Source organism: Pelodiscus sinensis, chromosome 18 (genome assembly GCF_049634645.1).
Source record: "Pelodiscus sinensis isolate JC-2024 chromosome 18, ASM4963464v1, whole genome shotgun sequence".
NCBI lineage: Eukaryota > Metazoa > Chordata > Testudines > Trionychidae > Pelodiscus > Pelodiscus sinensis.
In genome coordinates, this window is record NC_134728.1 from 1,785,806 (window position 1) to 1,852,289 (window position 66,484).

At 63.7% G+C, this 66,484-nt stretch overlaps 4 protein-coding genes and 1 long non-coding RNA gene across 14 annotated transcripts in view; 2 read left to right on the top strand and 3 right to left on the bottom strand.

Moving 5' to 3' along the window:
- BCL2L1 (BCL2 like 1) overlaps positions 1-2,217 on the top strand; it is a 25,798-nt gene extending 23,581 nt beyond the window's left edge. For all 4 annotated transcript variants that reach the window (XM_006129948.3, XM_006129947.4, XM_006129946.4 and 1 more), the window contains exon 3: positions 1-2,217. This exon is cut by the window's left edge and continues 159 nt beyond it. The gene's annotated coding sequence lies outside the window, so the exon portion shown is untranslated.
- A 1,239-nt stretch (positions 2,218-3,456) lies between these two features.
- Positions 3,457-16,085, bottom strand: COX4I2 (cytochrome c oxidase subunit 4I2). Of its 2 annotated transcripts, none has more exons than XM_075900869.1 (5): positions 15,911-16,085; positions 14,154-14,250; positions 7,528-7,689; positions 4,656-4,787; positions 3,457-3,899 (listed from the first exon to the last, which is right to left on the bottom strand). In XM_075900869.1, the coding sequence occupies exons 2-5, from the start codon at positions 14,248-14,250 to the stop codon at positions 3,763-3,765; spliced, it is 528 nt and encodes a 175-aa protein (XP_075756984.1). In that variant the 5' UTR covers positions 15,911-16,085; the 3' UTR covers positions 3,457-3,762. The 2 variants fall into 2 exon arrangements, with proteins under 2 accessions (XP_075756984.1, XP_075756983.1); XM_075900868.1 differs by lacking the exon at positions 15,911-16,085 and adding an exon at positions 15,263-15,320.
- Positions 16,086-17,869: 1,784 nt separating this feature from the next.
- Positions 17,870-50,369, top strand: LOC142818814 (uncharacterized). Its single transcript, XR_012896462.1, has 3 exons — positions 17,870-17,944; positions 20,642-20,882; positions 50,236-50,369. It is a non-coding gene; the product is annotated as an uncharacterized LOC142818814 (long non-coding RNA).
- On the bottom strand, positions 18,857-50,247 carry LOC102459969 (bactericidal permeability-increasing protein). 6 transcript variants are annotated; one of them, XM_075900871.1, is made up of 16 exons: positions 48,757-50,247; positions 39,847-39,989; positions 38,852-38,966; positions 37,587-37,715; positions 36,596-36,751; positions 33,263-33,326; positions 31,729-31,789; positions 31,210-31,301; positions 28,409-28,585; positions 27,834-27,893; positions 27,199-27,366; positions 27,021-27,088; positions 24,324-24,366; positions 22,461-22,524; positions 22,281-22,357; positions 18,857-19,707 (listed from the first exon to the last, which is right to left on the bottom strand). In XM_075900871.1, exons 2-16 carry the CDS (start codon positions 39,947-39,949, stop codon positions 19,666-19,668), a joined length of 1,419 nt encoding a protein of 472 aa, XP_075756986.1. In that variant the 5' UTR covers positions 39,950-39,989; positions 48,757-50,247; the 3' UTR covers positions 18,857-19,665. The 6 variants fall into 6 exon arrangements, 5 of the variants coding, with proteins under 5 accessions (XP_075756986.1, XP_075756987.1, XP_075756985.1 ...); XM_075900872.1 differs by lacking the exon at positions 48,757-50,247 and adding an exon at positions 47,054-48,369; XM_075900870.1 differs by lacking the exon at positions 48,757-50,247 and adding an exon at positions 40,224-40,529.
- A 5,806-nt stretch (positions 50,370-56,175) lies between the features above and the next one.
- ID1 (inhibitor of DNA binding 1) lies at positions 56,176-57,685 on the bottom strand. Its single transcript, XM_075900875.1, has 2 exons — positions 57,104-57,685; positions 56,176-56,615 (listed from the first exon to the last, which is right to left on the bottom strand). Exons 1-2 carry the CDS (start codon positions 57,503-57,505, stop codon positions 56,580-56,582), a joined length of 438 nt encoding a protein of 145 aa, XP_075756990.1. The 5' UTR covers positions 57,506-57,685; the 3' UTR covers positions 56,176-56,579.
- Positions 57,686-66,484: the final 8,799 nt, after the last annotated feature.

The following is a 66,484-nucleotide window of genomic DNA, read 5'->3' on the forward strand; positions in this document are numbered from 1 at the left end:
AGCGCCAGGATGGCCCCGGGCCCCTGCGCTCCAGAGCGGCGGGACCATTCCAAGGGCAGCACCCCTGCCTGCAGCCCGGGCAGAGCCTCCTGCCCCAGGGTCTCGCCTCGCCTCCTCTCCCCGGTGCCACCGGCTCCCGCTTAGCCTTGTCTCCAGTCACTGTTGCTTTTAAAAGCCCCTGAGCCCAAGGCAGCTGTTCTGCAGCCTGCTCCCTGGCGGCTGCTGGGGACTCCTACCTGCGCCCCGTGTCCCAAACAGCAGGGCTTGGGGGTGGAGACTGCTGGGGGGAGCAGCAGCTTTGGGGGGTGGCTGTGTCGGAGGCAGGCTGTAGGGCCAAGCCCTGCCCCCCACGCAGCCCCACCTCTTCCCAGGCTTCCTGGGTGTCTAGCCAGTGCCCTGCGCTTGGAAGGCTGTTCCCGGCAGTGTCCCTGTGTCCCGTGACTGACCAGAGCAGAGCCGCTGTTGGCCCTTTGGGGGGGGCGGGGAGCGGCCCAAAGGGCAGCTGATGGGCTGCTGTGGGCAGTGCCTGGAGCAGGCAGGAAGGGCTCAGGTGCAGCCAGGCCCCAGGTCTGCCCTGAGCAGGCCTCAGACCCTTTCTTCAAGGCAAGGGGTAGAGTTTACAGTAGGTATCTCCTCAGCCCTGAAGGGCCTAATCCCCCCCTCCCTCCTGCTGCAGGAGACCCCCCCCCCCAGGGCCGTGTGCTGCTCTCCCACCGCCTCTAGCCCCCGGCCCCGCCCTGGGCTGGCTGAGGGGTGTTGCCCGGCCTGGGCGCAGGGGCGCCCCATGCTGGTCTCTCCCGATGAATGTAGCTTTCTGCAGCGGGTTACACTGTGCCGCCTCCTGCCCTCTGCCCCTGGCTGCACCTTCCCCGAGCGCCCCACCCCCCCGGGGAGCCACGTCGCTCCGTTCGGCCGCTCTCAGCAGGCGCTAGGCATGGCTGCTCTGCGCAGGGGGCAGCCAGGCAGGAAATGGCTGCGGCATGTCCCACTGTGGGGCCCAGGCCTGCTCTGCTTGCATGGAGCCCCCCCAGTGTCCGACGGGGGACTCGTAGCTGGAGCCCCCCCTGTGTTGGCAGCAGCCCCCTGGGAGATGTTGGCGTTGGGCTGGGCTCCCTGCCTCGGCTGGCTGCGGCTCATGGGCGCTAGTGAGCGCTGCTCTGCCCAGGCCAGGCAGGAGCAAAGTGGGGCTGCTTCTCCCCCCTCTCCTGGAGCAGCAGCATGCCCATCTGCCTTCCCTCCTCGCTGTGCCTCAGGGCAGTTTGGGGGGCTAGAGCGAGTGGTGCAAGCTGCCCCATGGAGCCAGCAGGAGTGGGGACCTATAGCAGCCCCCCAGGAGCCTGGACGCTGGAGTATATGGAGCTCGGAGCTCAGAGCACAGCCAGGGCCGCCCAGGCGGCAGCGGATGGGGACGGCGGAAGATACCTGCCTTCCTGAGGGGTTCCACTTAGCTGATTTCCAGCTCTAGAAGGGAGCTGCCCCCTACCGCCAGGAGTGCTCGGAGCCAGCTGATCTCCCCCCCAGGCTCTAGGGTGGCTGGTGCTCCCCTTGATTGTCCTGCTCACACAGCAACACCTGGCGGGAGCCCTGTCCGGCTCTCCTCTCAGCCCTTCCGCCTCCGGTGCGGGCTCGCCCCTCGCAGGCATGGCATCTCCTGTCCTGGCCCTGGGCCGTGCCCCACCTGGCTGAGGGCTCCGGCAGCCACTGGACTCTGCCGCTTGTGGCCCCGCCCCTCCTGTTCCCCCCGCCAGCTGCTGCGGAGGGGCTGGGCCCTGGGGCGGTGTTCCAGCGCGTGAAGCGCTCCCGGCTGTCCAGCGCCTGCGCCCCTCGGCGCTAGCGGGGCTGCTCCGCGTAGGGATTTCCTGTGCTCTGCTGTACAGCCCCGAGTAGTTTTATTCACGTGTGAAGAGTCGAATGCTATTTTTGTTAACTGTACGTCTGTATTTATGTGTGGTGCCAGTGGCACCGCCGGGCCCCTCTGCGCGGCGCAGGCCCCAGGGCTGAGCAACGTCCCCCCGGAGACCTGGGCAAGACAGCAAGTCCCCACAGACACTAAGAACCCCCTTGCGCACTCAGCTCCCCACTCAGCCTCTCCTGGGGCGGGGTGGGGCGTGGCCTGCCCAGGCCGGGGGTGCGGCCGTCACTCCCCACGCAGCTTGTGGCGGAAACGCTTGGATTTGCAGGTGGAGGCTCGATCCTATTAATAAAAGTGTAGGTGGAGCTGGGTGTGGTTCTGTGCTTCCTGTGCGACGTGCCCACCGGGCACTGACAGGCTGGGTCGCGCCCCTCCAGCCCCCCACAGCGCTGACCTCCGGAGTCCTGGGCCCTGCCCGGCCCAGCCCAGCCCCCCACGGCACTGACCTCCGGAGTCCTGGGTCCTGCCCGGCCCAGCCCAGCCCCCCACGGCACGGACCTCCGGAGTCCTGGGCCCTGCCCGGCCCAGCCCAGCCCCCCACGGCACGGACCTCCGGAGTCCTGGGCCCTGCCCGGCCCAGCCCAGCCCCACACGGCACTGACCTCCGGAGTCCTGGGTCCTGCCCGGCCCAGCCCCCCACGGCACTGACCTCCGGGGTCCTGCCCGGCCCAGCCCAGCCCCCCACGGCACTGACCTCCAGAGTCCTGGGTCCTGCCCGGCCCAGCCCAGCCCCCCACGGCACGGACCTCCGGAGTCCTGGGTCCTGCCTGGCCCGGCCCAGCCCCCCACGGCACTGACCTCCGGAGTCCTGGGCCCTGCCCGGCCCAGCCCAGCCCCCCACGGCACTGACCTCCGGAGTCCTGGGCCCTGCCTGGCCACAGGGGAGAACCCAGCCCGGCCCAACACGGCACTGACCTCCGGAGTCCTGGGCCCTGCCTGGCCGCAGTGGAGAACCCAGCCCAGCCCGGCCAGGGTAAGGGGCCGTTAGCAGGAGCCGGAGGGGCTTCCCTCCCTCTGTGGACTAGAAGAAGGGGGGCCTAAGCCCAGCACCTGGCGTGGCCGAGTCCTGGGCTCCGAGAGCCGCTCCAGCCCTTATTCCCCTTGGGAGCTGAGCGAGGGGCTCGAAGCCCGCGGGCGCTCGGTGGGCCCTGCCACGTGCTACTGAGCGGCCTCCGCTTGCAGCCCTCAGCTGGAGCCCTGAGCCGGATGCCGCTGTGCAGCCTGGGTGCGTGGACGGGGAGGGAGCTGCCTGGGCTCCCAGAACTCTCCTCGAGGGCACTACCCCTGGGTTCCTCCGGTGCCCCTGGCTGGGGGCCGGGTTTACTGGCTCCCCCCTGCAGCCGCGCCCAGGCCTAGATCTCTGCCGACAGCAGGACAAGGAGAAGCTGACGAATCAGGCCTGCCGGGGGCCAGGTGCGGCTCTATGGAGCTGCCCCCGGCTGAGCGGGATTCCCCACTGCGCCCAGCGGAGCAGGGCCGGGTTGAGTGGGGCGCTGCCCAAGAACAGGGCTCCCCTTCGTCAGGCACAAGACAAGCTGCACGCCGCCCGTTTACTGTTTATTCCACGGGAGCAGGGAACAGAGGCTGCGAAAGGCTGGCTCACCAGAGGGGGGCAGGGCTGCGGGATGGCTCCCATAACAGGGCAGGGCGGACGCTAGAGCAGCTCACTGCCCCATGAGCACGGGAAGGTGAGCTGCTGCCCAAGGCACAAGGGGACAGCGGTGGGGCTGGGTAGGGGCGACAGGCACAGTGGCTTGGCTCCGGCCGTGCTTCCCCAAAGCGCTGGCCCCTTCCTTGGGGGAACGCCGGGGCCCTGCCCGCTGCAGCCGGGCCTGGGGGGAGCAGCCCCCCTACTTCTTCCACTCGTTCTTGTCGTAGTCCCACTTGGCAGAGAAGCCCTGAATGGGGTTCATGCGCATGTCCAGCATCCTCTTGACCTGGTACGCCTTCCACTCCTCCGTCAGGGTGTGCGGCTTCGGGGGGAACACTGGGGAGAGGGGAGAGTGTCCAGCCGGAGCAGCCTGGCTACCCCGCCTACCATGGCTGTGGCCACCGTATCCCCCCCCGGGACTCGCCACCGATTTCACGCCTGGGCCCCTTCCCTCCCGGTTCACAGCTGGGCTGGGCCAGGGTGGTCACGGGCACCGGGCTGGTCCTGGCTCGGCCCTCGCCTCCTGTGGCCAGCAGCAAGCAGCGTGGGCTGACCCGGCTCGGCCTTGATTTCTCCCGCTGGTCCAAGGGCATCGGCTGCAGCCAGGGGCTGGCCCAGGCGCCCTCTGCTGGCTGGCTAGTGGCTTCCCCGGGTCGGGCTTGAGCGCGAACGTTTGCGGCGGATTTTGTCCCTGGTACCTTGGAGTCCCTGCTGCCCGCGTGCACCGAGCAGGGACTGGGGCTGCCCAGCTGGATCCCAGGCTCAGCTCTTGGCGCAGGCCCGGTTGGCTAGAAGTCTCCCAGCCGCGCTCTGCAGTGCAGTGCTAGCCCCGATCCTCGATGCCCCCTGCCCAAAGCCGGGGCCTCGGGCCTCAGCCCGTTCCACGCCCCACTGGTGCCCCACTGCCCCAGCCCTGGCTGGCTGGCAGCCGCACCAGCTCGGAGTGACGGGTAGGGTTCGTCCCGGCTCAGCAGGGGCAGGACGTTCCAGGTGGGACCCCCAGAGTAGTTATTCGAAGGGGGAGCCGCTACATGGGCAGTAGCTTGTCACTTCGGCCCCCCCCTTCCCTTCCCAGGTGCTGCCCGCCCTTACCGTAGACTCGCTGCCACCACACGACTAAGCCGGTGAAGCCGAAGAAGAGGAAGATGCCCCCGAACACCGTCTTCCATTCGTTGGAGGGCCTGTTCATCTCCGCAAAGGTCTGCTTGAACTTCAGGTGATAGACTAGCGAGAGGGGAGGGAGGCGAAGATGGCGCAGAAATCCCCAGCCCCCGCAGAGAGCCCATCCTCTAACCCACCCCGGGGCGGCCTGGCAGAGGGGGCGAGCGCAGATCAGCCTCAGCCCCAGTCTGCAAAGGGCGACGGTTTCTGGTGGACGCGAATGTCGGAGCCCCCTTGGGCTGTCAGCTGCTCCCCTCGCTAGTCCTGTGGCCGAGCCCCGTCCCACCCTGCCTTTCCCCCGGGACGCTGGACGCGTGGAACGGCCGGCTCTGGCAGGCCTGGGACAGCCGTTAACAGGCAGGGGGAGACGGGCCAAGCTCAGAGCATGACGCCAGCTGGGCAGGGAGCTGAAATCACAGCACGGGCTGGAGGAGCTGGGCAAAGCAGGAGTTGTAAGGGGCGGCTGCCCTGGCACCAGGGGCTTTCTCGCAGGGGCAGGGCAGCTGCACTGGGGCCAGCTGTCTGTGCTAAGTCCATCCATGGTGCTGGGCTGCTCCAGCCTGGCTTCCAGCAGGGGAAGCATGAAGCCCCAGGCCCAGAAGCCTGTTTTGGGGGGCTCCCGTCTCCGCTCTGATGCAGCTCCAGGTTGGGGCTCCCTCCACCTAGCCCTGGGCCGGGGGGCTGAGGCCAGCAGGGCCCAGCTGCACTAGTGCTGCTGCTGAGGGCTGAAAGCTGGTGACTGGTTTTGCTGCTGGAGAGTCGCTATTACGGTGGTGGGGAGAGAGAAACCCATCTGCCCCCAGCCGGCGGCCGACCCCTGCTGAGCAGGCTGCAGCGATCCGGGGGCAGGTCCGGGCTGTGCCACCGACAGGAGACGGGACGTGGGGTGAGGATGTCGCCCCTCGCCGCGGCAGCTTTGCAGGGGGTGGGTAGGGCCCGCCCACGGCACCGTCCATGATGGGCGGTTTCCCGGCCAGAGGTAAATGTCAGTGGTGTCACCGGGGGTGTGGGATCGGTCCCCCCCCCCCCACACACACACACTCTGCTGCCTGCAGAGCCGGACGTGGCAGCGCTCCCTGCAGCCGCACCGAGAGGCAGACGGGCTGGGCTCCCCTGCGTTGCTGGAAGCACCCGGCTCGGAGGGACCAGACTTGCTCACGGCCCCCCACTCAGCAGCAGGAACCTCAGCCTGCTCCCCATCCTGCAGCAGGGAGAGACACCCGGAGGTGGGGCTGTCTGGGCCCCCTCCCACTGCCAGAGCAGTTTGCATGGGAGAGGCAAGGCCTGTCCTTCCCCTGCCTAGTGAGAGCCAGGGAGCCCCTGCGCCGGGGCCCCTAGGAGCCAGGACGCCTCCGATTTCACGGGGAAGGGCTTATGTCACAGTCCCGGCTGCACTTTTCATGGCCATGAAACTGGCTTGGGTGGAGGCCGCTGGGACCAGCAGGGCCGGGGCCAGCGTCAAGCCGCTGCTGGCTGGGGTAGGGGAAGGGCCAAGGGGCAGGACGACCCTGGCAGTTGCTAGGCCGGTTCTGGGGACGTTTCAGGGCCGTGCTGCTGAGGGCTTGGGGCTGGGACAGAGCCAGATCCTGGCTGCGTGTGTCGCGCTCTTTGGGGTTCACCTCCCGCCCGTGCAGCCAGGTGTTCCAGCCCGGGGCAGCCTGCGGGGGTGCGCACCTGGGAGCCCCTGCTCTTGGCTGCAAGTTTGGTTCCAAGGTTCAGGTTGTCGGGGGGCAGCGCTCCCTGGGCCGAGCGCGGCTGCAGGCCGGTGCCGTGTTTGCTCACCCCCCTGACTAGGGCACTGACTTGGAACAGATTGAACTGTTTGCCAGCTGCCGGCTCAGGGCCGCGCGCTCCCCAGGAACGGCCGGTGGCTGGCGGCGTCTGGCTACTCTCGGGAGCGAGAATTCGGGGCCGACGCTCCAGCTGGGGGAGCAGCGGATTCAAGGCCTTAAAGCAGCCGGTTTGCCAGGCATGGCAGCGCCAGGCTGAGTGGAGAAGGCAAGTTACAAGGAGGCGGCGGGGCTGCTCCCTGGCTCTGACTTCTCAAGAGGCTTTGGAGCCTCAGCAACTTAACCCCCCTCTCCTCCCAGTTAAAACTGGGTTTGGTCCCGGCCCGGAGGCCTGGCCCTGGGGAGCTGAGATGACGGCGCCGGCTGATGTCAGCAGGCTTGGGGAGGCCGCAGCTTGCAGGGTGGGGCTCAGGGCGAGGGGTGGCGGGAGGGAATCCAATTCTGCATGTGCCAGGGCCGTTCACCGCCAGTATCCTGGGGCAGCTCGCGGGGATCCCAGGATGCTTGGCAGCGAGTTCAGGGGCGGAGTTGCCTGCCTTTCAATGGGGCAGGCCGGCAGGAAGGCGGCTGGGCAGATCCCTGGTGCTGTGGTCAAGAGGGGAAGGTTCGGGTTGCCCTGTGTGCAGTGGGTGGGCTGGTTGGACCGTCTGACTCCCCCAGTGCCTCTGGGTCCCAGCCCTGGGCCGCGTGGGGCAGCAGCTCTCACCCCGCAGTTCCCAGCAGTCAGAAAGCCCCTCGACCAGGCTCTCCTGCCCCCAGCCCACCCCTGGGAGCAACGGGGCACCTGGCTTTGGAGGCCCTGGGTGCAGCAGCAGCCCCCTCCCTCTGCCCCAGACGCAGGCTGCTCCGTCCCTAGGCAAGCCCCCAGCCTGCAGGCAGGAGCTAGAGGCTGCCCAGAGAGGACAGGGGAGGTAACTGACCAGACCCCCTGCACCTCAACGCCTCCAGTGCCATGACCTCCCCCCTCTCCTGGGCCCACCCCAGCAACAGGGCCTCCGCCCCCGCCTGCTTACGGGCCACTTTCTCCTCGTTGCTCAGCTGCTTCCAGGACCCCTTCTCCTTCTCCTTCAGGGCCTTCTGCTCGGCGCCCAGCTCCTGCTGGTAGGGGACGTCGGGGAGCGGGGAGCTGCGCTTGTCGTAGTAGTGGGGCACCGACATGTCCTCCTGAGTCGCCACTGGGGAGCGAGAAGATGGCAGCGTCCGGCCTCGGCAAAGCCCCAGCGCAGCCCTGCTGCTGCCCCGGTGCCCCCCATTCCCCTGGGCGGGTCAGTGTTCGGGGCTCGGCACCGCAGGCCTGGCCCAGGTCCTGTTCCCCTGCTCGGGCTGAGCGAGAGGCCCCCAGCAGCTACTAACCGGGCAGGCCCTGAGGGGTTAACAGGGGTCACCAACCAGGAGATCGGGATCGACAGGGAGAGCTCGGCGCCACTGACAGGCGATCCTGACTGGTTTGGCCAAGAGGCTACAAGCCCAGCACTTCAGCTGCCCCTCCCCGGGAGCCTCCTGCTTGCGGTGCAGAGCAGGGAAGGGACAGGAGGGTGCCAATGGCAGGGAGCCCCCTCCAGCCTGTAGTCCATCCCCACAGAGCAGAGAGGGGGCACAACAGGGCTTGGGAGGGAGTTTGCTGGCTGCCTTGAGAGGGGGGCAGGGCCAGGGCAGGGGTGAACCTGCCTTAGCCCCGTGGCCCCCCACCCAGGGGCCACCTGGGGTCAGCAATATCCAGCTGGAGCCAGCGCTGATCCCCTGCCCCAGTCATGAACCCCCTCCTGCACCCCAAGCCCCTGCCCCAGGCTCAGCTCAGAGCCCCTCTCACACTCCACATCCCTAAGCCCCAGACCGGAGCCTGCACCCCAACCCGCTGCCCCTGCCTGGTGAAAGGGAGGGAGGGAGGAGGGGCGGGGCCCGAAGGAGGCGGGGCCAGGGTATTTGGGTTTGAGGTGGATCCTGCATTGCACTTAAATTCAGAAAGTGATCCCCTGCTCAAACAGGCTGGAGACCCCTGGGTTAAGGGGGTAAAACAAGCCGCTGGTTGTGGAAAGTGGGGACTGGTGCCACCTGGTGGATGCACTGGGGACAGCGCGTCCCAGATCCCCCAGGTGCCTGGCAGGGGACAGAGAACTGGGCTTGTGACTCATTTCCTCTTCTTTCCCCTGGTGCTTCCCTGGGGAGGCTGCCAGTGCGGCGGGAAAGGGGATAACATATTGCAGCAATGGCGAACGCGTCCGATGCCTTTTTTGGTTTAGTTTTCACCATGCAAGTGAGCAGGGAGTGGGCGACCTAACCCCGCGAACATCAGGGCATGCGGGGAGGGAGCGAACCGAAAATACCAAAAGAGCAAATTTAGATTTACGGGGACAAGTTCGATGACTTCACGTCAGCCGGGCCGGCTGGAATTCCCCCTTGAATACTCATGGGACTGGCTGAAGAGATCTCCAAGCCACTGGCAGTACTCTCCGAGAAATGGGGGAGGATGGAAAAGAGCTAAAAAAGGATGAAGAAAGGGCAAAAAAAATTAAATAAATAAAAAGAAGGCGGCAGACAAGCCAGGGAATTATAGAGCAGCCAGCTTAACTTCCCGGCCAGAAAGATAACAGAGCAACCAACCCATCAACCAATCGGTAACTGACCAGAAGAAAACAAGGTGACAACACATTTTTGTCAAGAACAAACCATGTCAAATCAATCTCACACCCCTCTGTGTCAAGGTGACAGGCCTAGGGAGCAGGGGAACGCAGCAGAGATGATACTGTTTGGCTGTAACACAGCTTTTGATACTGTCTCTTATGAGCCGTCTTAAACTAACGAGAGAAACAGCCAAGATGAACCAGCTGTAAGGTGGGTGCTTGGAAACTCCTGCTGGAGCATGGGTTTGCATTAAGGATGTTCAATTTCAATTAATCAACAAATAGAATAGTCGGTGCAATTTGCATCGACTATTCAATTAGTCGATAAGGGCACCTCTGCCTTTGACATGTAGCAAGGGGCCTGCCGGTTGTTGTAAGTTTGCAGATGATACCAAGCTGGGAGGGGTTGCGACTAATCTGGAGGATAGAGTAATTCAAAATGATCTGGACAAATTGGAGAAATGGTTTGAGGTAAACAGGATGAAGTTTAATAAAGACAAATGCAAAGTGCTCCACTTAGGAAGGAACAATCAGTTTCACACACACAGAATGGGAAGCGACGTACAGCAGAAAGGGATCTAGGGGTTATAGTGGACCACAAGTTGAATACGAGTCAGCAGTGTGATGCTGTTGCTAAAAAAGCAAATATGATTCTGGGCTGCATTAAGAGGTAAGTTGTGAGCAAGACACGAGGAGTCATTCTTCTGCTCTACTCTGCGCTGACTAGGCCTCAGTTGGAGGATTGTGTCCAGTTCTGGGCACCGCATTTCAAGAAAGATGTGGAGAAATTGGAGAAGGTCCAGAGAAGAGCAACAAGAATGATTAAAGATCTAGAGAACATGAGCTATGGAGGAAGGCTGAAAGAACTGGGTTTGTTTAGTTTAGAAAAGAGAAGATTGAGGGGGGACATGAGAGCCGTTTTCAGGTTTCTAAAAGGGTGTCATAAGGAGGAAGGAGAAAACTTGTTCATCTTGGCCTCTGAGGACAGGACAAGAAGCAATGGGCTTAAACTGCAGCAAGGGAGGTTTAGGTTGGACGTTAGGAAAAAGTTCCTACCTGTCAGGGTGGTTAAACACTGGAATAAATTGCCCAGGGAGGTTGTGGAATCCCCGTCTCTGGAGATATTCAAGAGCAGGTTAGATAAATGTCTAGCAGGGATGGTCTAGACAGTGCTGGGTCCTGCTGTGAGGGCAGGGGACTGGACTCGATGACTCTCGAGGTCCCTTCCAGTCCTAGAGTTCTATGATTCTATGAAAGGCGGAAGCGCTGCGGGACGCCCGGGGCCAGTGGGGGACTCAAGCAGTTGCCATTTTCCCGCCCCCTCCCCACAGAGACAGTACTGGGGGGAACCAGCTTTTAAGCCGGCTCCCCCCAGCACTGGCTCCTGCCCCCACGCCCCCGCTGCCTCTCCCTGTTAGTCGACTAGTCGCTTACACCCCTAGTTTGCATTCCGGCTGGAAGGGCATGTTGAGAGGGTCCCGCGGGGGTCTGGGGTTCTAGTCAATATCGTCAGCGGTGATTTGGATAATGGCATAGACAGCACAGGAGCAAGTTTGTGGATGACACCCAACAGGGAAGGTTGCAAGTGATTTGGAGAACAGGGTTGGAATTCAAAATGACCTTGACTAACAGGAGAAACGACCTGAAATAAACAGGATGAAATTCAATAAGGACGACTACAGCGCGCTCCACTGAGGAAGGAACAATCTGTTGCACACACGCAGACTGGGAAAGCAAAAGACAGGACTATGCAGCACTTTAAAGACTAACAAGATGGTTTAGTAGGTGAGGAGCTTTCGTGGGCCAGACCCACTTCCTCAGATCAAACAGTGAAAGAAAATTGGCACGACCATAGATACCAAAGGATACAATCAAACAAATGAACACATATGAAAAGGACAAATCACATTTCAGAACAGAGGGGAGTTGGGGGGGAGGTAAATGTCTGTGAGCTAATGATATTAGAGGTGATAATTGGGGAAGCTATCTTTGTAATGGGTAAGATAATTAATGTCTTTGTTTAGACCTAGGTGTAAAGTGTGGAATTTAAGCATGAATGACAGTTCAGAGGATTCTCTTTTAAGTCTGGTGTTCTGTTCTGAAATTTGATTTGTCCTTTTCGTATGTGTTCATTTTTTTGATTGTATCCTTTGGTATCTATGGTCGTGCCAATTTTCTTCCACTGTTTGATCTGAGGAAGTGGGTCTGGCCCACGAAAGCGCATCATCTAATAAACCATCTTGTTAGTCTTTAAAGTGCTACATCATCCTGTCTTTTGCTTCAGCTACACCAGACTAACACGGCTCCATTTCTATTACTTTTCAGAATGGGAAAGGTCTGCCTAGGAAGGATACTGCAGAAAGGGATCTGGGGTCACAGTGGATCACAAACTAAATACAAGTTACTAGTGTGATACTGTTGCAAAGACCATTCCGGGCTGTATTCGCAGAAGTGTTGTGACATTGGAAAAGGTTCAGAAAAGGGCAACAGAAATGAGGGGTTTGGAACAGCTGCCATCTGAGAAGAGATTATTAAAACTGGGACTTTTCAGCTTAGGAAAGAGGAGACTAAGGGGGGAGATGATCGAGGTCTATACAATCCTGACCAGTGTGGAGAAAGTGACTAAGGAAAAGTTATTTACTTGCTCCCATAACATAAGAACTAGGGGTCACCCAATGAAATGAATAGGTTGCAGATTTAAAACAAACAAAAGAAAGTTTTTCTTCATATAATGCACAGTCAACCTGTGGAACTCCTCGCCAGAAGCTGTTGTGACGACGAGGACTTTAACAGAGTTCAAAAAAGAACTAGAGAAATTCATGGACGAGCAGGAATGGTGTCTCTAGGCTCTGTTTGTCAGAGGCTGGGAGTGAGCGAAGATTCCCTGTTCTGTTCTCTCCCTCTGGGGCACCTGGCATTGGCCACTGTGGGCAGACAGGACACTGGGCTAAAGGGACCTTTGTCCAGATCCAATCTGGCCGTTCTGATGTTCTTAAGAAGTGATTCTTCCACTCAGCTGATAAGGCCTCAGCTGGAGTTTTGTGTCCAGTTCTGGGCACCGCACTTCGGGGGAGATTAAAGGATTAAAGAAAACCAAGGCGGATGAAGGACGATTGAAACAACCGAGTTTGCTTAGTCCCATGAGAGACCGAGCGAGCATCTGATAACAGCAAGTTTCAAGCACAGAGAAGGGTGTTTCAAGGAGGAGGGTGATAAATTGTTCTCCCTAACTACTGAGGCCAGGACAAGAGGCAATGGGCTTGAATTGCAGCCAGGGTGGCTAAGGCTGGACACTAAAAAAACTTCCGGTCGGGGTAGCTAGACTCCAGAACAAATTACCCAGGGGGCCGAGGAATCTCCCTCCTTGGAGGTTTTTACGGCCGCTCAGACAGCCCCTGTCCGGGATGGGCTGAGTCCTGCCACAGGGCAGGGTGCTGGAGTGGATGATTTTCCCTGAGTCTGGGGGAGTGCAAAGGAGGCGGGGAGCCAGTCGACTCTTTAACAAAGACTTTCTTTCTCCCACGCGTGTCTTAGTAGCACAGTCAATGGCTTTGTCTACACTCGCAGCTTCTTGCGCCAGAAATATGCAAATGAGGCTAAGCGTGGAATATCGCCGAGCCTCATTTGCATACCTAACGAGCCGCCATTTTGCGGAAGAGGAGCTGTCTACACAGCCCCTTCTTGCGCCACAAAACCCCTCCTGCGCAACGCCGCTACGCCGATCACTTTTCAGGAAGAACGGCGTTGCGCAAGAGGGGTTTTGTGGCGCAAGAAGGGGCCGCGTAGACAGCTCCTCTTCCGCAAAATGGCGGCTCGTTAGGTATGCAAATGAGGCTCAGTGATAGTCCACGTGTAGCCTCAATTTGCATATTTCTGGCCCGAGAAGCCACGAGCGTAGACGTAGCCAATGTGCGCTGCACGCCTGACGAGAGCTCCCTCTCCGCAGGGCGGCCCGGCTCCATCGTGGGGAGGCGTCTCCAGCCTCCTTGGCCAGACAGGCCCCGAATTCCACCGGCAACAGACGTGGAGGGACGAGTAAAGGCCACGGCCATGGCCACGGCCCTCTCTCTCCAGCACAGAGAAGGGCCCAGCGCCCGGGGACCCTTCCCTGGCACGGGCCCCGAGGCTGGTCTCTGCGCGAGGTCCCGGGGGCGAGGCGGAGCCGGGACGCCACCACAGCCGGGGAGCAGGACAGACCCTCCCCCCCCCCCCCCCGTCCCGCTGGCGGAAAGAATCGCAAGTCGCTGCCACAGACGGGCATGTTTGAGCAACGTGCCGTCGGAGAATCCACCGGAGCCAGCGCCGGCCCGCGGGTCGAAAGTCGGGTTCCACTGAGGTCAGTGGCAAAGCCCCGCAGACGTCAGTAGAGCCGGGGGTTCCGCCAGGCCTGGGGGGCCGGGCCGGGGGGGAGCAGCCCGAGACCCCAGCCGGGTCTGAGAGAACGTGGTCCTTGTGTGAGCCACGATTCGGGGTGACGCCCCCTGGGCCTGGGCCTGGGCGGGGCTCGGAGACCCAGTGCCCGGCTCGACGCCCAGCCCCATGCAGGGGTCAGGAGGGAATCGCCGCAGCGCAGGGGTCCCAGGGGTCTGCACTGGCCTGCGTCAGTGGAGCCGGGCTCGGCTGCAGGGCGTGGATGTCGGGGGCCCCAGCCCTGCGGTTTCCCAGCCCTGCCGGTGCGAGCCAGCTGGCCGGAGCCAGCCGCGGGGCCTTAGCTGCAGGGGCAGCCCAGGGGCAGGCGTCTGGCCTCTGGCGTGGCAGCAGCCGGGACTGGGGCAGGCGGCGTGGGAGGGCCCGTGGGCTGGGCCGTTCTCAGCGCGCACGTGAGAAATAAATACATGACTGGAGATTGCCTGTCTCCTAGAACTGGAAGGCGCCCTGCTCCCTCCTGCGCCTGGCATGGAAACCTGACCCGGTGGGGCTGCCCCACGTCGCCCCAGAGACCGGCCGGGGGGGGACAGGGATGGGCTCCCGCAGCCCAGAGCTGGCTCCAAGGGGGGTCCGGCCGGGGAGGGTCTTACCGTGCCCGCTGTGGTCATGGGCTGCCCTGACACTGGCCACGCCCAGGACGCCTCTTCTGGCCAGGATGCCCCCGCGCAGGGCCGGCAGCGACAGCATCTGCTGGGGCAAAGCAGGGGGGCTCTGTCAATGGGCGAGGGGGGAGCATCCGCCGGCCGCCCCCGGGGCCAGCTCCCGGCTGTCCCTGGCCAGAACGCAGCCTGCCTCGGATCCAGCATCTCGCCACCCGTCCAGCCCCACGGCCCTCAGCGGCCACGGCGCCCCGGGATGGCCGTGGGCTGGAAGGCTGCCACGGCACCACGTGGACTGGCCCTGCACTCGGGTCCTCCCCCACCCCATCAGCAGCTTGAAAAGCCTGGGGCTGCAGAGCCCGGGGGCTGCCCCCTGGTGGCAGGGGAGGGTGGGGCCGTCCCTGGTGCTGTCCGGCACAGAGAGCTCCTGACCTGGTCCCTAGAGCAAAGGGGGAGGATCCTGAACCCCCTTCCCGGGGTCAGAGTCCCGACCCCCCTTCCCAGGGGCAAGGACACGAGCAGCCGCCCTGGGAACTGGCCCAGGACTGAGCCGGGGCACCTGGGTTCTGTTCTTGGCTTTGTCGTTGATGCATTGGGTGACTTCGTTCGCCCCCCGCACCGTGCCTCAGTTTCTCCATCAGTTTCTCCTCGGTGGGGTGTTGGGCGCATTGGCCTTTGGGAAGGGCCCACAGAGGCCTGGTGGAGGCTGCCAATGGGCCCCTGCAGCGCCAGCCTAGCCCGCGAGCGCGTTGCCAGGCCCGGTGGAGGGGCCAGCTTTGTAGAGCATTTGTTGCCTTCATTGCAAACAGCTCAGCCCGGCCCCACCAGCCTCCTTCTCCTGTATCTACCAGGCCGCTCTGCCTCCGGCTTGCTCCCCTGCCGGCGCCGGTCTCTGGCCCGGCTCCTGGGGCCCGGAGGGCAGCTGCTGTGCCCGTGCTCCGCTGGGCAGGCGGGGATCTGGCTACAGGGGCAGCTGCCACCGAGGTGCCATGCGGCCAGTTTGCCCAGGATCGTGCCTGGGCTGCGGTAGCTGGGCCGGGCACCCGGCAGCTGGCCGGTCGTATGGCCCAGGGCAAGCCCACACGTCCTGGGTTTCGTACCCTGCCTGCCATGGAGCCGGCCTGGCGCTAGCCATGCCCGGGGCACCCAGGCTGCAGAGCTTGGCACTTGCTGCCACTGCCCAGCCCCGGCGAGGGCTCCAAGCCCAGCTGGCTCAGCCCCGAGGCGACGGGGACTCGGCAGGGCCCGTCCTGTGTGACCTCTACCAGCAGGCCAGGCTCAGCCACATGCGCAGTGGGACAGGCCAGCCTGCGGGCGCCGGCCCCCAGCCCTCGGCCAGCGCTAGGGGCTGCTCCCACCCGGGGGGGGGGGTCCCCGGCTGCACTAGGTGCCGACATCAGAGCAGAAGGGGTCCCCCCCATGCTTTGAGTGCAGGGGCACCTAGGAAGCGCCTTTGGGCCTGGGGAGTTACAGAGCCCCCCGCCCCGGCCTAGGGAGCAGCCCCAGGCCCCCTTCCCCGGCTGCGACGGGGGCGGGGGCCAGGCAGCAAGAGGCAGCTTTGCAGGCGATTCCCCCCCAGCCGTGCAGCCGAGCGCTGCCCATCACCCCCCCAGAGGGCCCCGCCGCGGACCGAAGAGCAGCTGGAGCAGAGGCCGGAGCTGCGCGTCCCTGCCCCGAGCCCCAGCGACCCCTCCGCTGTCCGCCCAGCCCCGGCAGCGCACGGCTGCGGATCCCCGGCCCGTACTCACGGCAGGACGAGGCCGGGCAGGCTGCAGCCAGCTGGGAAATGGAGGCAACAGGCGTCCCGAAGTGCAGCCTGCGCTGGGCTCTGGGCACGGGGCCAGGGGAGACTCTTATTCTAGCAGGACAGCGCTGCAGACATGGGATTGTGGGAGAACCTCCCACCCGGCAGCCCCCTCCCCTGCCCCCCAGCGTGCGGCCCCCTCCCCTGCCTCCACCCCCCCGGAGCCCCCCTGGCCGAGCCCTTCAGGCGGGGGCGGCAGGGCTGTGTGGGCTGGAATGGATCCCTCTGGCAGGGGGCCAGTTCCCAGACAGACACCCCTGGCAGCCCGGAGCCGGAGGCGCCATAAGAGTCCTGGACACAGATGGCTTGGGCAGAGGAGGAAGGGAGGGCCATGGAGCCAGGCTGCAGAGCCACAGAGCTGACACAGCCTGGGGCGGGCAGGGGAGGAAGGGGGGGGCAGCTGGCGGGTGATGGAGCCCGGCTGCGGCGCTGCACAGCTGACACAGGCAGGGGGGGCAGCTGGAGGGTGATGGAGCCAGGCTGCGGAGCCACAGAGCTGACACAGCCTGGGGCAGGAAGGGGGGGCAGCTGGAGGGTGATGGAGCCAGGCTGCGGAGCCACAGAGCTGACACAGCCTGGGGCGGGCAGGGGGGCAGCTGGAGGGTGATGGAGCCAGGCTGCGGAGTCACAGAGCTGACACAGCCTGGGGCAGGAAGGGGGGACAGCTGGCGGGTGATGGAGCCAGGCTGCGGAGCCACAGAGCTGACACAGCCTGGGGCAGGAAGGGGGGACAGCTGGCGGGTGATGGAGCCAGGCTGCGGAGTCACAGAGCTGACACAGCCTGGGGCAGGAAGGGGGGCAGCTGGAGGGTGATGGAGCCCGGCTGCAGCGCTGCACAGCTGACACAGGCAGGGGAGGGATTGGATGGAGGCGATGGAGCCGGGCTGGGGAGGAAGCGGGGCCGGACGGAGCCAGGCCTGCTGCTGAGGGTCAGCAGGGTCCTGGTGTTGCTGCCACTCAGTGGCTCAGACCCACCTCCCTTGCCACCCCAGTGCAGGGGGCGCGCAGCAGGTGCGGCTGGAGAAGGGGGCACGGATGGAGAGGCTCAGAATGGCCCCGTGGCCAGGGCCTGCCCGGCCGGATCCTGTGTGCACCAGACCCCGACCAGGGAAACTGCCGCCCCCCCTCCCCCCAGAGAGCAGGGGGACCAGAGACCCTGCCCCAGGGCAAGGGGCACTAGAAGGTCCCGGGGGGGGGAGGGGAAGAGCTGGAATGAACTGGTGGGTCTCTGGTAGGCAGCAGCAGGATGCAGGTGGCAAGGGAGCCAGGAGCTACGGGGGGGGGGGTCTCCTGCCGGTCAGCGGCAAGGGAGCCGGGGGGCGTGGGGGGGTCTCTGCCGGGCGGTGCCGAGGGAGGGGGGGCGGGGGGGGGTCTCTGCCGGGCGGTGCCGAGGGAGGGGGGGCGGGGGGGGTCTCTGCCGGGCGGTGCCGAGGGGGCGGGGGCGTGGGGGGGTCTCTGCCGGGCGGTGCCGAGGGAGGGGGGCGGGGGGTCTCTGCCGGGCGGCGGCGAGGGGGCGGGGGCGTGGGGGGGTCTCTGCCGGGCGGTGCCGAGGGAGGGGGGGCGTGGGGGGGTCTCTGCCGGGCGGTTCCGAGGGAGGGGGGGCGTGGGGGGGTCTCTGCCGGGCGGTGCCGAGGGAGGGGGGGCGGGGGGGTCTCTGCCGGGCGGTGCCGAGGGAGGGGGGCGGGGGGGTCTCTGCCGGGCGGTTCCGAGGGGGCGGGGGCGTGGGGGGGTCTCTGCCGGGCGGTGCCGAGGGAGGGGGGCGGGGGGGTCTCTGCCGGGCGGTGCCGAGGGAGGGGGGCGGGGGGGTCTCTGCCGGGCGGTTCCGAGGGGGCGGGGGCGTGGGGGGGTCTCTGCCGGGCGGTGCCGAGGGGGGGGGAGGGGGGTCTCTGCCGGGCGGCGGCGAGGGGGCGGGGGCAGCTCAGGCCTTGCCCTGCCGGGCGGTGGCTCCCAGCGCAAAGCCTGCGAAGGCCCAGGGCAGGTGAGCCGCATATAACGCCCGCTGCAGGGGCTGGAGCCACAGCTGGGCAGGAGGGCGGGGTCAGAGCCCCCAGCAGGGGGCGCAGTGCGACAAGCGTGAGCCCCGGGCGGGGGGGTCCCTGCGCAGACCCCGGGTACGTGGCATCAGGGTGGCGGCCCCGCGTTCCCCCTGCCCCTGCCCCACCCACCAAGGCAGCAGCCTGGCAGCCAACGCCCGCTGCCCAGGGGTGGGGCTGGCACCCGCTGCCCGGGGGTGGGGCTGGCACCCGCTGCCCAGGGCTGGGGCTGGCACCCGCTGCCCGGGGGTGGGGCTGGCTCCCGCTGCCCAGGGGTGGGGCCGACCAGGAGCTGGAAGGAGCCCTGGTGAGGGTGGAGGCCCCAGGGCGGTTGCAGGGGGGCTGCCTCTACCAAGGGCAGAGACACGGCAGGGCAAGAGGGGCAGCAGGGCTGGTGGGGTGCTGGGCCCTAGGGCTGGTGGGGGGCAGGGCAGAGCCTGGCTCCCTGGGGCCGGCAGGGCTGGTGGGGTGCCGGGCCCTAGGGCTGGTGGGGGGCAGGGCAGAGCTGTGGCCCTCTGCTCCTGCGTCTGCCTGGGCCGGGGGCACAGGAGGTGTCTGGGCTGGGAGGGATTTTGCAACCCAGCTGGGCCATGCAGGGGCCAGGCCTGGGGGCTGACGGCACGTTGGGAACAAGGGCAAACACCTGCCAGCGGCTGTAGGTGAGCGGGAGCGACTGTCGGAGGGAGCGTGACAGGCAGAGTGACAGGCGGTGGATGAGTGTGCGTGGGGGGGTCATGCACATGTGAGTGACAGGTGCTGTGTTTGCACCCGTGACACGCCCGATCCGTTCGCTCAGTACGTGGATTCCCCACACCCAGGTCCTTCTACCCCGCAGACCCCCCCAAGCCCCCCTTAGACCCACATCTCGCCCCATCCCTGGCGGCTGCCGGGCAGGTCCCGGCTCAACTGCAGCGCCAGGCCCATGGCCGGAGGCAGGCCTCCCCAGAAGCACCAGCCGAGTGACAGGAGTCCAGGTGGTTTTTCTTTATTCCCAGCCCAAGGCGCCTTTGCGCAGCCCAACGGAGGCACCAGCAGGTACAAGGGCTCCCTCCACAGGGCGGGGCGCCCCCCACGGCACCGGAGCGGGGGGGGCCCAAGTGGGCCATGGTGACCCCTTAGGGGCAGTGGGGCCGTGCCCAGGAAGTGCAGGGCTGCTTTTTACAGACTCGCACACGGCCTGGGACCAGGGCTCATGGCTCCGCCCCCAGCAGGGCTGGAGCCCCGCCCCCCACGGGCAGGGGAGACGTGACCTCGAGGCCTGGCTGTCCCAGTGGCAGCAAACTGGGAGGGACCGTGGCAGGGCTGGGGAGCGGGCAGGCTGCTGTCTTCCAGCTCGTTGGTGGGAGGGGAGGCTGTAGAGGCCGATGAAAAATCCGTTTTTACCTCCGTGCCCCGGGGTCGCAGCTCTGGCGCCCCCCGGCCAGCAGCGGGGCCCTGCCTGGGTCACGGACCCGTGGGCCGCGCAGGGCAGAGCGGGAGGTCGGACGGCAGCAGCGGGGAAGCTGGGGGCAGAGTTCGGCTACAGCCCAGAAGTCCTGGGGAGGCTACAGGTAGAGCCCCAGGCCAGCTCCCGGGTGGCAGCAGCAGGCGGCAGGGAGCCGGGGGGCCTGGGGTTCTCCTGCTGGGCAGCGGCTCTCGCCCCGGGGGGCTCCCCAGCCACGGCAGCTCAGGCCTTGTACTGCACGTCGGTGGCTACCAGCACAAAGCCCTGCAAAGACAAGACGGCAGGATGAGAGGCTGGGGGTGGCGTCACTGCGGGGGCAGGAGGGCTGGCCGGGGGGGGGACTGCTGGGGTAGGGTCGAGCGAGCCCCAGGCAGGACCCAAGGCCAAGGGTGCTAGTGGAGGAGGGCAGAGGAGCTCTGTTCCCGCCCCCCCCGCCAGTTTCCCCCTGCGGTTTGCGCCCGCCCAGGTGTGGCCCCCGAGGCAGCTCTGAACAGCTGGGCGATGGGCTCTGGCTGCTCTCCACGCCCTGGGGGTGGGCGGTCTGTACACACAGCCGGGGCAGCCGCGACCAAAGGGCTGGTCTGCTCCTCGGCCAGGAGAGCCGTGGGGGCAGGAAGGAAAGGCCGGGAAGGGGTGAGAGTGCCGAGGGGGGGCTAGCGCTGTGCCCGGGGGCCGCCCAACACGCTCAGAAGTGGAGGAGGGGCGACGTGTGCACCGCAAACGGGGCTGACCCGGCTTGGCCCGCCCCGGCCTGGCCCCCTTGGGAGCTGACCGGTCCCGGCCCAGGGCAGCTCAGTGCCAGCCCCATTGCTGCGCCCGGCTCTGGCAGCAGGGCCCCACGGCTGGGGGCCGGGAGCGCACGGAGCCTGGCCCTCACCACTGGCTACGGGGCTGTGCGCCTGGCCACAAGACTCCGCAGCCCTCCTGCCTCTTTCCCCGGAGCTCCCCCACCCCTGTTCCTCCCTCTCCCTCCCGGAGCGATCTGCAGGGCTCCAGGAGGGCAGGGGCAGCGCTGCTGAGCACGGCGTCCCGGCTCTTCCCTGGGAGCGCCCGCGGTAAAGCCCTCGCGGATCCACATCTGTACGCTCCCACGCAAGCCAGGGAGCGCCACAGCCACAGCCGCGCGCGCGGAGACCCCCGGCTAGAACGCCATCTCCGCAGGCTTGCAGGGTTCTCGATACACAATTTGTACCCGCAGCCCCGAAAAAGCACCGTGCCGAGCCGCACCCACATCCGGGGCTACCCCCGGCTACAGGGCAGATAGCTGCAGCTTTGCAGGGCGCTACCCACGGGGATGCTGGCCCACAGATGTTGCCGGACAAGGGCCGTCCAGACGCCAGAGCTCCACGCTGCACAGAATGACTCCAGACACTTCACTCCGAAACCATCTGCTCCATGGGCAGCGACAATCCCCAGAGCAACCAGAACCCGGAGACTCGGTAAGGAAGGGATAGAGTCTCTCATATTGCCGCTGTATAAACCCACCGGCCGCCCCCCACACTGAGTCCTGGGAGGCCTGGGTCACCCCGTCTCCCCAGAGAGATGCTGGATTCGGAAGAGCCCGGAGAAAGGAAGCGGCAGGGCCTAAGGGGTGGAACAGCTGCCGCAGGAGGAGCGAGTAAAGGCTCAGACTGTTCAGCCTGGAGGAGAGATGTCCCGGGGCGGGGGAGGGGGGGGCGCTCTACTATCCCAAGGGGGAGGGATGCGGAATTGCCGTTCTCCCCTTTCCATAGCACACGAGCGAGGGGTCACCTGCTGCAATTCTAACAGGCCGCCCATTTCAATCACACGAACCCAAGGATTTCTTCTCAGCCTGCCAGCGGGTTCCTTGCCGGGGGCGCTGGCGAAGGGCAAAACTCTCCCCGTCTTTTCCAGCCCGAACTAGCTATGGCCAAGGGCAGGCCCGCCGATGGCCATTAGCCAGGTGGGCAGGGACCCGACACCATGTTGCCAGAAGCTGGGGATGGGCTTGATTCCCTGGGACACAGGGCATTGGCCACCGCCGGCTGCCAGGACTCTGGGCTGGGTGGAGCTGGAGTCTGACCCAGTCTGGCCGCTCTTACACAGAACCCAGAGGTACCTGCCCCCTCCCGCTGTAACCCCCCAGGCCCCTCGCCGGGCTCAGGCAGGGCTCAGGAGCCCGGCAGTCTCTCTGCGGAGACACTCACAAAGGCAGAATACACACTGCACGGCTGTGTCTACACTGGCCGCTTGAATTTCCGCAAAAGCACTGACGTTCTACTGCCTGAAATCAGGGCTGCTTGCGGGAATACTGTGCTGCTCCCGTTCGGGCAAAAGTCCCTTTTGCGCAAGAGGGCCAGTGTAGACAGCTCCGATTTGTTTTCCGCAAAAAAGCCCCAATTGCGAAAATGGCGATCGGGGCTTTTTTTGCGCAAAAGCGCGTCTAGATCGGCACGGGCGCTTTTCCGCAGAAAGTGCTTTGGCGCAAAAGCGTCCTGCCAATCTAGATGAGCTTTTCCGCAAATGCTTTTAACGGAAAACTTTTCCGTTCAAAGCATTTCCGGAAAATCCTGCCAGTCTAGACGCAGCCCTCATGTTTAACCCTAACCAGGCTCTAGCTGGCAGAACAGGCGGCTAGGAGAGCCGAGTGGCTCTAATGCTCCACTCCTCCCCTGCGGGTAGGAGTCAGACACGGCGCCCTGCCAGCTGATCCCTGCCTTACCTGCTAAGAGCCCCTCAGTCCTCAGGTAGCTCCTGCAACCACGGTTACAGATGCCCCCCCCGGGAACAGAACCCCCGGCCAGGGCCCAGGCAGGGGGGGTTCCCTGTGCAGACCCAGGGTACGTCCGGGAGCCAGGCCCAGGGCTGCTGCCTACCTGCTTGACTGTGACGTGGGGATCGGCCAGGCTGAGGTTATAGATGCTGGGCAGGGGGAATCCTTCCCGCAGCTTCTCTGGGGAGACAACAGGAGCCCGGGTGAGGCTGGCGGGCCCAGCTGGGAGGGGGATGCCTCCCCGAGGGCAGGGGCAAGAGGCGGGGAACGCGGCAGGACTCACTGTTGGCCATCGGCAGCACAACCAGCCTCAGCGCCAGCTTCAGCAGCTTCTCCAAAACCTTCACCTGCAGCACAAAGCCGGCTGGTGGGAAATGGGGCACGGCAGAGCCCGGCTCCCGGGGGCCGGCAGGGCCCTACACGGCGCGGGGCAGAGCCTGGCTCCCGGGGGCCGGCAGGGCCCCACACGGCGCGGGGCAGAGCCCGGCTCCCGGGGGCCGGCAGGGCCCCACACGGCGCGGGGCAGAGCCTGGCTCCCGGGGGCCGGCAGGGCCCCACACGGCGCGGGGCAGAGCCTGGCTCCCGGGGGCCGGCAGGGCCCCACACGGCGCGGGGCAGAGCCTGGCTCCCGGGGGCCGAAAGGGGCCCCACACGGCGCGGGGCAGAGCCCGGCTCCCGGGGGCCGGCAGGGCCCCACACGGCGCGGGGCAGAGCCCGGCTCCCGGGGGCCGGCAGGGCCCCACACGGCGCGGGGCAGAGCCTGGCTCCCGGGGGCCGGCAGGGCCCCACACGGCGCGGGGCAGAGCCTGGCTCCCGGGGGCCGGCAGGGCCCCACACGGCGCGGGGCAGAGCCTGGCTCCCGGGGGCCGGCAGGGCCCCACACGGCGCGGGGCAGAGCCTGGCTCCCGGGGGCCGAAAGGGGCCCCACACGGCGCGGGGCAGAGCCTGGCTCCCGGGGGCCGGCAGGGCCCCACACGGCGCGGGGCAGAGCCCGGCTCCCGGGGCCGGCAGGGCCCCACACGGCGCGGGGCAGAGCCTGGCTCCCGGGGGCTGGCAGGACCCCACACGGCGCGGGGCAGAGCCTGGCTCCCGGGGGCCGGCAGGGCCCCACACGGCGCGGGGCAGAGCCTGGCCTTGTCCTCTGCTCTTGCGTCTGGGCCAGGGGGCACTGAGTGGCCCAGCTGGGCAGCGCGGGGGAGGAGCTGTGTGTGCAAGGCCGGGCGGGGGGGGTTGAGGGGTGTCGTGGGGGGGGGGGGCTGGCTGCTCTGTAACCCAGGCCCCCCTGCGCTGGGCCGTGCGATTCCCACGGACTCCCCCACATGTGCATTGGCCCAGACACCCAGGCCCAGCCTGGGCAGGAAACAAGGCTCTTCCCAGGGGAGACACAAAGGCAGGGAGGGGGGATGGCCGCCTGGCTGGGGGCAGGGTCTGGGAGGGAGGCAGTTCCGGGCTGGAAAACATGAAGGGAAGAGACTAAGCTGGGGGGCTGAGGGTTGGGGGGCGATGGACCCCCTAGCCCAAGGGGGCTGAGGCTGCCTGGCCCTGACTCCTGTAGCCACCTCACGTCTGTGCTGTATCCTGGGGAAACAATAACCCCCCCCTGTTCTACGGGCTGGCGGAGTCTGTTCTTGCTGCTACGGGGGTGCAGGATCAGGGGGACCCCGACGCGCCGTCACACAAGCTGCGTAGGGTGCTAGTGTGGGAACACGGGAACGTACCCCCAGAAGCGGAGCGGCTGTAGGTGAGCGGGAGTGACTGGAGGAGGGCAGGTGACAGGCGGTGGAGGAGTGTACGTGGGGGTGTGTGTGTGTGTGTCATGCACGACTGACATGCTCCAACTGGGTATGTAGCCCGTGTGCACGAGCAGTGTCCTGTGTGCGCACGTGCAGGGGGGACGTGCGCCTCGTGCACACACACGTATGTCTGCCTGGCGTGTGTGTCTGCACCGGAGCACGCGCCGGCTGCGCTGCCAGCTGGTCGGTCTGGCTGGCTGCCCCCCCGCCCCCCGCCAGCCCATCCCGCCTGCAGCGCTGCGGCCGCTTTGTCAGAGGAAGGGCCGCGCCCCCCGGGAGGGAGCCCTTGGGGATCTGGCCCCGGGAAACCTTCTTGGCCTGCCCGCCCGGCCCCTGCTGCTGCCCACGCTCACCTGGACTGAGCCCACCTGGGAGCGCACCATGGACATGCTGAAGCTGGTGGAGACAGACACAAAATTCAGGGCTGAGCGGGGCCACCCCATGGGCTGTGATGGCTCACAGTGTCCCCTGGAGCCAGGCCGGGCCCCGAGGAAGGGGGGGGCTCACGGTGTCCCCTGGAGCCAGGCTGGGCCCCAAGGAAGGGGGGGGCTCACGGTGTCCCCTGGAGCCAGGCTGGGCCCCAAGGAAGGGGGGGGCTCACGGTGTCCCCTGGAGCTAGGCCGGGCCCCGAGGAGGGGGGGGGCTCACGGTATCCCCTGGGGCCAGGCTGGGCCCCGAGGAAGGGGGCTCATGGTATCCCCTGGGGCCAGGCCGGGCCCCAAGGAAGGGGGGGCTCACGGTATCCCCTGGAGCCAGGCCGGGCCCCGAGGAAGGGAGCTCATGGTATCCCCTGGGGCCAGGCTGGGCCCCGAGGAAGGGGGCTCATGGTATCCCCTGGGGCCAGGCCAGGCCCCAAGGAAGGGGGGGCTCACGGTATCCCCTGGGGCCAGGCTGGGCCCCGAGGAAGGGGGCTCATGGTATCCCCTGGGGCCAGGCCGGGCCCCAAGGAAGGGGGGGCTCACGGTATCCCCTGGAGCCAGGCCGGGCCCCGAGGAAGGGAGCTCATGGTATCCCCTGGGGCCAGGCTGGGCCCCGAGGAAGGGGGCTCATGGTATCCCCTGGGGCCAGGCCAGGCCCCAAGGAAGGGGGGGCTCACGGTATCCCCTGGGGCCAGGCTGGGCCCCGAGGAAGGGGGCTCATGGTATCCCCTGGGGCCAGGCTGGGCCCCAAGGAAGGGGGCTCACGGTGTCCCCTGGAGCCAGGCCGGGCCCCGAGGAAGGGGGGGCTTATGGTGTCCCCTGGAGCCAGGCCGGGCCCCAAGGAAGGGGGGCTCACGGTGTCCCCTGGAGCTAGGCCGGGCCCCGAGGAGGGGGGGGGCTCACGGTATCCCCTGGGGCCAGGCTGGGCCCCGAGGAAGGGGGCTCATGGTATCCCCTGGGGCCAGGCCGGGCCCCAAGGAAGGGGGGGCTCACGGTATCCCCTGGGGCCAGGCCGGGCCCCGAGGAAGGGGGGGCTCACGGTGTCCCCTGGAGCCAGGCCGGGCCCCGAGGAAGGGGGCTCATGGTATCCCCTGGGGCCAGGCTGGGCCCCAAGGAAGGGGGCTCACGGTGTCCCCTGGAGCCAGGCCGGGCCCCGAGGAAGGGGGGGCTTATGGTGTCCCCTGGAGCCAGGCCGGGCCCCAAGGAAGGGGGGCTCACGGTGTCCCCTGGAGCTAGGCCGGGCCCCGAGGAGGGGGGGGGCTCACGGTATCCCCTGGGGCCAGGCTGGGCCCCGAGGAAGGGGGCTCATGGTATCCCCTGGGGCCAGGCCGGGCCCCAAGGAAGGGGGGGCTCACGGTATCCCCTGGGGCCAGGCCGGGCCCCGAGGAAGGGGGGGCTCACGGTGTCCCCTGGAGCCAGGCCGGGCCCCGAGGAAGGGGGGGCTCACGGTATCCCCTGGGGCCAGGCCGGACCCCAAGGAAGGGGGCTCACGGTGTCCCCTGGAGCCAGGCTGGGCCCCGAGGAAGGGGGCTCATGGTATCCCCTGGAGCCAGGCCGGGCCCCGAGGAAGGGGGCTCATGGTATCCCCTGGGGCCAGGCTGGGCCCCAAGGAAGGGGGCTCATGGTATCCCCTGGGGCCAGGCTGGGCCCCAAGGAAGGGGGGGCTCACGGTATCCCCTGGGGCCAGGCTGGGCCCCGAGGAAGGGGGCTCATGGTATCCCCTGGGGCCAGGCTGGGCCCCAAGGAAGGGGGCTCACGGTGTCCCCTGGAGCCAGGCCGGGCCCCGAGGAAGGGGGGGCTTATGGTGTCCCCTGGAGCCAGGCCGGGCCCCAAGGAAGGGGGGCTCACGGTGTCCCCTGGAGCTAGGCCGGGCCCCGAGGAAGGGGGGGGCTCACGGTATCCCCTGGGGCCAGGCTGGGCCCCGAGGAAGGGGGCTCATGGTATCCCCTGGGGCCAGGCCGGGCCCCAAGGAAGGGGGGGCTCACGGTATCCCCTGGGGCCAGGCCGGGCCCCGAGGAAGGGGGGGCTCACGGTGTCCCCTGGAGCCAGGCCGGGCCCCGAGGAAGGGGGGGCTCACGGTATCCCCTGGGGCCAGGCCGGACCCCAAGGAAGGGGGCTCACGGTGTCCCCTGGAGCCAGGCTGGGCCCCGAGGAAGGGGGGGCTCATGGTGTCCCCTGGAGCCAGGCTGGGCCCCGAGGAAGGGGGGGCTCATGGTGTCCCCTGGAGCTAGGCCGGGCCCCAAGGAAGGGGGCTCACGGTGTCCCCTGGAGCCAGGCTGGGCCCCGAGGAAGGGGGCTCATGGTATCCCCTGGGGCCAGGCCGGGCCCCAAGGAAGGGGGCTCACGGTGTCCCCTGGAGCCAGGCCGGGCCCCGAGGGGGGGTGACCTCAGGAGACACAGCGCGCTGGGAGGGCTCTGGGTTGGGTTTCTCTGTCCCGGTGGGCGCGGGGGTGGCGGGGAGCCCCACGGCAGAGACAGACACCCCTGGGGCCAGACTGTCCCGCTGGGATGTGAGGTCCCAGAGCGGGGCTCTAAGCCCAGGGGGTACGATCTGGCTGGGCCGGCCGGCCGGGAAGGGCTGGAGGGGGCGTTTGGGGACGGGGGGAGGCTCCAGACAAGCCCCAGACTCACCTGCTCAGAGCTACGGAGCCCCCGGCCTTGGCCGAGTCGAGGTGCAGCTGCCCCGCCAGGCTGGCGTCCTGCCAACAGAGCCAGCTGTCACGTGGAGCCTTGCAGCCGGCAGCGATGCCTGGCGCTGAGCCCGCGCGAGTCCCCCCCTGCCCCGGATCCCGGCCCCCCCAGCACTTACCAGGTGCAGCAGGAAGGCCGAGGCCAGGGTGGCGTTCGGCAGGACTACGAAGGCCTCGGCGGCGCCGGCCAGGGCCAGGGCCAGGCTGCCTGGGCGGCAGGTCAGCAGCGGCTGCTTGCGGGCAGACAGGTGCAGCTCCATGGGCAGGCCGGGGTAGAGCCTCTTCAGCTGAGCCAGGGCGAGGCAGAGCGGCCCGGGACAGGGACAGAAACAGCCAGCGCTGATCCCTGAGCCTCCGGGACACCAGCCTCCCCCAGAGCGCGCAGCCTGGCCCCAGCCCCCTCGATGTCCACAGGGACCCCCCCCAGGAGCACACGTCCCTGGCAGGGCGTGATCTGACCCGTCCAGGGGCAGAGGAACCCCCCCCACGTGGGCATGATCCTGACCCCCCACCCCGGGAGCGCATGGCACCAGCCCCCCTCCTTCCCCTGCCCCTTGGCCTGCGGGGGGCTGAGCTTCCCGAGGGCTGGCGAAGAGCCGTGATGCGCGCTCTGGGAACCCCCTGCAGGGCCCCTGGAGGGGAGGTGTGCGCCGGTCCGTCACGGGGGAGCCCAGGGACGTGGCCCCGGCGCCAGGCCAGGGCGGGGTTTGGCCCAGATCCAGCAGTGGCCATGCGGTGCGCCAGGCTGACTCACCTGTGGGCAGAAGAGCCCCAAGCTGCGCGTGTTCAGCCGGATGGGGGAGCGCTTTGGGATCTGCAGCACAAACACGGGGGACACCAGGTTGCTGGGGAGCGCACCCCAGGGCCTGAGCCATTGCCCCGGGGGGCCGGCGGGGAAGGCTGCCTGCGGGCTGCGTGGCTCTCCCTCCCCTTTGCCACCGCCTCTGAGATGCAAAAACCCCCCAACATCCGGAGCCCAAGCTGGCAGCCTGCTCTGAGACCCACTCTGCTTTCCTGGGCCAGCGCCCTCCAACGAGGGAGGGACCTGGACATGCGGCAGCCTTGCGGGGCCCTCCGGGGCAGGGCTGGGCCACGCTGGCGTTGGGGCTGTACCCGCCCTGTAGATCAACAGCCCCCCGCCAGCCCGCACTGAAATCCTACGGCCGCAGGCCTGGGTGCAGCGCTCAGGAACGGCCTGTGGGGAGCCCTCGTCACACTAGCCAGGGAGGACAGGGCGGGGGGCCCTTTGGCCTGCGGGGCTCCGTCTGCTTGAGCCCAGGACGCAGGGTCGCCCTCCCTCGCCCCGCCGCGGGCGCCCCGGCCCGGTACCATGCTGTCCGTGAGCTTCTTCCGCAAGGCCCCTGCGGTGAAGTAGACGAAGGCAGCCGAGTTGGCCGAGAACTCAGAGAGGCCAAGAAGCAGCATGCGGTCCCCCTCGTCCGGCAGCAGGAAGGGGGCGGGGGAGAAGGGGCTCTCAGTGTGTTTGCCCACGCCATAGAACTCGCCCTGGGGGACGGAGAGAGGGCAGGGTGGGTGCTGCGCCCCAGAGCACGGGCCGACAGCTGGGGCAGGCCTGGGGCTGGGCGGGCAGCACAGGAGAGAATCACGGGACATGCTGGTCAGTGATGCGGATTTGGGAGTCAGCCGCATGTGCCAAGCCCCAGCCTGGCTCTCCCAGCACGTGACAGGGCAGAAGAGCAGAGTGGCTCAGTGCAGGGGCACAGCAGGGCACTCGGGTCTGGCCAGACGGGAGAGCAGATGCTCTAGAACCACAGAACACCAGAAGTGGAAGGGACTTTGGAGTCATCGAGTCCAGTCCCCGCCCTCCCGGCAGGACCAAGCACCATCCAGACCATCCCTGACAGGTGTGTGTCCAACCTGCTCTCAATGGATGGGGATTCCACAACCCCCCAGGCAATTTATCCCAGCGTTTCACCACCCTGACAGGCAGGAAGTTTCTCCTAATGTCCATCCTGAACCTCCCTGGCTGCAATTCAGCCCCTTGCTTCTTGTCCTGTTCTCAAAGGCCAAGGGGAACAATTTTTCTCCCCCCTCCCTGTGACACCCTTTTAGGTACAGGCAGTCCCCGAGTTACGCGGATCCGACTTATGTCAGTTACGAACGGGGCTTTTCTCGCCCCGGAGGACACGAGCGGCGGGACGCCCACATGCGCTGCGGTCCCGCCGCCCGCGTCCTCCAGGGTGAGAAAAGCTGCTCCGCGTCTCCCTGGTCTGCTGGGGGGGAGTGCCCCACAGCAGACCAGGGAGATGAGGAGCAAAGCCGCGGAGGATGCGGGCAGGACCGCGGCGCGTCTCGGCGGTCCCGCCACCCGTGTCTCCCTGGTCTGCTGGGGGGGTGCACCCCCCCCCAGCAGACCAGGCTTTTCTCGCTGATGCCTGGGGTAGAGCAGCTGGGGCACTGCCAGGTTGGTCCCGTAGCGCTGCTCCTCGGTGCTACTGGACCAACCCGGCAGCACCCCAGCTGTTCTGCCCCAGGCGTCCCCAAGTCAGCCGCTGCTGAAACTGACCAGCGCTGACTACAGGAAGCCCGAGGCAGAGTTGCTCTGCCCCGGGCTTCCTGGAATCAGCCGTTGATCAGTTTCAGCAGTGGCTGACTTGGGGACACCTGGGGTAGAGCAGCTGGGGTGCTGCCAGGTTGGTCCCCGCAGTGCTGAGGTGCGGCGCTGTGGAGACCTACCCAGCAGCGCCCCAGCTGCTCTGTCCCAGGCGTCCAAATTCAGCCGCTGTTGAAACTGATCAACGGCTGATTCCAGGAAGCCTGGGGCAGAGCAACTCTGCCTCGGGCTTCCTGTAGTCAGCGCTGGTCAGTTTCAGCAGCAGCTGAATCTGGACGCCAGTTCCGACTTACATACAAATTCAACTTAAGAACAAACCTACAGTCCCTGTCTTGTACGTAACCTGGGGACTGCCTGTACTCGAAAGCTGCTCTCGTGTCCCCTCTCCATCTTCTCTTCTCTAAACAAACCCAATTCCTTCAGCCTTGCCTCATAGCTCATGTCATTATTTGTGTTGCTCTTCTCTGGACCCTCTCCAATTTCTCCACTTCGTTCTTGAAATGTGGTGCCCAGAACTGGACACAAGACTCCAGCTGAGGCCTAATCAGTGGAGCAGAGCGGAAGAAGGACTCCTCGCGTCTCGCTCACAACACACCTGTCAGTGCATCCCAGATTCGTGCCCTGTTGACTCCTATTTAGCTTGAGGTCCCCTCTGACCCCTAGATCCCTTTCTGCAGGACTCCTTCCCATTCTGTATGGCTACGTCTACACTGGCACCCTTTTCCGGAAATGCTTAAAACGGAAATCTGTGCTGTCTACACTGGCCCTTTTCCAGAACAGTTTTCCGGAAAAGGACTTTTGCCCGAACGGGAGCAGCATAGTATTTCCGAAAAACCACTGATGATTTTACAGTAGATCGTCAGTGCTCTTCCGGAAATTCAAGGGGCCAGTGTAGACAGCTGGCAAGTTATTCTGGAAAAGCAGCTGATTTTCCAGAATAAGTGGCCAGTGTAGACACAGCCTGTTTGTGACACGGATTGCACCTCCCTAAGTGGAGCCCTTTGCAAATGTCCTTATAAACTTCATCCTATTTTCCTGAGAGCACTTCTCCAGTGCGTCCCGATCAGTTGAATGATGACCCTCTCCTCCAACGCACTCGCAGCCCCTCCCAGGTGGTATCCTCCACCAACTTTAGAAGTGTCCTCTCTAGGCCGTTCTCGCTAAGGTCCATCGGGCCTGTAAGAATGGATGAAGGCATCAGGGGATGCCTGAGACAAGCTGGACGCTACAGACGCCACCACTCCAGGGCCAGGCAATCCTCCCCAATGGTGAGTGACGGCGCCTAACTGGGTCCATGGAGGGGCAAGCCACACTGACAGCTCTGCCCCCCCCATGCCTAGAGGCGCGGCGCCCAGCCAGGGGGATTGCGCTCTCTGCAGATTTAGAGATTGTCCCCTTTGCTGCCAAGACCAGATTTTCCCTTGACTAACGTCGCGGCTGCTCTCTGCCCAGGCAGCTTGCTCTCCTGCTTGGCAGGTGTCCTGCTCCCGGCCAGTCTGGGCTGGAAGACAGCCAGGGCCCTATCCCCGGGGGGTGGCTGGCCCGGCTCCTGTACCTTCAGGTCCATGTCCCCATGGTCCCTGGCAATCATCGGCTTGCTGACCAAGGAGTAGTCAAAGGCAGCGAAGGGGTCGAGCTGGGCTGTGACTGCGGAGAAGCCAGAAAACCCTTCAGCACGCCCCGAAGCGCTGCCCCTCCCGCCCCGTCCCGACGCTCGGCTGAGCCGGCCCCCGCGGCCCTGGGGGACCAGCCGGTCTCTTTTCATTTCTTCTTCGTCACCGGCTGAGCTGACCCCCAGCCCGGGCTCAGTCTAGGTCTCGGCCCAGAGTCAGCCTGAGCTGTCTACCAGGGCTGGCCGGAGGATTCAGGGGGCCTGGGGCAAAGCCATTTTGGGGGCCCCTTCCTGGCACTCCCTGTCTCAGATCTCAGACTTCAGGCATTCTCGTGGGGGGCCCTGTGGGGCCCGGGGCAAATTGCCCCACTTGCCCCCCTCCCCGGGCGGCCCTGCTGTCTGCTCCTGTCCTGCTGCGCAGCCCCTCTCCCCTCACACCGCCATGGGTCGCCCGGTTCCTACCTGGCATGATCTTCAGGGCGCGCTCCAGATCGCTGACCCCTTTCCTGAGCCCCAGGCAGAGCTGGGCGGAAGAAGGGAAGAGCGTTACAGATTCAGAAACTCTCTCCCAGAGGAAAGTGTAGGCCAGGGGCTCTTGTGGGGGATGGGGGAGCAAAGCAGGATCAGCCATAAGGTGAACGAGGAGGGTATGGACCTACTTTATAGTCATCTCCTCTTTGATTTCCTCCCTTCCTTCCTCCATTCCCCTCTTCCTTCCTCTTTTCCTTCCTTCCTTCCCTCCACCCCCCTCTTCCTTCCTCTCTTCCTTCCTTCCTTCATCCCCCTCTTCCTTCCTCTTTTCCTTCCTTCCTTCCTCCGTCCCCCTCTTCCTTCCTCTCTTCCTTCCTTCCCTCCATCCCCCTCTTCCTTCCTCTTTTCCTTCCTTCCTTCCTCCGTCCCCCTCTTCCTTCCTCTCTTCCTTCCTTCCTCCGTCCCCCTCTTCCTTCCTCTCTTCCTTCCTTCCTCCGTCCCCCTCTTCCTTCCTTCCTCCGTCCCCCTCTTCCTTCCTCTCTTCCTTCCTTCCTTCCTCCGTCCCCCTCTTCCTTCCTTCCTCCGTCCCCCTCTTCCTTCCTCTCTTCCTTCCTTCCTCCCCCTCTTTCTTCCTTTCCTCCGTCCCCCTCTTCCTTCCTCTCTTCCTTCCTTCCTTCCTCCGTCCCCCTCTTCCTTCCTTCCTCCGTCCCCCTCTTCCTTCCTCTCTTCCTTCCTTCCTTCCTCCCCCTCTTTCTTCCTTTCCTCCGTCCCCCTCTTCCTTCCTCTCTTCCTCTCTTCCTTCCTTCCTCCGTCCCCCTCTTCCTTCCTTCCTCCGTCCCCCTCTTCCTTCCTCTCTTCCTTCCTTCCTTCATCCCCCTCTTTCTTCCTTTCCTCCATCCCCCTCTTTCTTTCTTTCTTTCTTTCTTTCTTTCTTTCTTTCTTTCTTTCTTTCTTTCTTTCTTTCTTTCTTCCAACAGAATGGCTGTGGATCTGAGCTGGGTTTCAAATACAAACACTGATACAATCTCCACCCAGGAGCTACTCTCCCCTGCCCCAGGATGCAGGGGTGTCCAGGATGACGCAGAGATGGTATTGGACCCATATTTTGCCCTGTGTCCCAGGTACATTAGGCAGGAGGCCTGAAGTGACCTGCACTGGCACAATAAGGTAAGAGTAACAAAATGGCCAACGTCTCCCACTAGGAGCGTGTTCCACGAGTGGATAACAGCCTACTGCTGCTGCCAGTGAGTGGAGTTTCTCCTTTCGCTCAAGCGAGGAAGGTCTGGGCCGCGGCGCTGACAGTGCAGGAGCGAGCCTGCTGAGAACCCAGGCTGAGCAGGCTCCCTCCAAAGCGCCCCGTACTCAGCAGCTCCCCGAGTAGCAACGAGCGGCTGAGTTTAGTGCTCGGTGGGAAAGGCCCGGGAGGAAAAGGCTTGTTCAGCATTTGCCCATCACACCCTTCTCCTAGCTCCCAAGTCTGGGTCGCAAAGGCTGCGGAGCTGCTGTCAGTTGGGCAAACGCCCACCTGCTTATTCACTTCATGCCGCAGGGGTTCTTGGAGCGCCCCCGTGAACAGATTGTAGAGCCAGCTGTGGGGAGAGGGAGAGAGAACAGTCAGGGGAAGGGGCTGCCAAGGAACTCGGGGCCGGCCCAGCTCCAGAAACGCTCCGCTCTCGGGCAGCACTGGGAAATCCCCCTCTGACCGCTCGACCGCTTCCAAGCCCGGCATGAAACTCCACCGCCCCCCAGTCACTGTCGAGCGCAAGGGCATGTTCCTGCGTGTGCAGAGAGCCCGAAACCACCGCTCTCGGGTACTGACCTGCCCCCACTCATCTGACAAGTCTGTTCTTTCCTGTAGTTTCAACCAGTTTGCCTGGTATGAACCAGCCTGTAAATGCAGGGAGCCCTTTTTCAAAGTTGGCATCGCATTAGCTATCTCTCTGTCACTTGGTACAGAGGCTGTGTGGTGGCACGTTGGGGTTCCCCCGACTCCTTCACCCCCATAGTGGCACGAACAGACTCCCCCAGCCAGTAGAACAGAGGGAGTTTATTGCTTCTCCAGGATACAGCACAGCACAGATGGAATCTGGTTCCAGGGCAGGCCTAGGATGCCTCAGCCCCCCTTGAGATGGGGGAGACTGGGCCCCTAAATCCCAGCCCCTTTCCCTAGGCTGTCTCCTCCATGATACCAGACAGAAACTGACTCTCTTCCAGCCCTGCCCCCCAGACAGGGGTTGGTCTCTGCCTTCCTCCCTTTGTCTCTCTCCCTGGGAGGCGACCTGTTGGGCAGGTTGTGAGACCTTTGTCTAGTGACTCATCTGCTGTCCTGCTGGGTCCTGCTAGAAACAGCCACCAGTGGAGGTCACTCACTGCCCAAGCCCAGCAACCAGCAAGGCACCCCCATAGCACACTGGATTACAGCGCAGACAGCACGCCCCACTACGTCACAGGCTGGTGTAAGAGATAGGTTAGAAACCACAGTTTGTAGTTCTGCAATTTCACATCTGAGCTCCTTCGGGTGGATGTCACCTGGCCCTGGTGACTTGTTACTGTTACGTTTATCGATTCGTTCCAAAATCTCCTCTCAGGACACCTCAATCTGGGACAATTCCTCAGATCTGTCACCTAAAAGAATGGCTCAGGTTTGGGACTCTTCCCTTACAGCCATGAAGACTGACGCAGAAATTCTGTTTAGTTTCTCTGCAAGAAATGGCCTTCTCACACTGGAGTGCTCCTTTGGCATCTTGATCGTCCAGTGGCCCCATTGGTTGTTTAACCGGCTTCCTGCTTCTGGTGGACTTAAAAAACCAGCGCTATTGCTTTTTGAGTGTTTGTCTTGCTGTTCTTCACATTCTTTTTTGGCCTTCCTCATATTTTTACACTTCACCTGCTGTAGGGTTACCAGATGGTTTCAGAAAAAATACCGAACAACAACAACAAAAAAGCACGCCAGGAAAAAGTTGGTTGAGCAAGAAAAAAAGAACCCCGAGAGTTAAGCAAAAAAACAAACAAAAAACCCCCCGTGACCCCTTTAAAAACCATGTGGTGAGGCTTTTGGGCCCTAACAGGCTGCCAGCGGCCGCTCGCCATCTTGCCTCCCTGCGCTGTGCCGGACAGCTCCCCTAGGGAACATGGTAAGCACTGGGGTTGCCAGGCTGTCTCTATATTGAGCTGGACAGCTCGGCATTTTCACCTCCTGGCTGGGAAAAAATCAGAAAGTACCAGACCTTTTAGATTCGGTAAATTCGGTAAATTTTTTTACCGAACAGGAGGCGAAAATACCAGACTGTCTGGTTCAATACCGGACACCTGGCAGCCCTACCTGCTGGAGTTTATGCTCCTTTCTATTTTCCTCACTAGAATTTAACGTCCACTTTTGAAACATTGCCTTTTTGCCACTCACTGCTTCTCTTGCTTTGTCGTTTAGCCACGGTGGCACTTTTTGGTTCTCTTACTATGTTTTTTTTAAATGTGGGGGATACATTTGTGGTGCGCCTCTGTTACAGGGGCTTTACAAAGTTTCCACGCGGCTTGCAGGGATGTCACTTTTGATACTGTGCCTTTTATTTGCTGTGTAACTAGCTTCCTAACTTTTGCGGAGTCCCCCTTTCTGAAATGGAATGCTAGGGTTTTGGCCTGTGTGGTGTTTTCCCCTCCACAGGGATGTTATATGACGGTCGCGATTACCAAACAGTCCAGTTGCAGTCACATCTGGGACCAGATCCTGTGCTTAGGACTAAATCAAGAATTGCCTCTCCTCCTGTGGGTTCTAAGATGCCCCAGAACTCACCAGCCTGGCCACAGCCTGGAAGTCAAAATGTACTTTGGTCCCCACAGCAATGACTAGGACACCCTGACCTAGAGTAATAAAATCAGCGACATGGTCCGGTCCCAGTTCCCCTTCTGAAAAGACGGCTCCGAACCGGCCCTCGCGACGGAGACGGAACCGGCCCTCGCGACAGAGACGGAACCGGCCCTCGCGACGGAGACGGAACCGGCCCTCGCTACGGAGACGGAACCGGCCCTCGCGACGGAGACGGAACCGGCCCTCACTATGGAGATGGAACCGGCCCTCACGACGGAGACGGAACCGGCCCTCGCGGACGGAGACGGAACCGGCCCTCACAACGGAGACGGAACCGGCCCTCGCGACAGAGACGGAACCGGCCCTCGCGACGGAGACGGAACCGGCCCTCGCTACGGAGACGGAACCGGCCCTCGCGACGGAGACGGAACCGGCCCTCACTATGGAGACGGAACCGGCCCTCACGACGGAGACGGAACCGGCCCTCGCGGACGGAGACGGAACCGGCCCTCACAACGGAGACGGAACCGGCCCTCGCGACAGAGACGGAACCGGCCCTCACGACGGAGACAGAACCGGCCCTCGCGACAGAGACGGAACCGGCCCTCGCTATGGAGACGGAACCGGCCCTCGCTACGGAAACGGAACCGGCCCTCGCGACGGAGACGGACGGGCCTCACTACGGAGATGGAACCGGCCCTCGCGACGGAGACGGAACCGGGCCTCCCTATGGAGACGGAACTGGCCCTCGCGACGGAGACGGAACCGGCCCTCGCGACGGAGACGGAACCGGCCCTCGCGACGGAGACAGAACCGGCCCTCACGACAGAGACGGAACCGGCCCTCGCTATGGAGACGGAACCGGCCCTCGCTACGGAAATGGAACCGGCCCTCGCGACGGAGACGGAACCGGGCCTCCCTATGGAGACGGAACCGGCCCTCGCGACGGAGACGGAACCGGCCCTCGCGACGGAGACGGAACCGGCCCTCGCGACGGAGACGGAACCGGCCCTCGCGACGGAGACGGCCGGGCCTCAGAAAACCAGAATTCACCTGGCTCCACCATGGAACTTCACATCCAGCCTCCCGATGGTGGAGTGGCAGCTGGCGCTCCACACCTGGGGCCGGCCGCTGTCATCCCTGCTCACCCCGAGCTCAGCGGAGAGGGACAGGCCGCTCACACTCACGTGGAAGGAGCCACTGTCGGGTCTGGGAAGGGAGGAAAGAGCAGGGTAGTTAGCACCCGCCGGCCAGCAGGGCTCGGTCTGCCCTCGCCACAGGCCCCGAGGCAGGGGGGAGACCCCGGGGAGACAGCCCTGGAGAGCAAAGCCAGAGCTGTACCTGGAGAAGGAGAGAGCAGAGCCCGGGCAGTGCTCTGTACTGCAGGGACTCCCTCTAAGGGGGGGAAGCAGGAGCCCCATGGCCCATCCATCTCTCCCCCACAAGTCTGCCACCTGCACCAGTTTCTGCGAGGCCCTCTGCCCCCCCAAGGAATTGCACCCTGCACCCCCTGTCCAGTCCTCCAGTACGGAGCCCCCTCCCCTCCCTCCTCTGCCTTCTGTTCCATGCCCCGGAGCCAGGCCTCCCCCTCGGCCCCTCCTCCCTGCACCTGTGCAGCCACCAGGAACCAGGGCAGGGCGGGAGGAAGGGCACCGGGGAGGGGCGGGGAGGGTCCCTTCTCTCTAGCCATGCTCCTGCCACAAGGCTCGGGCACGGGCAACAGCGCCCAGGCTGTGCCACGGGGGCCTCCCAGGAGTAGTGCCGCAGCATCTGGTGCTTGCACCCTTTGCTCCCTTCCCTACGGGGACGCCTGCGCTTTCTGAGACCCATTGACCCAGCTGGGCAATCAGGCCCTGTAGGGCTGCGAGCCGCCCCGTGCCAGGCAGGGTAACCACGGCGGGAGCTGTGCCCGCCCCAGAGTCCCCTCCCAGCCCAGAAGGTGCCACGTGCAGGGCCCCCCGCTCCTGTTACGGTGAAGAATAGGGCTGAGCTGGCTCCGGCGCTCGCTGGGAGCATGGGGCCCCCGCCGCAGATTGGCCCTTACACGAACAGCGCCATCACGCGCCAGACACCACTGAGCAGGATGCGGGCGTGGCTGACCACGAGCCTCACGCCGGTGCCCTCGGAGAAGCTGAGGGACGACTCGCTCAGCTGCAGCTCCTGAATCCGGATCCTGCGGAGCAGCCCACAGACACGGCTCAGCCCGAGCGCCCAGGGACCGTGCGCTGCCCTGAACGCCCGAGGAACGTCCGGGGACCCCGGCGCCACGCTCCACCGAGTGCACGGCCGGGAATCGGGCTTCCGGGGGCTGCCCTCTGCCCAGCCTCTCCGAGAAACGGAGAGCACCGAGACGGCGTGCACGTGTGTGTGGCGGGGTGCGCGTACGAACGCACGTCTGCACACGGCGGGGTGCCAGCGTGTGCGTGGGGGGGGGGGTCAGCCAGGACTGTGAGCACTGGGGGAGCCGCGCTGCTTTTAGCCACATGGGCAAAGGGCCATTTATTGCAACTGTGTCCTGGGAGTGGGGGGGGAGCTCAGATCGTGCTTTAGAGAGTCAGGGCCGGGCTCTCTAGGACGGCCCCAGCCTCAGCTCCTGGTCTCCCCAGCCCTGGCCCTGCTCCCCCCTCAGCTCAGCTCCCCTAGCCCAGACCCTCTGTCCCCTCACATGGAGGACAGGGCCCTACATCCTGACTCTTTCATTGGCCGGCCGGCCCTGTCAATCAGACTGCCCTAAAATTTTATCTGCTCCACATTGGCCTTGGAGATTGTCACTCTCAGGTCCTGATTTCTCATTGGCCCATCCCCTTCATGTGGGACAGGGAAAGGCCCCCCCCCCAGAATTTCAGTGGGGGGGGGGCTGCACTGCCCTTGCACAAGGCACGTGGCCCAAGGGCGCACAGGGGGCCTGGGGCGGAGGTGGAGCAGGATTTGAACCCGCATCTCAGACTGGCGCCTGCACAGCTGGGCCGCCCCTCGTCCCTGTGGTGCTGGCTCGGCTCAGGAAGCCGGTCCCGTGGCAGGATCTGTGGCTTGGAACAGAGAGCACCCCCCTTCGATGAGACCCCCTCCTGCCTCCTGGCTGCACCCCCTCTCGTGCGGGCTCGGGGCCCCCGGGGTGGCAGGCCGTGGGTGGGCGGGTGTGGGGGGCAGCACTAAACCAGCTCTCGCAGCCCCTCTCAGCGGCCCCCGGAGCCCCAGTGAGGAGCCCGCGGTGTCCGGTGCAGACAGCCCGGGAGCCCCGCTCGCGTGGGGGGACGGCCGCGCCCCGGCCCCAGCCCCAGCCCCAGGGAGGAGGAGCCGGGCTCTGACCTGGACACGGAGTAGCCCACGACCCCGATGAGGGGCAAGTTGTATGAACCATTCAGATCCGGGACCTGCTCCTTCCTCAGCAGCGCCAGCGCCAGCTCCAGGCCGAACTGCTGACCTGGAATCAGAGAGCAGGCTGGGGGTCACGGCGGGGCCCCGAGGGGAGCAGGCCGGGAGTCATAGGGAGGTCCCAAGGGGAGCAGGCCCAGGGGTCACGGCGGGGCCCCGAGGGGAGCAGGCCAGGGGTCATAGGGGGGCCTCAAGGGGAGCAGTTCCGGGGGTCACAGTGGCTGGGGGTCACGGCAGGGCACTGAGGGGAGCAGGCCTGGGGGTAAGAGGGGGACCCCGAGGGGAGCAGGCCGGGGGTCAAGGTGGGGCCCCAAGGGGAGCAGGCCAGGGATCACAGGGGGGCCTCAAGGGGAGCAGGCCTGGGGGTCGGAGGGGGGTCCTGAGGGGAGCATGCCTGGGGGTCACGGAGGCCCCAAGAGGAGCAGGTCCTGAGGTCACAGTGGCTGGGGGTCATGGTGGGGCCCTGAGGGGAGCAGGCCCGGGAGTCACAGGGGGGCCCCGAGGGGAGCAGGCCAGGGATTACAGGGGGGTCCCAAGGGGAGGAGGCCCGGGAGTCATGGCGGGGCCCCGAGGGGAGCAGGCCGGGGTTTACAGGGGGGTCCCAAGGGGAAGAGGCAGGGAGTCACAGGGGGTCCCCGAGGGGAGCAGGCCAGGGGTCACAGCGGGGCCCCGAGAGGAGCAGGCCAGGGGTCACGGCGGGGCCCCGAGGGGAGCAGGCCGGGGGTCACGGCGGGGCCCCGAGAGGAGCAGGCCGGGGGTCACGGCGGGGCCCCGAGGGGAGCAGGCCGGGGGTCACGGCGGGGCCCCGAGGGGAGCAGGCCAGGGGTCACGGCGGGGCCCCGAGAGGAGCAGGCAAGCCCTGGGCTCAGAGCCCAGGCCGCGGTTCGGGTGAAAGACGACCAGGTTAGTAACCGCGCAGCGCCACAGACCGTACTGCAGGCCCTTCTGCGTCACTCTGCCTTTCACGCCGGCATCGGCTCCTTCCGCCCCAGAGCAAGCGCCCAGCAGAACAAGGACCAGGCCCCAAACCATCCTCGGGGACCGGCGCTGGGATCCTCCTCACGCCCTGCAGCTGGGAAAGGAAGATGTGCAGCTCGCAGCGCTCCCAGCGCCCCCCACCCAGCTCGGCGCTACCGGCCTCGTCAATTCCCAGCTCCGCTGCAGAGCAGGACTTTGGGCCAGTCCTTTGCCCCAAGAGCCAGGTCCACGAGAAACCCCTTTTCTCCCTCCCACAGCCCTGCCTGGCCAGCCTGGAACAGGGCCGACAGCCTGGGCACCCAAGAATACAACCCACCCTTGCCAGTACCTCAGCTCCTGGGGAGACCCGTCACGCCGAGAGGGCTACAGTGCGCACCCAGGGATAAACCCAAGTCACGACCCCGCATTTTATATGGGGCACTGGCTGGAAAGCACACGCAAGCCTCGTCCCTTGCGCTTCCCACTGCGCCCGATACTTGCACCAGAGCCGCCGTGAGCCCGCCTGTGACGCTAAAACGCTGTTCCTTCCTACAGCCCGTGGTGGAAACCCCGTCCTTTCCCCACACCGTGACTCAGAGGGGAAACCAAGAGAAAGCCGCAGTCAATTGATCTGTTTTTGAGCAGTTTGCAAAGGAGGGAAGGGAGGTTTCTCACACCAGCAGTTGGGGAAGTGGCAGCTCTGTGCATGAACCCAGACCCCACGCAGAGCAGGCAGGGCGTTCAGATGCCCAGGGCTCACTGTTTGCTAGCCAATCACCCCTCTGCCTAAAAACTCAGGCAGGCAACAGAGCTGCAGCCAGGTGGCTGGAATGAGTTGTCCCGGTCTAGGAGCGCAGTCCCACGACACAGTCCCAGGCCCCTAGCCCAGTGACTCTCACAGGGCCGGTGGTACGTACCTGATGCTGCAGAGGAAGGCGGTGGATGGAGAATCCACCACCCAGACCTAGAATTCTCTGGGCCCCCTTGTGCTAGCTGCAATCCAGTGGCACCTACATAGACATCGCTGGTGGAGGAGGCCTGGTGCAGGAGCTGGTCCCAGAGCAGCAGTGAGAAGCAGCTTTTGCTGCCTCATTGCGCACTCAGATTTGGCCCTGCGGCCCCTCCAGAACAGGGACCCTGGGCCTGCTCCCCTCAGTGCCCCACCATGACCCCCAGCCACTGTGACCCTCCAGAACAGGGACCCTGGGCCAAACCCAAGCAGCACCGAGCTCTCCGTGCTGCTCCCTCAGTTTGGGCCCACCTGTCCCCTTGTTGTGACGGAGCTGGCAGTGGGTCCACAAGGGCTGTTTCGCCACACACCTGCGGGGGGGCTGGCTCCTGCATCGGGGTCCTCCACCCACAGCATCAAACCAAAGGAAGTTTTTCTTCACTCAGTGCACTGTCAACCTGTGGAACTCCTTGCCGGAGGATGCGGTGGAGGCTAGAACTTTAACAGAGTTCAGAAAAGAGCTAGCTAGATTCATGGAGGTTAGGTCCCTCAATGGCTATAAGCCAGGATGGGTAGGAGTGGTGTCCCTGGTCTCTGTTTGTCTGGAAGTGGGTGACAGGGGAGGGATGACGTGAGGATCCCCTGTTCTGTTCACTCCCTCTGGGGCACCTGGCGCTGGCCACTGTGGGCAGGCAGGATACTGGGCTGGATGGACCTTTGGTCTGACCCAGTCTGGCCGTTCTGATCTTTATTCCCTCTGCTCCTGCAGGTCTCTCAAAGCCTCAAGACCTACTTCAAGGACAAGCAGAGGCACTGAGCGCCCAGGCAAGGGGGCGGGCTGGGAAGGGCAGGCGGGAGCCCCAGAGGAAGGCAGGGGGTTCAGGCGGACATGCCATGTGTTATGTTTCCGGGGCACCCTGGGACAAACACAGAACAGAACAGTCCCTGCTCCAGAGAACATACCATTTTAGTGGGGCTCAGCTTGGTTTCTCGTAGAAATCAGCTGAACCCTGCAGCGGGCGGTTTAATAGCCCTGCCCCCATTCTGTGCTAACCCTGGATGTGCTTGTTATCCGGGGTATGTCCAATCCCTTTTAGAATCTCGCTAAACTCTTCGCCTCAATGGTTCCATGTGGCGGTGAGTTCCACCGTCTCCTCTCCCATTGCACGTAAAAGTATTTCCTCCTCTCAGGTGTGAATTCCCGACCTTGTAATGTCATAGACTGGCCCTTTGTCCAGGTGTTACAGGACAGGGAGAACAGATGCCTGCCAGCTGTTGTTTTACAGACGTTTAAAGGAGACAGCGATCAAATTTTCTGCACCGGGGGCAGGAGAAGACGCAGTCAGCTTAGGTTGCCGTTTATGTTCGACAGTAGGAAAAACATCCAACTCTCCGGCGAGTGACGCATGGGACCTGGTGGGCCAGAGAGGTGGTGGAAACCCCAGAAAGGTTTTTGGAACAGGCTAGACAAACACCTCTTAGAGGCACCTACTCCTGCCTCAGCGTGAGACAGAGCCGAGCTGGCCGCCGGTTAGTTCCTTAAGCTCTTACAGTCCCATCATTCTACAGTCCTGTCCCCTCTTACCCGTCTGCTCTCTAAGGCCTTGTCTACGCTCACCGGCGCCCTCAGACCCGCAACTACCCACCGCAGCGTCTTGCATGCGGTAAACTCCGCCGGGTTCTGTGCTGGCTTGCTCAGACATGGGCGGGCAGTGAAGGAGGCAAGCCCCCGAGCCCCGCCCCTTCTGCAGAGGCCCCGCCCCTTCTGCAGAGGCCCCGCCCCCACAGGAGCCAAGCCACCTCCCCACCCGCCCCCACCACAGGGAGGTGGGGCAGCCTGCCATACATGCGATCCCCCCACCGCCACAGGGAGGGGAGAAGGGCAGACGCATGTGTGCAGCTCAGCCTCCCCAGCCCTGGTGCATGGGGAGCACATGGCCTGAGCCTCCTCGGTCCTGGGGGATGGAGAGGGCGGGGGCTGGGAACAGCAACACTCTACCCCCAGGAGCCTACAGCAGGTGTTCTGGGGGCGGAGCGTGGGCGGGGCCAGGCTGGCCCTTTGGGAAGGCAACGCCTCCCCCCGCCTAGCGTACCTGCCGCCCACGGGCTTGGATGTTGAGGCTTCCCACAGTCCCCTGGCAGCCTGGCTGTTTTTCCTCCTCTGACCTCTTTTATCAGCTGGGAGTAGCTAGGGGAGGTTCAGGTCGTTCTCTTAGCCAGACCTGAAGTACGGCCGGGGTCTATACTGAGCGCCTCTTACAGTTCGACACAGTCTGGTCTGATCTCTCTGCCCAGCCGTCGCTGCCCCCCTCACGGCAGCTCTCGGAAGCTGCCTCGCCAGCCTTTGGGTACAGGCTGCAACCTTCTTGCGCCGGTGCTGTTGGGAATTAAGGAACTTACAACGACCATCTTCAGGGCCCTGGACACGCCCAAAGGTCCCTCTCCCAGCACCCTAAAGGACCAGCACCTCTACAGCACTAAGCCCCGTTCCAGCTACAGAGCCAAAAATCTTCCATGAGACCTTTCGGCTTGGGCCCAGCGGGGGAGGATGCCAGAGCCCTGGTTCCCTCGCCCTGGCCTACACTAGGGCGTTATTTCGAAATAACCCCCCTTCGGTTGAATTAATAAGCAGAGCCTCCACACGGCCACGCCTTTCATTTTGAAATAACGGGCTGTTTCTTTCGAAATCGGTACGCCTGCTTTCCTGGGGGAACAATGCTAACTTCGAAAGAGTGATTTCAAAATAGCGGTCGTGGGGCTGCTATTTCGAAATAACAACTCCCCCAAGTCGTTTGAACGAACGACTCCCCAGTGCTTCCCTGGAAATCGAGATATCACCGCCACGCTCCCGGAGCCGCCCTCGGACTCGGTTGGAAGCGTCCCCGTAGCAAGGGCGCGCTAGGTCGAGTTTGATATTCCGGGAGTGATTCAATCGACGTTCGTTCTTTCGAAATAGTTTCCTAGCTGAGACATGCCCCGGATGTCGACACGACACTATTGAGCCCCACAACCCATTCCTGAGTCAGCTGACCTGGGTCAGCTGGGGCCGAGCTGTGTGTATTTTGTCCTAGTAGTATCAGGGCCGGCTTGAGCCATTCCTGCACCCCGGGCAGCGGGCGTGCGATGCGTGTGCTGGGTGCACAGTGTACTCACAGCCCTGCCCCGCCGGCACGCTGCGCCCCTTACAGCTGCCATCAGGTGCCAGGCGCTCAGGGGTCGTGCTGCGCCCCTTACAGCTGCCATCAGGCGCCAGGCGCTCAGGGGTCGTGCTGCGCCCCTTACAGCTGCCATCAGGCGCCAGGCGCTCAGGGGTCGTGCTGCGCCCCTTACAGCTGCCATCAGGCGCCAGGCGCTCAGGGGTCGTGCTGCGCCCCTTACAGCTGCCATCAGGCGCCAGGCGCTCAGGGGTCGTGCTGCGCCCCTTACAGCTGCCATCAGGCGCCAGGCGCTCAGGGGTCGTGCTGCGCCCCTTACAGCTGCGATCAGGCGCCGCGCATCCGGAGCAGCTGGGTGCGCTGTGCTCCTTACAGCTGCCATCAGCCCCCCCATAGGTTGGCACCCCAGGCAGCTGCCCACCTAGCCCCCCTTCATGCAGCCCTGAACCCCCCGTGTGGACGTGGCCTAGGTGAGTGGGTTAGGACCGCCCGGAGGTTCCGTGGAGCCCCAGGAGCGGCTCAGCCAACGCTCGTGGCTGATAAAGGAACCGACACCCATCCGGAGCCGGGGCCGTGCAGCGCCGAAGACGGAGCAAAGGGTCGTTCGTTCACACTCAATGCTTCCGGCCCCGAGCCCTGGGGCCCAGCGATGTGCAAGCCAAAGGAAAGCAGGGCCTGGGGAAAATCCTGGGAGCTGCCTTTCCTTCTGCTAACTGGGCCACACACAGAGCCACGCCCCGTCTCAGCCTGCATGGCGCAGACGAGATCCCTGCCAGGGAGGGAAGAGCAGGCACCTAATGCCAGCCAGGCGCTGTGCAGTCGGGAGTCACTGGGAAGCCTCCGCGGGCAGCAAGGGGCTTCGGGCATCCTCAAGGGCACGAACGCAGCCGCCTCCCATGGAAACCGGCTGAAATCTCTCCAAGGGCTTGGGGCGCGGTGCCTACGTACGTGGCAAGCCGAGCACCAGACATCCGTCAGCGGGAGAGCGTGACCGCAGGTCATCCCAGCGCTAGGTACCTCCTGCTGTGGTCGCCCCGCTCTGGCTGGGGGGCATCGTGCTCGGGGGGCACCTCCCATGGGCTCTTAAGTGTCTCCAGGAGCAATAACCGCTCAGAGCCACCCCCCGACACGGGCGTCCTGGCTGCGCTGACCCCAGGCGAGTGTTGCCACCGACTCAGCTCGTGGGCTGGCGTCCCAGGGCGCTGTGCCCCACGATAAGACCCCAAGCGTGTCAGTGCCCACTTCCCTGTTGGCAGAAAGTGGCACCGGTCGGGCTCAGATCCTTGCAGCCTTTTCAAACCTCGCCTGCCCCACGCCAGACCTGGCTGAGCTGCGGCACACGCGCCTGGTAGTGCGGGCACCAGCTCCGCCTCGCGAGACAGAGCCCAGCTAGCGGGGAGGCCGTGGCTGAGTCGTTCTCCAGCGACTCTGGCCAAGAGTGGAAAAACCTGGCCTGGAAAATCGCCTCCCCTCTAGAACGTCTGCCCTGCCACGACCCGCCTGAAGCAGCTGCCAGTGTGAACGGCACTCCCAGCCCACACTCGCGAGGCTTCGTGCCGCTTACGGACAGTGTCTTGCCCAAGAGGAGCAGAGAGTCCTGTTGCCTCCAGCAGGGTCCGAGGGCCGTGCCCTGCCAGTGGGACAAACGGGGGGCTTTGCCAGGCCTCGTTTGCAGGCTGGAAGCAGAGCGGGGGAAAGCTGCCGGCTTACCCTCCCCTCCCAGCTCTCCTTGCAGGAAGGCTTTCAGGGACTATCCAGCCGGATTGCCCCGCAGCCAATAGGAGGCTACATCAGACCTCGCGCTCCCTGGACCCCCCTGACTTCCAGCCTGTCTCTAAGACCGGAGAAGGCTGCTGGTCCCCAGACACGGGCCCAGCTCTCGTGTGGTGAAGATGCACCATCACTTCTGCTGATGCTGTGCACAGAAGGGACGACGCTCTTTCTGCGGCTACCCTTGGCTCTCCCTCAGAGCATCCTAGAGCCCGGGGGCTGGACGAGACCTCAGGAATCTCCGAGTCCAGCCCCCTGGCCAAAGCAGGACCAAGCCCAATGAAATCAGCCCAGCCAAGGCTTGGTCAAGCCGGGACTTAAACACCTCGGCTACGTCTACACTGGCATGATTTTCCGAAAATGCTTTTAATGGAAAAGTTTTCAGTTATAAGCATTTTCGGAAAAGCACGTCTAGATTGGCAGGATGCTTTTCCGCAAACGCACTTTTTGCGAAAAAGCGTCCGTGGCCAATCTAGACGCGGTTTTCTGCAAAAAAGCCCCGATCGCCATTTTCGCCATCGGGGCTTTTTTGCGGAAAACAAATCTGAGCTGTCTACACTGGCCCTTTTGCACAAAAGTCTTTCGGAAAAAGACTTTTGCCCGAACGGGAGCAGCACAGTATTTCCGGAAAAGCACTGATGATCTTACATGAGATTGTCAGTGCTTTTCCGGAAATTCAAGCGGCCAGTGTAGACAGCTGGCAAGTTTTTCCGTAAAATCAGATGATTTTGCGGAAAAACTTGCCAGTCTAGACACAGCCCTTCAGGGATGGCGATTCCACCCCCTCCCTAGGGAACCCAACCCAGTGCTCCCCCACCCTGCTAGGGAACTAATTTGTCCTCATCTGCAACCTAGACCTCCCCCACTGTAACTAGACCTCCCCCACTTCATCACCTGTGCACCCACTGCCCCTTCCTGCCTAGTGTGCGCCTGTTGAGCTGTGCAACCTATTATTATAGCAGAGACCAAGTCCCTGATGCTCAGCTCCGCCCGGAGCAGCTACTGCAACCCCTGGGAGGAACACAGCTGCTCCCCCACCCTTCCTCCCTCTGCCGAGACCCCGCCAGCTCTGCTGGGGTCACCCACGCAGCGTTTCTTGAGCCAGTCATTCTGCACAACTATGGGCAGACAATTACCGCCCAGACGAGCCCCTCATCCGTCCTTCAGGTCCTCCCGGCTGCACTGCACAGCTAGACGGGGGAATCGCCGCTGGCCCAGAAATGTGAACCCCGAAGATGAGACACCCCCCTAAATACGGGCGTCTCCCTTCTCCGAGCCCTCGCGGTAGAGGGATGCAACTGGTACCTGTTTGCTTCCAGAGCCCTCGCTGCGTCTGAACGGGCTGATCCCAGTGGGGCTAAGTCCCAGCACCAGGAGAGCTGCTGTTCTTAAGGCCTGTGTTGATGTCCGAGGCTTCCCAACTTCTTGATGGTCTGGTTGAACCAGAAAGATGCCTGGATTCCTTGCTCCTAATCCCCACAACAGTCACTGTCCCGGCATCTCCAGCTGAGTCACTGCCAGCCCCGCCGGGTATGCAGAGAGCTCAGTGTTTGGAAGAGCCGCTGCTGCTCCGCCGGCCTTGCAGGGCAGCGTGCATGGCGAGCGGGCAAGGCGTGGCAGGCTGGCGGGGCACCCCTCGTGGGCCGTGGCTCCCCAGCACGCAGAGACATGGCCAGTCCCCCCATTCGGCAAATCCTAGGGTGGCTCATCCTGTTAGAATCTGCTCTCCAGTGAGCTCCGCTGGCCAGCTGAGCGCCGGGGGCGGGGTGGGGGGAGAACACAGGCACCTCTGTGCAGCGTCCCTGCGGCGCCCGTTGGGAACACGGTTCCCGGGGATGTGGCTTCCCTTAGGGCCCTTTTCAGAACACTGTCCCCATCCCCTCCCGGCTCCTTTCCGCGCAAGCTGCCACCGGTGCCGTGGGCTCTGCTTTCCCTCCCTTGGGAACTCCGGGCTGGTTGGATTCTAGGGGAGCCAGGGGTTGAGGAGCGAGTCAGGAGAGAGGCAGAGCAGTTTCAGCAGCCGGGGGACGGGATAGAACCAATGAACCATAGAATCACAGACACTAGAACTGGCAGGGCCCTCGAAAGGCATCGAGTCCAGCCCCTGCCCTCACGGCAGGACCAAGCGCCATCTAGACCATCCCTGACAGGCATCTGTCCAACCTGCTCTTCAATATCTCCAGGGATGGAGATTCCACAACCTCCCCAGGCAATTTATCCCAGTGTTTAACCACCCGGACAGGAAGTTTTTCCTAATGTCCAACCAAAACCTCCCTTGCTGCAATTTAAGCCCATTGCTTCTTCTCCTGTCCTCTGAGGCCGAGGAGAACAACTTTTCTCCCTCCTCCTTGTAACATCCATTTAGCTACTTAAAAACTGCTCTCATGTCCCCTCTCAGTCTTCCCTTTTCCAGATTAAACAGCCTTCCCGCCTAGCTCATGTTCTCTAGACTTTAATCATTCGTGTTGCTCTTCTCCGGACCTTCTCCAATTTCTCCACATCTTTCTTGAAATGTGGGGCCCAGAACTGGACACAATCCTCCAACCGAGGCCTAACCAGCGCAGAGTAGAGCGGAAGAATGACTCCTCGTGCCTTGCTCTCAACACTCCTGTTCATGCAGCCCAGAATCATGTTTGCTTTTTTTGCTACGCAAGTTTGTGGGGACCGGTCCCCATGCGATTGTCCCCCAATGGGGCTGCCTGGCCCTGGAGCCTGGAGTGAGCCCAGATGGACATGCCCGACCCTTTCGTTCCGTACGGGGATTCCCCACAGCCAGGTCTGTCTACTCGAGCAGATGGGATCAGACCTCAGCCCTGCTGGGCCAAATCCCACAGACACCCCAAACCCAGGGGGATCTTAGACTCACATCCCTCCCCATCCCTAGCGGCTGCTGGGCAGGCCCCACCTCAGCTACAGCAACAGGCCCGTGGCGTGAGCCAGGCCAACCCCAGAAGCAACAGCTGAGCGGTAGGAGCTGAGAACTGTGCTGCAAAAGGCCAGGCACTCACCTGCCGCAGAGCACAGCAGAGCTGCAAAGGCCTCTGCTCGGTAGCGTGGGCGGGAGAGCAGCATCTGCGCTGCCCCGGCGACTGGAAACCAGAGCATGGGTCCCTTCTGCCGCCAGCATCAGCCCCGGCCGCGGAGGAGCAGAGATCAGCCCGGGGCAAGAATCCGGCAGCCCAGGTCCCAGAGCAGCACGAGGAGAGCCTCTGTCCTGCCGGGGAACCTGCCTCCCCTGCTGACCACTGGGCTCCCAGGGCCCTGGGGGGAGGCTGAACCGCCCAAGTGCCCGAGGCTGCGTTAGCTTGTTCCTTGCTGGGCGGGGTGGGGGTGGGGTTCGAGTCAGGCTGTCACAACGGAGCCACACACACACAGAGGCAGGCCCAGGCGCACGCACACACACACACACACACACACACACACACACACAGAGGCAGGCCCAGGCGCACACACACACACACACACAGAGGCAGGCCCAGGCGCACACACCGGGACACAACCCCAGCGCCTGTGCGTTGCACTCGCTCTGCACGTTCGCCTTTTCCCTTTGCAATGGCAAGTCTTGCAGGTGAATGCTTGGGACATCTAAGCAGGGGGCGTGGCCTCTGGGGAGGGGGTGAGTTGGCCCCGCCTCTTTCTAGGAAGGACACGCCCACTTTTTATTACAGCGCCCGGAGGAGGGGCTGCGCCTTCCCCTGTCGGCCTGCGGCAGGTGGGGGGGCCGGGCTGTAACCCGCCTGGCGCGGGCGAGGCGTTGGCGGTGCTAGGGGCCCCACAGTAAGGCCAAGTGGCCCACGATTGTCGCCTGGGTGCTGAGCTCTGATGGCATTTGCCAAGCCAGGCCGTGAGGTCAAGGCCACCCTGGGCAGCACTTATCAACAGCTCAGCTCCCTCCTCCCCTGCCATCCGCCGGCAGGGCGTGGGCACAGGCAGGAGTGGGGCTGAGCTCGCCGGGGCCTTTCATCCACCTCACCAGGGAGGCTGCCGGTGGCGGTGGAAAGACGAGTTCCCTGCACCTGGCGGAGCTTAAAGAGCCAGCAAGCGGCAGGGATTGTGTTGGGTTTCAAAGGGGCAGGCCCACTCGCCCGTCCCCTTTTATCAGCCCGCAGGAAAGGAAAACCTTCCGGCCCCGCTCATGCCAGGAGCCCTGGGACACCCGTGTGTGCGAGCAGCCCACCCCCCTGTCCTGAGCCACTGCTTGTGGGGCTAGGAGGGGGCGGCTCTGCTATGTCAACCCCAGCATCTGTCCTGCCCTGGCACAGACACAGCCTGGCCCCAAACACCGCACCTCAGTCGCCTTGTGCCGGAGAAGGACGAGATCCCCCCGGCCCCCGACTCCCCATCCCGCCCTGGGGTCTCTGGCCGTCCCCGTTCATGGTGCTATGTCGGCCTCACTTCCTAGCGGCCAGGGGTTAAGAATGAGCAGGCGGGTTGGGCTGGCCAGGCAATTGTGACGTTTTACCCTCCCTCTTTTCCATGACCCGCAGGGCACAACGGACACTCCTCGGGCCGTCTCAAGAGAGCAGCCGCGCCTCCAGGGATTGGCCGCCCAGGAAACGGAGCTGCACTTCTGCGTCTTTTGCTCCCTTCCGCATGGCTACTGCTGGAGCTGAGTTCTCACCCCCCAGTATCTAGCACTGGGCAGGAAGCAAAGCAAGGGAGAGGCTGCTCCGAGGCCAGAGGACTCAAATAAAGCAAACAGAAGGAAAGAGCCTGGAATTGTGACTTCTCCCAGTGCGGCACACACCCAGCCTGGGCACGCACGGAGCCCTTGGCACCAGCGAGACTCATAGCTCTTTACCAAGGGAGGGATTAGGATTACAGTCCATAGGTGTCAGGTGGGGAAACTGAGGCAGTGACTTTCCCAGGCGCACATACCAGGCCAGTGGCCAAGACAGGCACAGAAGCCAGCTCGCCTCATGCCCCTCCCGGTGGACACAGCCCTGCTGAGGGACAGGCCTCGTCCTTAGCAATAAAAGGCGCAAATAGAGCAGGAGAAAAGGCAGCGTAGGCCTGGCAGGGGCCTGGGACTAGGCCAGGCCTGGCTCCAGCATGTCACAAATTGAGGTGCCACGAGGGGGCGCCGTTGCCCAGGATTCAGACCTGCCACCGGCCCAGCAGTGGTAGTGCCTGGCCTGCTTTGGGGCTAAGGCAGTGCCTGGGGGGTTTGCTGCTCCCTCGTTCTCCTCCACACGGGGGGCAGGCGGACGCCAGAACCCCAGGGAACGCGGCTCGACAGGCCCTGAGTGACAAACCTGGGGCCCGTTGGTGCCTTGTGACTCCAGAGCCAGACTCTGCCCACCCTGGACACCCGGCTCTTGGGAGGCTCCCAGGAACTCTGGCTGCCCCCTCCCAGGGCAGGCTCTGGGCATGCAGCCGGAGGCAGGGGATGCTCACAGCTGTTCCATCCGCAAGCGCAGGTGCCTGGTCCAACCCGCTTCCCACCCATTTCTCGAGCCTCGGCTTCCTCTTGCTCGGCCGCCCCTGCAAGCGCTGTCTTCTGCAGCGCGGCTCGGCTCTCGAGCTCATTTGTCCTCCCTGCTTCGGTGAGTTCCGCTGGTCCCGGGCGTTCGTTGCTCCGTGTGAGGAAAAAGCCCCGCTCGGGTTCAGCATGGCCACAGCGCGGGCCATGGATCTACTGGGACTGCTTTCTCAAGTGCTTTCAATCCCGGAGGCTCTGGGGGCTTCTCCTTTGCTGCCCTTCCCATGGGACGGTGACCAAGAGGCTGCAAGCTGCAATTCTCGAGAGATCGTCTAGTCCGGTCCTCTGCACCCACAGCAGGACTAGGGATTGCCTCGGGGATGGGGAACCTTTTGTGGGTCGGGGGTCACTGACCCACAGAAAATCAGTCGGGGGCCACACACAAGTGAGAAGCGAAAGAACTCCCCTCACTGACGTGGCCCCCGACTGAGAAGCAGAAAGACCCGCCCCACGTTCCCCTTGCACCCCAGCACCTGGGGGACCCTGCCTAGTAGATTTTGTGTGCCCCAGCCCTGCAGTGGGGTGGGGGCGGGGTGAAGAGCCAGGGGGAGCCCGGAGCCTCAGGGGCTGGATCCAGGCAAGCCGGGGGCTGCAGTCGGCCCCTGGGCCTTAGGTTCCCCTCCCCTGCCCTAGACCATCCCTGCTGATCATAACCCTGTACCCCCTCTCTCCTTGCCTCGCCCTGGGACGAAAGCCGCCGCCCTGTCCCTTGGGATCATTCAATGGGAGCAGGAGTTGACCCAACAGAAAATCACCTGACGGGGGTTTTGTCTGCTCACACGTCCAGCTAGCAGCCTTCTTCACCTCACATCCCAACCTGTGGTAAACAGCGGCCAGGTTCCACCCAAGAGGTGGCTGCATTTCAGGGGCCGATTCAATGAACGCTGGACCTAGTTTGCCAAGCACGCTGGGGATCCCTTGGGATGAAAGGTGGCGTCCAAGTGGAAATATTAATTGGGTTATTATTACTTCCAATGATGAGTCATTTTCACAGACTGTCCCATTTAGCACGTAGTCCCTTGCTGGGTTTCTTGCTCCCTGACTAATTAGCTCACAGTTCTCTTCACTGCAAGCTTAGCACCCGCAGGCCCACCCAGAGCCTCCGCCTGGCTTGGCTTGTGCCTTGTTTGTTCTGTCTCCAGGTTGGGTAACATCTTCCTCCACAGAGACCCAGATCCAGGAAGCCCAGAGCTGCATGCATGGAACAGGGGGTGGTTTTAGGTAAGGACTCAAACCTACCCTCCCCTGCCCCCCACACCCATACACAGGCTCCCTCCCACATTCCTCTCTGAACTACCAAGGCATTCGCCCTGTCTGAGCCCAGCCAGCCCTAAGGGAGACACGCTGCCAGGACCAACCAGGGCCGGGCCGGTGTGACTTCCCCCAGTAACTTCCCCCTTGTGCCCGCACACACCCCGCCTCCGCTTGCACTGGGGTCGCTCCTTTGGTACAAGAGGTATGGCCGGTGTAGACCGGGCCGTGGCACGTTTGAGAGGTTGGGGGAGTTGCCTCTTTTTTCACGAGGGGAGACTAACACCATCCCCACGGCAAACTCTCCTGCAAATTCCTGCTGCACCAGCAGAGCCCCCGAGCCACAAGTGTGGGGGAGGACGGGAGCTGAGAATTGCAACGGGGGGTGGGGGGGAAGGAGGCTCTTTAGCCCCTTCAGGGCGCTAACTTGCCCCCCTGCAGCCTCGCACAAGGTGACGTCTCCCCCGCTCCGTCCCTCCCCATCCACCCACCCACCTGCCTTCGCCCTGGTGGAACATGGGCTGGTCTAGCCCATCCGGGGCTACAAGGGGCCACAGTGCTCGGGATTCCAGTCACACGACTGTCACTGCTCACTACAGCCAGGTCCTGAGCCTGCCCGGCGTGTGCGGGGTTAAACAGGGACGTGCGGCTGGTTCACATCCCCCACGGCTCACTTACGGGGTGGGGGTGAAATAAGAACCAAAGGTCCCTCTAGCCAGGGTGTCGGGTTCTCCCTGGCCCCAGCTGGCCATGGGAACCCCTTGGCTACTCCCCCTGCCCCCGCCTTGGCTCCGAATGACACAGGGAGCTGGAAGGGAGTTTCATGCCCAGGCTCTGGGAGCCAATCAAGCCAGCTGCGGCAGCTGGAGCCCCGGAAGGCCTGGGTGGTGTGAGTCAGCCCTGCCGGATGCAAGGGGCCCGCGTCAGGCAGGGCTGCGGTGCCCTTTGCGCGTCGCTCGCCCTCTGAGGCATCCCTGCAGCTGCGGCTGGAATTGCACAACCCCCTTCTGATGCAATTTCCTCCCCCCCCGGCCCTTCGCTGTGCAACGCTGCCTGTTGGGCTTTGCAGGCAGCCCTGGCGTGTCCCCTGCGCCCCGTGTTCCCTCTCCCCTTTGGCCTGGCCCTGCCAGAGCGCCACCCGCTTCAGCGAGAGGCCCAGCCGCAGCGCCGCGGCCCCAGCCAAGGCCAGGCGCCTGCCTCCCAAACGGGGCCGAACCGCCGACGCCAGGCAGGACCTCCAACAAGCCCCTTCTGCTTCCGTCAGCCCAGCTGGAGCCCTGGGGAAAACCTCGGCCCGGCCGCACACCAGATGCTGCTCCCTTTGGATGAAAAGAAAAGCCACTGCCCTCGGCCAGGCCCCTTCGGAGCCAGGGCTGGGGGGCTGCTGCGCTTCTGTTCCTGGCCCTTGGCTGCACCGTCCCGTTCAGCCACCCACCTTCCTCCCGGGAAGCCGGCTATTCTTAGAGCGCTTCAAAGCCGCGCCAGGCGCAGCGCAGAGGGCTCCAGCCGCAGAGGAAGCTGGGCTTGTTTCACGCTCACGTGGGGAGCCGAGCTCCGCACCTCCTTGGGAAACAGCTGGCCAGAGGCTGGGAGAAAGGGCTGCCCTGGGGAACCTGGGCACAGAGGGATTAAGTGGCTTCCCCAGGGTAACGCCCCGAGAGCATCCAGCCATACGCCCCCACTTGTCCAATGCCTCCCTTCTGGGGATCTCAAAGCACTTCCAACGCGTCTGTCTGGGAACACCAGCGGGAGGCCGGGCAGAGCCTCACGTGGTAGCCCCATCCAAGCCAGTAGCTCTGTTCCCAGGGGCCTATGGGCCATATCGCAGTCCCAGGAAGAGATAGCACTGCAAAAAAAAGGGGGGGGGATTCTTTCCAGCGGCCGTAGGATTCTAACTCACTCGCTAGAGCCCCTAAGACCTAGCCCTGGCCCAGGGGCGCGGGGCCGTATTTTCTCAGCCCGGCAAGGCTGGGAAGTGGCGAAGCACTGTACTTTCCAAGCAGCAGCTGAAAAGAGGGAGTTGTGTGTGTGTGTAACGGCTCTTGTGCAACTGCGTTCCCAGGGCTGAGCTGCAGCTGTGGGGTGGGCCGGGAGCGCCACAAGGCAGCCGTGTGTGCTGGGGGGGGGGCGAGTGTGTGTCTCCCAGCTTTGTGCCAAAGGCCTGGGAAGGGCCCGCAGCCTCAGACAGAGAGGCGCCTGTGTACACCTGGGGAAGTTCAGGTTAAGTAACTGCACATTCCGCAGCAGCCAGCTGATTGAAACATTAACAAACAGGCAGGCCGAGCCAGGCTCCAGATGGGCTGGGAGGGAGCCAAAAGGGAAAGAAGAGGAACAGAGCAACTCTGCCGAGGGAGCCGCTCTGAGAACACCCAGCTGCTACACTAGTGGGGCTGGGGGGAGGGGGCCTGGTGAACAGCAAACACCTCGGAGCAGAATTGTTTTACCCCCTGCCTAGAGCCTCGCACCTCCCTTTGTAAGGGGGGGGGGGGAGAGAGAAGATGGTTAAAACCCTCACCTAGAAGTTTTGTTGGTGGAAGTTTTGAAAAGTTTGATGGGGGAGGGGGGCTGAGCCTCTGAAGGGGGTAATCGGTGGGTGTTAGCTATTTGGCCCAGCCTAGGAGATAGCAGAAGGGGGCAGGTGATCAGTGAACCCAGTACAAACCTGCAGCAAAGGTGCGGCTAAGGATAGGGTGCAGAACAGACTGAGGGGGTCTCCCCTGTTGGAGAACCACCAGGTTAAGAGGTTTCAGAGCTTCAGAGGGGTAGCTGAGAGTCTAACTGGAAACACTTCAATAGCTTTGCACCACCTTAAAAACTAACAAAACAAGGTAGCTGGGATCATAAGCTTGTGGGGGTCCAACTTACTTCTTCAGATGAATTGGTCAGGGTGGGGGGGTGTCACTGTGCCCTAATTAGCATTTATTGAGGCCAAAGCAAGAACTCCTGTCTGACAGGAGGCAATTCATGGCCCAGCTGGTGGGGTTAAAAAGTTCAAGATGTAGCTTTTGACTGCTGGTAGCTGTTTGAGCACCTCCCCCAGCTCCCCCTTCCCAAACTGGGTTGGAGTTGAATGGGGGAAGAGCACCTTTGAACACCTCTGATCAAGGGATTTGTCCAACCCAGCTGGAACGGTCCCCAAACTGGCCAGCTGGGCCAGGGCTTACAGCAGCCGTGGGAGTCTAGTCACCCCTCACTGCAGGAGTCATTGCACTGCTCAACAGGCACCAGGGGAGTGGAGGCAGAGGCCAGAGAGGGGTGCCTCCCCCATCACCACCCCTGGAGAAAGAGCAGAGCCCTCCCAAGCCCTACTGCTGGAGATGGGGGGGGGTGCCCACACAGCCTGACCCCTACCACTCTGGGATAGGACTCAAAGGCCAAGGGCCTGGTACCTACATGGCAGAATCCCTCTGGCTTCGCCTGCAGCCCTGAGTAGCCAGACTCAGCAAGTCTAAGCCAGGCCTGGTGACCCCCAAACCTGTTGGGACCAGCTTCTTCACATGCCTCCAGACTAGCACCCATGTAGGCAGCCTGGCCTTGTGGAAGCAACTGAGCTGCCAGCTGCTCCCCCACCTGACAAGTGACCAGCTCCGGTCACAGAGCCAAGTCCAGCAAAGCCCCACAGCAAGCACTGGGCAGAGGCACCCCCCAGACTGGCAGAGGGGAGCCAGGGGTGACAAGGAGCCAGCTCTCCACCAACAATCAGCATTTGTTTAATAACAAAAACTCCAGCTATTGTAGAACAATATTCGCGGTAGCATCATTGTAATATACAATACAGGGGATCTCCTCAGCCATCTGAGAAGGATACGGGTTCGGCTTTCATAAAGTTACAGTCTCTGGTACAGAAAAGTCTCAAGAGTCTTTGATGTCACAGCAGCAGCTGCAGCGCCAGGGCTGTTGCAGACACTGGGCCTGGCCCTCCTGGCAGGATCCCAGCCGGCCCGCGCTCAGGAGCCCTCGTTCGCTGATTGCCTCTCCACGGCTCTCCCTTCGGCCTGCTCCAGTGGAGGGGGGCGCTAGCCAGAGCGCCCCGGGATGGAGCCAGAGGAAGCTACTGCTCCTCTATGCTAGGAGTCCTCCCTGCTCCCAGGCAGGGGCTCAGTGGCAGAGGATCCTGTCGCTCACGCAGGCAGCCTGGAATGGAGGAGGCAAAGGGTAAATCACCAGTCTGGGGACAGGGCAGCCCCTGGCCCTTATGGCAGGATCCCCCCCCATCTCAGAGGCCAGCAGGCACAACAGCTAGCTTCACTCCAGCCTCCCACAACCAGATGGGCTTTTTAGAAGGCCAGCCCCACAGATCTAGGCAGAGACTCTTCTCAGTCCCTCTTCCCCACCCTGTCAGCCTGTGCCGGAGCGGGGGCTGGCTGCACAGGGCCACCCCAACGCTGGCAGCCAGATCACGGGAAGGGCCTGTATACCAAGGGACGTTCTGCATCTCCCTCCCCGGGCACTGCTATGGGGAAGCTCACGGCAGGCCGGCCTGAGCACCCCGCGGGAAGAGCACGGCTGGGCTCCCAGAATCAAGGGCTGCAGAGCAGCGGGTGGGGGCGGCACCGGGGCCCAGCAGAGGCGCGGGGAAGGAGGGCAGCCGGGACTGGGGAGCGGGGGTCCGGCCGTCTCACCTCCGCAGCGCCGCTGGGCTCCCCGTCGGGGCCGCCCCCCAGGGGCTGGCCGCGGGCCGGCGGGTGCTGCAGCTCCAGCTGCAGGTCCCAGATGTAGTCGATGACGTGCTGCAGGATCTCCACCTTGGAGACGCGGCGGTGGCGGGGCAGGGTGGGCACCAGCGCCTGCAGCCGCGAGTAGCAGCCCTTCATGTCGTACAGCAGCGAGGCCGCGGCCGCCGCCTGCTCCGCCTGCTCCAGCAGCGGCAGCCCCCGCGGGGAGCCGCCGCCGGCCCGCGACAGCGACACGCTCTGCTCCGACAGGCACCGCGCGGCCTCGCCCGCGCCCCCGCCCAGCCGCACCCGCTTCAGGGCGCAGCTGGGCCCGGGGGAGGTGGCGGCGGCGGCGCTGGCGACTTTCATGCTCGGCTGGGCGGGGGGGTCGATGATCCGTCGGCGGCAGGACCCTGCGAGGAGCACTCGCTCGCCGCCGGCCGCGCCGACTACTTATAGAGTGCGGGGCCTTGCGGGGCGGGGCCAGCGCCCGCCCCCCGCAGCCAATCCGAGGCGCCATCCTCCAGGGGGCGTGGCTCGCAGCTTCCCCTCCGCCCCGCCCCCTGGAGCACGCTCGGAGACTCTTTTAAAGGGACAGTGCCGCGCAGAGACAAATGGTCGGGGCGGGAGGGTTTCCCGGGCGGGGGGCGGCTTGCAGGTGGAGGCAGCTTGAGGGCATATGGCCGAGAAAGGGGGAGGATGAAAGGAAGGCGACGAGCGCTTGGAATCGCTTCTTAATGACCCTTCCGACACCGCCCCCCCCCACCGTGCTGGCAAATGCCTCTCCCCACCGCTGGCAAATCCAGCTGCCCCACACCTAGCCCGGGGGAGGGGGGAGGCTGAACACAGGCACACCCCAGCCCATGCAACAGCGCTGCAGCGTGGGGGGAGGGGCTTGCTCAGCGCTAAGCGAGCCCGGGATCCGGTCTTCCCAGCAGCGGGGGGGAGGGGGGCCCGATCCCACGGGCAGCGGCCCCGCACCCAGCGCCTGTTACTGATTGCAAGGATGCGTCGATTACAACAGGCCCTTCCCCTTGCTCGGGGGCAGCCTGCCGGGCGCGGCGAGGCCCCCTGGAAACCGTCCCTGAGACCCCCGTGTGCGCTTCCCCGCTCCGTCGCGATCCAGGCCGGGGGGGGGGGGGAAGCAGCAGCTGGCGGGCTCCTGGTGCACATTTGCAGCGCCCCCTGAGCTGGGCCGCGTTGCCCCGGCGCGTTTGCAATCCCCCCCCCCGGGGAGGGGGGGGCGCTTTGCCGGGCCGCCCATTGTGGAGCCTCTCGGCGTCTCCGCGGTTCCCACAGCAGCCGCCGGAGCCCCCGCCCCTCGGCCGGCCGCTTCTGGGACTGCCCAAGCTGCGCAGACCGCCCGACGCCAGGGCTGTGACGTCACCCATTCATAAAACCCCCAGCGCTGTCAGCCTGGCGCCTCGCGGGCGGTGCCCATGGAGACCGCAAACAGGGAGCCGCCCCCTCCCCCCCGTCACCTGCAACCCCGGCCGGTCGCTCCTCTAGCCCCTCCATTTCCGCCCCTCCCCCTCGCACCTGCGGGACGCCCCCCCGGGCATTCCCATACACCCGTTTGTGGCTTGGGATGCGGGGGGAGGGAGAGCTGAGGGGTTGTTTTCCAGTGCAAGCAAGCAGATATTTCTGTCAATGCAGCCTCCTGCCCCCCATGACACTGTAGGAAGCAAAGATCGTTACTCCCGCTTGACCTGGGGAAACCGAGGCACTGAGCTGCTAAGGCGCTTGCTCAGAATTGGCAGGGCCGGGAACACGGCAGGCATCTCCTGCCTCCCAGGCTAGGCCGAGACCATCCTTTTTCTCTCTCCCGCTTGTGTGTTAGAACCCGGTTTTATTTGCAGGTCACCTGCCTCCGTCGGTGGTGACACTACGTTCATTCATCACCATGGCGTCTGACGCCTTTCAGGGGGTCCCTTGGCCAACATCTCTCACCCGCTTGTTCTCTCCTGCGCCCGGGGCCAGATGTGGGTGTGGGGCGGGGGGGGGGGGTTGGATTTCTGGCGGGCCCAAGGTAGGTACATGTATGAGAAGGCAGGTCAAAGACACGGGCCTTGCACCAGAAGTGGGAGGAGGTGAGGTTTGGGATGGTCTCATAGACTTTAAAGCCAGAAGGGACCATCCTGAGCATGTGGGTCTGACCTGCATGTCACAAGCCAAGCACCTCTCCCCTCTGCCCCCCACACACACTCTGGCTGTGTCTACACTGGCATGATTTCGCGCTGAAGCACCCACTTTTGCGCAAAAACATGCTGCCTGTCTACGCTGGCCGCAAGTTCTTGCACAAGAACACTGACGTTCTAATGTGTGAAATCAGGGCTTCTTGTGCAAGAACTATGATGCTCCCGCTCAGGAAAAAGCCTCTTGCACAACTGTTCTTGTGCAAGAGGCCAGTGTAGACAAGCAACATGAATTTCTTGCACAAGAAAGCCTGATGGCTAAAATGGCCATTGGAGCTTTCTTGCGCAAGAGAGCGTCTACACTGGCACAGATGCTTTTGCACAAAAGCACCTCTCTTGCACAAAAGCACATGCCAGTGTAGACGCCCTCCTACGCAAATACTTGAATGCAAAAACTCTTGCGTTAAAAGTATTTGCGCAAAATCGTGCCCATGTAGACGTAGTCCCAGGCAATTGGCCCAGAACCTCTGGCTGAGTTTCTGAAGGCCTCAAATCTTGATTTTAAAATGTCCAAGTTCCAGAGACTCCCCCACGTACTCCCTTCCCAACCCGAAGACGGCCATCAACTAGAACGGGGTGGACAATAACATGGAGGCAGTTCGCCAGGGATAGGCCCTGGTGGGCGGCCGCTTCATGTACCTGTGCCTCTGCAGGTATGGCTGCTTGCAGCTCCTGTTGGTGTGGATCGCCGTTCCCAGCCAATAGGAGCTGTGCAAAGTGGTGCAGGCCAAGACACCGCTTCCTACAGCTCCCATTGGCCGGGAATGGTAATCCAGAGCCAATGGGAACTTCCAGGGCCCACACCTATGGCGGTACAGGTAAATAAAGCAGAGGTGGCCTGCCGGGAGCTAACCCAGGCGAACCGCGTGCAGCCCGCAGGCCAGTTATTGCCTACGTCTACATTGGCAAGATTTTGCGCAAATACTTTTAACACAAGAGTTTTTGCATTCAAGTATTTGCGCAAGAGAGCGTCTGCACTGGCATGTGCTTTTGCGCAAGAGAGGTGCTTTTGCCATTTTAGCCATCGGGCTTTCTTGTGCAAGAAATTCATGTTGTCTGTCTACACTGGCCTCTTGCACAAGAACAGTTGTGCAAGAGGGCTTATTCCTAAGCAGGAGCGTCATAGTTCTTGCACAAGAAGCCCTGATTTCACACATTAGAACGTCAGTGTTCTTGCGCAAGAACTCCCCGCCGATGTAGACAGGCGGCCGCTTTTGTGCAAAATCTTGCCTATGTAGACACAGCCGATGTGCTCAGCTGAGATCTACCAGAGACACACCTGGGAACGGTCCCTATTCCTGGGGGTCCCACTGGGTGGGACCAGCCCCTCAGGATCTCAGTCTCCCACACTGAAGAGTTTTACCCGGTGTGTAAAGAGTCACCCTGCACCAGAGGAGCAAAGCAGGCAAACACTGTCTGGATCCGGAGGCTATAGGCTCTTTTAATGCCGCTGGATGCAGGCCCGTGAGCAGCGGCAGATTTAGGGCAGGATGAGCGGGGTGGCTGCCCCGGACCCCGCACTTCCCGAGGCCCCGTGCATGCGCCGTGTCAAAGGAGGGGCCCTGCGAATTTTCGCTGCCCGGGGCCCCACAGCACTCTCATCCGCCCCTGCCCGTGAGTGCCCTGACCTAAGGGCCAAGACGTGGCTCCCCATGGGGTCTATTCCAGTGGCATCTAGCTGCACATTGGGAAGAGCAAATATGCCAGACGAAAGCCACTGACATCAGATTTGCAAGGGGCCTCAGCCCTGTCTGCCAGACACCCCCGCTGTTCCATGCTTGCACAAACTCCTCTCTGAGCACAGGTCTCCCGTATGCCCCTCCATCAGCTGGCCAGATGCCGGGTCCCCGTCCCACCCACCTGTGAAAAACTCCCACAAGAGTGGCATGGGGGCTGCGTGGCAGGATTGGGCGCTTGGGGATCACGCGGCGAAAAAGAGGCGTATTGGGTTCCTAGTTGTTTCGATGGACAGAAGCTGGTTTTTGGCATCCCTGGGGTTGTCTTTGCTGGCTTCGGGCAGCATTGCCATGGCTCGTCCTCCTCCGCATGGCTCTTTCCCAGGTCCAGTGCTGACGCTACCAGTTGCATCTCTGACGTTTTTACGGCACGATGCGGAAGGTGATTCAGGGGATGCGGCCCCTGTTTATTTATTGGCGGGTGGGGGGGGGGATTTGCGTGCGCTTGGTTTCTCTCGCAGGGGTAGATGACTCGGGGTTTTCTTTCGTCTCCCTGGACTCCCCGGCGACCTCTGGGCTCACTTCTTTGCAAGAGGAGGAGACGGGCGCCTGCTACTGGAGGCAGAGCCAAGTTTAGGCACTTGCTGTGCCAGACACTTCCTGGGGCCCTGGCTACGTGGAGCCCCTGGCTCTCGCTGGCAGGGAGCTGGGAAAGGAGGGGCCTGCGTCCCAGCTGGCTGGCTCTCTTCCTCGGACAGGAGAAGCAGAGACGGCTCGCGATTCCCTTCCCCCCCGCATGCAGTTGTTTGGGGCGCTGGAGTGGGGCACTGTCCACACTGCTGCAGCACCTGCTCTGGGGAAGGATCTGCCAGCGTTTCCATGATGGCTCCTCGTGGCCAGGGGTTTACAGCTTGGCTGGACTTTGCCCTGCTTGAGACTTGACGTCAATGGAAGGAGCCTTGGCCCCGGTACAACAATTCTAGGAAAGCTCCGCTCCGATCGGCGGCTGCGTGCAGAGCCCCCGGCCCCCCGGAGAGCCCGGCCGAGGAGCGAGAACCGGCTGCTGGAAAGTCTCCTCCTTTTCCACTGGGGCGCGGATGGAAACCGCCGCAAGAATAGAATTAGCAAGAAAGGAAACCGCCCCGCCTCACCATCCGTGCCAAGGCGAGGGAGGCGGGGACCGAACCCCCGGCCTGTGGGGTCGGGGCTGCTCCTTCAGCCTGGTGGCAGCCCTGCCTGTCCGCCCTGCCGAAGCGCTTCACCGCCATCGTGCACGGAGACGTGCCCAGCGAGGCAGACCGGGGAGAGGGCCTAGTCCCGCCCACTCTGCCAAGGTGGGGCTCTTTACTCCTGATGCCCCCAAGCCGATACGGCGCGCTCTGAGCGAGGGTCTGCCGCTATCCGCAGAGCACGGCGCTAGGACGTCAACCTCCGGTCTATCTGGAGCGGCCTCGCCAACAGACGAGCCGTGCCCGATGGGAAACCAGGGCGACGGCTGCGTTCAGCTGTGTCCCCATCGCCCTGTGTTGGGCCAAGCAAGTCTTTACTCTTTGAGGTCAGACTATGGGCCTGCCTTGTCCGACCTGCCCGGCCCCACTGAAACCCGGTGAGACGACCTGCCCGCGACTTCTCCGCAAAGCGCCGGGCTAGCCCCCAGCGCCAGGCGGCATCACGCCAATAAGATGGACAGGCTCAGGGGAAGCAGCAGCAAGCAGGAAGCCTGGGCAGTGCCCGAGGGCACGGGCAGCTGGTGAAGGCTCAGCTGGGAAGGCAAGTCCCAGCCCTGCCTCTTCCGCCTGAGGCCACGCCCCTGCAGTCAAGCTCCACCCACCCTCACCCTGATCCTTCCTGGCCACCTGGAGAGCCAGAGTTCCTCTGCTTCAGCCCCTGCTCGGCCCTCCCCGGTGGCCAGGGCTGCCACGCCACTATGCAAGCCCTGCCCCAGCTGCCACACCATGGCCCAGCCTTCCCGGCGGCCGGGCATGTGGGCTGTGCCTTCCCTGGCCTACAATACTGGCCCATGCCCGAGGGGGAAGCCATAAGATATGTCTGCCCCCCAGTCTAATGAACATGTGCAGTGTGTGTCCAGGCATCTCATGACACGGCAGTGACGTATGACATCCATCGCTCACAGGCGTTGCCCACACGCGTGGACACAGACGTGTGTAACATCAGCCCCAGGCCTGCTGCCAACACCTCAGTCTCCCGGCTTTACCCTGCTGTGGCTGAGCAGCGAGCCTGTGTGGAAGCAGAAGACGGTTCCCATGCTGCAGCTCCGGGGGCTGACGCCTTTTGTCACCCAGACCTGCATACACCAGGGCTTCCAGCATCCCGCAGGACCAGAACATCCAGCATCTCACGGACCAGGGCATCCAGCATCCTACGGACCAGAGCATCCAGCGTCCCACGGACCAGGGCTTCCAGCATCCCACAGACCAGGGCATCCAGCATCCCACGGACCAGAGCATCCAGCGTCCCACGGACCAGGGCTTCCAGCATCCCACAGACTAGGGCATCCAGCATCCTACGGACCAGAGCATCCAGCGTCCCACGGACCAGGGCTTCCAGCATCCCACAGGACCAGAGCATCCAGCATCTCACGGACCAGGGCATCCAGCATCCTACGGACCAGAGCATCCAGCGTCCCACGGACCAGGGCTTCCAGCATCCCGCAGGACCAGAGCATCCAGCATCTCACGGACCAGGGCACCCAGCATCCCACGGGCCAGGGCTTCCAGCATCCCACGGACCAGGGCTTCCAGCATCCCACGGGACCAGAGCATCCAGCATCCCACGGACCAGGGCATCCAGCATCCCACGGGCCAGGGCTTCCAGCATCCCGCAGGACCAGAGCATCCAGAATCCCACGGACCAGGGCATCCAGCATCCTACGGACCAGAGCATCCAGCGTCCCACGGACCAGGGCTTCCAGCATCCCACAGACCAGGGCATCCAGCATCCCACGGACCAGAGCATCCAGCATCCCACGGACCAGAGCATCCAGCATCCCACGGACCAGAGCATCCAGCATCCCACGGACCAGGGCATCCAGCATCCCATGGACCAGAGCATCCAGCATCCCACGGACCAGGGTTTCCAGCATCCCACGGACCAGAGCATCCAGCATCTCACGGACCAGGGCATCCAGCATCCCACGGGACCAGAGCATCCAGCATCTCACGGACCAGGGCATCCAGCATCCCACGGACCAGAGCATCCAGCATCCCACGGACCAGGGTTTCCAGCATCCCACGGACCAGGGCTTCCAGCATCCCACGGACCAGAGCATCCAGCATCCCACGGACCAGGGTTTCCAGCATCCCACGGACCAGGGCTTCCAGCATCCCACGGACCAGAGCATCCAGCATCCCACGGACCAGAGCATCCAGCATCCCACGGACCAGGGCTTCCAGCATCCCACAGACCAGGGCATCCAGCATCCCACGGGACCAGAGCATCCAGTATCCCACAGACCAGGGCTTCCAGCATCCCACAGACCAGGGCATCCAGCATCCCACGGACCAGGGCTTCCAGCATCCCACGGACCAGTGCAATCATGCAGCCGCCTCGCGTGGCCCCCTGACCCGCAGCCAGTCCGAGCAGCAGGAACATCCAGGGAGCAGAAGCTCAGGGGAGCAGAGCTTAGCCTGAGTTAGAAGATGTGGGTCTGATTCCTGCTCTCGGGAGTCCCTTCTGGGTTCACTTGAACCAGGACAATGTACCAGGCTTGAAAGAGTCAAAAAAGAGGCTACAGGAGGGCAGAGCAGACAATATGGTCTGGTGGCCAGAGCAGCAGGCTGGCAGGAGGCTGCTTCAGTCTCTGCCACTGACTGGCTGCATGGACTTTGTCAAATTCCTTAGCGTCTCTGCAGCTCACTTTCCCCCTCTGTCCAAAGGGGCTGGGGATCTCTTGCGCAGAGCAAGGGGGCTGGGGCAGTACATGCCAAATGCTCTGAGCAGATTTCTGCTGCAGCATCACGCTAAACATAGCTAAACCGTCACAAGATCGAAGTCGAGCTCCCACACACGGACCCGCTTCTGCAGGGGGCGAGAGCACGGGCCAAGCAGAAGCAAGGCCACACGCATGGGCACGGGCTGCCCCTCTGGGAAGCTGTCAGGCCTGGCTTGGCTAACTGCACTGGTGCAATGTCACACCTGTAGTGAAACCGGTGCAAAAACTTGCGTGGACAAGCACCACGCCCAGGAGGCACAGACCAGGAGTGGGCATCAGAACACTTAGGTTTGCTACAGCCATGCTGTGTGGCCATGGGCTGGTCATTTAACCCGGGCATGCCTCAGTTTCCCCAGTTGCCACATGAGGCTGCTGTTTTGTTTCCCGCTCCACAGGAGGTGTGTGAGGGTTAAGTCAGACACTTATTACTAACGTTCAGACCATGCAATCAGACCTTCCCCTGGGAAGGGGCTCCAGAAACACAGTGTAGAATCAGCCTCCCAGCCCAGACACACACACACAAACATTCACGCAAGCGTGCGCGCACACACACACACACACACACACACACACACACACAGACCCACACCCTCCCTTCCAACACACAAACCCTTTCACACACACACACAGACACACACAGGCCCACACCTTCCCTCCCATCACACAAACCCTTTCACACACACACAAACACACACACATACAGACCCACACCCTCCCTTCCATCACACAAACCCTTTCTCTCTCTCTCTCTCTCTCACACACACACACGCCCATACCCTCCCTCCCATCACACAAACCCTTTCACACACACACAGGCCCACACCATTCCTCCCATCACACAAACCTTTTCACACACACACACATACACACACACACACTGAACACACACACACACACACACAGGCCCATACCCTCCCTCCCATCACACACACACACACACACACACACACAGGCCCATTCCCTCCCTCCCATCACACACACACACACACACACACACACACACACACACACACACACACACAGAGTGACTATACTATTTCAGCCTCCCCCCCGCCCCGTCCTGCTCCAATTCCCCCTTGAATGTGTGGCCTGTAAAGCAGATGAGCCAGCGCCCAGCTGTGCTGCGCATTGTTGGCTGTGGCAGGAAGTATTGATAGCCGCTGCAGCTGAACAAAGCCTGCAGAGGTTAGAACCGGCGCCCCAGACAGTGCGGCTCCAGCCCGGCTCCCTCCCACAATCCCACACTGCTCGCCCATTGTTCTCCGCTGCCCTCCGCTGCCTCGCTGCTGACCTGGACCGGCCAGGCTGCCAAGACAACAGGAGGGGAAAGTTAAAGGTGTCATGGCGGGAACGTGGAGCCAGGCCCATGCAGCCGGCCAGCGCTGGGGGCTGACCCGGGGGGCTGGGATTGCAAATTCAGTGTCTCGGTGGGTTGCCCCCCCCGTGCACCCTGTGGTTGCCCCCCATGTGCCCACCCACCGGGCTGGTGGGAGCCTCCACCGGGGACTCTCCTGGTAGCGTCTCT

What these genes read in the sequence shown, in the direction of transcription:
- COX4I2 (XM_075900868.1), bottom strand. An exon ending in CCATGACCACAGCGGGCACG is followed by an intron (nt 7,690 to 14,153) that starts GTAAGACCCTCC and finishes CTCGCTCCCCAG; the next exon opens with TGGCGACTCAGGAGGACATG. An exon ending in GTGGTGGCAGCGAGTCTACG is followed by an intron (nt 3,900 to 4,655) that starts GTAAGGGCGGGC and finishes CCCTCTCCCCAG; the next exon opens with TGTTCCCCCCGAAGCCGCAC.
- LOC102459969 (XM_075900871.1), bottom strand. Translation starts at nt 39,949, where the DNA reads ATGGTTTGGGGCCTGGTCCTTGTTCTGCTGGGCGCTTGCTCTGGGGCG. An exon ending in GGCATGAAGTGAATAAGCAG is followed by an intron (nt 31,790 to 33,262) that starts GTGGGCGTTTGC and finishes TCTTCCGCCCAG; the next exon opens with CTCTGCCTGGGGCTCAGGAA. An exon ending in CCCACGTCACAGTCAAGCAG is followed by an intron (nt 19,708 to 22,280) that starts GTAGGCAGCAGC and finishes TTGTCTTTGCAG; the next exon opens with GGCTTTGTGCTGGTAGCCAC.
- ID1 (XM_075900875.1), bottom strand. Translation starts at nt 57,505, where the DNA reads ATGAAAGTCGCCAGCGCCGCCGCCGCCACCTCCCCCGGGCCCAGCTGC. An exon ending in AGCCCAGCGGCGCTGCGGAG is followed by an intron (nt 56,616 to 57,103) that starts GTGAGACGGCCG and finishes CCTCCATTCCAG; the next exon opens with GCTGCCTGCGTGAGCGACAG.